Source organism: Lathyrus oleraceus, chromosome 1, assembly GCF_024323335.1.
Source record: "Lathyrus oleraceus cultivar Zhongwan6 chromosome 1, CAAS_Psat_ZW6_1.0, whole genome shotgun sequence".
NCBI lineage: Eukaryota > Viridiplantae > Streptophyta > Magnoliopsida > Fabales > Fabaceae > Lathyrus > Lathyrus oleraceus.
This window is the reverse complement of record NC_066579.1, coordinates 299,734,880-299,806,968: the sequence shown is the minus strand read 5'-3', so window position 1 is coordinate 299,806,968 and position 72,089 is coordinate 299,734,880. Positions and strand designations below refer to the sequence as shown.

Below are 72,089 nucleotides of genomic sequence, written 5' to 3'. Positions count from 1 at the left end.
CCATTATGATATGGAGTGTAGGGTGGCACCACCTCATGCACAATCCCTTCTTTCACACATAATGCATCAAAGTCTTCCGACACATATTCTCCACCACCATCAGTTCTCAAAATCTTGATCTTTCGACCGCTCTGTCTTTCGACCATATATTTAAACTTGGAAAATACCTCAATCACTTCACTTTTCTTCTGGATCAGGTAAGACCACAGTTTTCGACTGAAATCATCTATGAATGTAACAAAGTATTTGTTACCTCCGATCGAATCCACCTGGAGAGGACCATATACATCAGAGTATATGACTTCAAGAATTGCCTTCGACCTGCTTCCCGCATCCTTACTGAAGTTGTTCTTATGCTACTTTTCCTGCACACATTCTTCACACACTTCGTTTGGAATGTCGATTTCTGATAATCCTAAAACCATATTTCTTCTCTTCAAATCTCTGATGTGTTTGAAATTGAGATGGCCAAGTCTGTAATGCCATATCCATTCATCTCTGCTGGCTGCTGTTGCAAGGCACTTATGCTCCATCACATTTAACTCAATCTTGAAGGTTCTATTCTGAGAAATTAGTGCCTTCAAGATCAACCTTCCATTTGAGTCGAGAACTCTCATCATCTTGTCTTTGATCGACACCTTGTAGTTCTTTTCGACTAACTGCCCTATGCTGAGCAAATTGCTCTTCATGCCTGGTATGTACAACACATTTGAAATTACTGACCTCTTGCCATCTTTCCTCATAATCAGAATATCACCAACACCTTCAGCTGCTAGAGTGTTGTCATTTGCAAATTTCACCATGTTCTTCATTGAGGGCTTTATGTTGACAAACCAATATTTTCTTCCAGACATGTGTGATGAGCATCCTGAGTACAAGTACCACTGGTCCTTGAATCTCTCTTCTTCTCTTATTGTAACCATCAACAACGTCTCTTCTTTTTCATGTTTCGCCAGCTTTGCATAAGTTTCTTGATTCTTCTGCTTTTCTGGACAATCACTAGAATAGTGACCATACCTTTGACAATTGTAACACTAAATGAGACTCTTGTCTGGATTTTGACCACCACCTCTTCCTCTACTTGCAACATCACCTCTTTGGTTGCCTTGGTTCCAGGGTTTTCTCTGATTCAGTCGATTTCCTTCTGGATGATTTCAACCACTCGAATTGTTGTAACCTTCTCTTCCTTTGTTGCCATTCCAGCTTCCTTTTCCTTTTGTTTCTTTCACTGATTGAGCCTGCAAAGCCATATCACTCTTCGAATTTCTTACAGCTCTTTCAACCATTCTTTGTTCATGAGATTCAAGCATCCCTTGAAGCTCTTCCTTTGTCAATTTTGACAAATCTTTCGACTCTTCCATGGATACTACCACATGGTCGAACTTTGGAGCCAACGACCTCAAGATCTTTCCAACAACAAATCTTGATGTCAACACTTCTCCATATACCTTGATTTACTCACTAGTTTCGTAACCTTGATGAAGAAATCAGTTATGCTTTCATTGTCTTCCATTTGAAGCAAATCCTACATTCTTTTGTGAGTTTGTAACCTCACCTCTTTCACCTTCTCCGCGCCTCCAAACTATTTCTCCAGAATTTCCCATGCTTCTTTCGCTGACTCTACATCACAAACCTTTTCAAAGTTATCTGCATCAACACATTGATGGATTATAAAGAGAGCTTTATAACCTTTCTTCTTCAATTCTTTATGTGCAGCCTTTTCTTGATTTGTCGCGGCTTCTGCAAGCGTTGCTACTCCTTCCTTCACAAGATCCCAAAGATCTTGATAACAGAACACAACATTTATCTGCTTTCACCAATTCTCATAATTGTTGTTCTTGAGAATCAGAAGATTTGCTGGAAAATTCCCATTTGGATGATTCATTGCCATGGTGATTTTCTTCCCACGAATTGATTAACTGGAGCTCTTGATACCAGATGTTGGAAATCCCCTAAAACCTATGGAGAATTTCAATCAATCTTGATGAACAAGATTGTTATTACCCACACAATTGAAGGAGAATTGCGGTCCAAAACGCAGCGGAAATTAAAATTTTCTCCTTTAGAGATCCTTACGAATGGTCATGATCAGTGATAGAATATTTACCTCTTGTGACGATTGAAACCTTTGGTGCAGATCTCTTGTGACGATCAAAACCTTTGATGCAGATCCACGGAGCGATCACGAACGTTGAACGATGACAACGTCTCTACTCAGTCCACACGAACGGGTTCCTTCAATCTCAGTGCTAGCTGGTACGAATGAAGGCTTTGAGTGAGAGAGAGAGAGAGAGTGAGAAAACGAAAATAATGCAACCACAATGAATGCTTCTGCACAAGGGTTCTATTTATAGAACCACTTGTGTGGGCTTCAAGCTAAAAAGCCCACTTAAGTGTATTTTGGCCCATATCTTATAATATGCCCAAAATCACTTAAGCCCATGGTACCTTACCATATTTCGTATTCTACTCAAGTACACCGTACCTTACGATGTTCTATAATTCACTTAAGGGCACCGTACCTTATGGTATTCCTTAGTTACTCTATCTCTCATCAATCCGTCCTTTGTGTGTGACCCTATAGGTTTTCGTGACGTTGGTAATTATATTAAATCACGCATTTAACATAATAAACAGTGAGCGGTATCTAGCAACACATCACTGCTACCCAAGACACGAAAATGTCATGTGATATGACAAAACCTTCTGTGATAATACTTATGTGTATAATTACCCCTTTGCCCTTATGTCTATATTGAACACAAGGCATAGACCGTGTCATCCTTGTCCAGTTCAATATTGTGCCCATAGACATTTATCCTGTTATGCAGGATGGGCAAATTCCATCTAGGTCACTCATGTCCTCAGCATGCTTCGTGGAGTACCCATCAACTGTCTTTATGGTTATCCAGTTACGGACAATGTTGGATCAGCAATAAAGCACTCGACTCTACATCTAGGATCCATAGTGGTTTCAGGTCGAAGAGTGGTATACACCATTATCACCATGAGAATAACTTATGACACTTTGCATAACTTTCTATATAGTATTCTCATAGCGGGTCAATCCGGTATAAATATTACTCCTAATATTCATACCTATGTTTAAGACTTGATAACTCTTTATCCATGATCCATGAGATGTGATCATCAGTCTACAAACATAATAGTCTTAATGCTTTAATGTTATCCCACTTCACACTAAAGCTCAACTACGGATACTTTAAGAATAATGTCCTTATGTTTAATGTGTTCTCATGATTAAGTCACACTTAATACATTAAACGGACTAGCTATTCTAGGGACTTTATTAAACAAACGTAATAAAGAAAAAGCCTTTTATTATTCGATACAAGTACCAAAAGTATTGGCCTCTAGGGCTTACACCAACAATCTCCCACTAGCACTAGAGCCAATCAGGCATACCCTTAATACCCATAGATCTAGTATGGCCATCATGCTTCTGCTGCGCAAGAGGCTTTGTCAGTGGGTCAGCAATATTGTCAAGTGTAGGTACTCTGCATATTTTCACATCTCCTCTATCTATTATCTCTCGAATGAGATGATAACGACTAAGTATGTGTTTGGATCGTTGGTGAGATCTAGGCTCCTTGGCTTGTGTGATAGCACCATTGTTATCATAATAGAGACCAATGGGATCCACAATGCTAGTGACTATGCCAAGTTCACTAATGAACCTTTTGATCCAAACAGCTTCCTTTGCTGCACTTGAGGCAGCAATACACTCAGCCTTGGTTGTAGAATCAGCAACTGTATCTTGCTTTGAATTTTTCAAGCTCACAGCGCCACCATTTCAGCAAAACACATAACCATTGGAATCATTCATATTAAAGCGTCTCAGCACCTTGTCTATGTACTCTGACTTAGGCCAAGCATTTTATGATCTATCTCTATAGATTCTGATTCCTAATATATAGGCTGCTTCACCTAGGTCCTTCGTAGAAAAGCATTTCCCCACCCAAGACTTTACTTGTTGCAGGGTAGGGATATCGTTTCCAATAAGTAATATGTCATCTACATATAATACCAGGAATACGATCATGCTCCCTCTAACCTTCTTGTAGACACAAGGCTCATCTTCGTTCTTGATGAATCCATATTGTTTTACTGTTTCATCAAAACGAAGATTCCATGAGTAGGTCACAGGCGCGTCTTGATCCATGAGTAATACATCACCTTGATCCATATATCTCAGGTAGGTGACGTATCCTGCCTGACCTACGTTGGTCTTGTTCTACTTGAGCAGGTTGCTCTTACACAACTACTTGTGTTTCCTGCTCCAATTCCTCCATAGGTGTGTCGATGCTTTGTGATTCTTGAATTTCTTCAAGCTCTACTTTCCTCCCACTGGTTCCTTTGGAAATAAAATCCTTTTCTAGGAAAACTCCAGTTCGAGCGACAAACACTTTGCCCTTAGAAGGATTGTAGAAGTAATACCCTCTTGTTTCTTTAGGATACCCCACAAATAAGCATTTGTCAGATTTGGGCTCAAGCTTAGTTGAAATTTGTCGTTTCACATAAACCTCGCAACCCCAAATCTTTATGTAAGACATATGTGGTTTCTTCCCACTCCATATCTCATATGGTATCTTATCAACCTTTTTGGATGGAACACGGTTAAGTGTGTAAGCTGTTGTCAATAGTGCATGTCCGCAAATGGAGTTTGGAAGATCGGCGTGACTCATCATGGATTTAACTCATTAGGTTTCATCCTTTTAGTATTAATGTTATAAGTTGGCATTATGAGATCAAGGACATATAGTCCATTGTTCATTTGTGCAGAAGCATAAAATATATCATTCAAATAAATTGAGCAACAATTGTTCTTTATTATAAATGAAAAAACCAAACTTGTCCAAACAAGAAACGGAAATAATATTCCTGCTAATTGCAGGTACATAATAACAGTTCTCTAACTGAATTATTAAGCCACTAGGTAAAGTTAATACATACGTTCCTACGGCTAAAGCATCAACCTTTGCTCCATAGCCAACTCGTAGATCGACTTCACCTTTTGCCAAATCTCTACTCCTTCTCAGCCCCTGCACATTTGTACAAATGTGAGAACCGCATCCAGTATCTAATACCCATGATGCAGAAGTAGATGAATTAATAACAAAAATACCTGAAGTTGAAGTCTCTACTCCATTCTTCTTATCTTCCAGGTACTTTGGGCAGTTTCTCTTCCAGTGTCCGGTCTTACCGCAATGGAAGCAGGTGCCTTCTTTTGCTATGCCTCCATTAGGCTTCAAAGCAGCAACGATGGGTTTGGGTTTGACAACTTCCTTGCCCTTCCCTTTATCACCCTGTTTAGTGGGCCTTTTGTTCTGTCTCTTTCCATTTCCGATCATCAGAATGGACTTCCCTTTTAACTTCAGATTCTGCTCGGAAGTTCTTAACATGGCGAGCAGTTCAGGAAGAGATTTGTCCATATCAATCATATTGAAATTTAGGACAAATTGACTGAAACTATCTGGCAACGATTGCAAGATCAAATCAGTCGCAAGTTCCTTTTCGAGGGGAAAACCCAATCTCTCAAGGTTTTCCACATACCCAATCATCTTGAGTACATGGGGACCTACAGGGGCTCCCTCAGCTAACTTGCTTTGGAAAAGGGCTTTTGAAACTTCAAACCTCTCATGCCTTGCTTGCTCTTGATAGAGCATCTTCAAGTGTTCGATCATATCGAACACTGCCATGTTTTCATGTTGCTTTTGCAATTCTGAGTTCATGGTAGCTAGCATGAGACAAGCAGTTTCATTGGCATCATCGACATGCTTCTGTAGCACCTCAAATTTGCACCTCCCATTTGTATATTCATTTCATTTTTTAGGTCATTAAGATTGCATTAACATTGCATAGTCCATTACATGTCATCAGGCAAGACTGGTCAGGAGGTTCAACTGTGCAAGGCAACAAGAGCATTCTCCATGAGATCAAAGCCCTAGGGTGGTTCCATTAAGATTACATGACCCAAGGATCATTTTGAAGTAGCTTGGCCAAGTGTTGAAGGCTCAGAACTCATCAGTCCATGTGTAAATCATCTGAGGCCCACAAAAGTCAACAGAAGTCAACTACAAAGTCAACTATGGATTTGAAGGTGGGAAGTGGTTAGAGAAGCTTCATTCATGTCCAAACAAGTCTCATTTGGCATTTCAAACATCAACATTGAAGAATTTGAAGTCAGATCAAGACTTTCCAAAAATAGCAGGTGACCTGTAATTTGAACTTTCCAAAAATGGAAAGATTTTGGACCAACTTCAACTCAAGATTACATCATCAAGAAAGCTTCAAATTAAATTTTGTCCAACATGAAAGTTGAAGATCTTTCTCTCCCATTTCCAAAAAGTCCAAGATCATGAATTTCTCATGTGTGGTTGAGGAGATATGGTCCAATCATGGCAAAGAGTGTTTGAAAGTTCAAATGGACATAACTTTTTAACCAAAGCTCCAAAATGAGTGGTTCTTTTTGCATTTTGATCCTTATAACATGTACTTTCCAAGCATACCATTATATGGCTTAAATTTCATTTGCATGGTCTTTGGCTTATTCATAAAGATTTTTGAAGAAAATTGCATAGCATCATTTTGAATAATCATGGGCATACAAAACCAATCCTAAAGCTTGCATGGGATGTGATTAAGTGAATTTGGGCCAGAATTTGGCACTGTACACGTGCTCCTCATGCATGGGAGGTGAAAACTCATTTTTGCACATACATCTTACATTTGGTTAAGCTTGATTAATTTTGGCTTAAACATGATTTGAGAAGGATTAGCATGAGGTATATAAGGATAAACATAACTGTATTGGTCATTAACATTGAATTTCAGATCTAGATCAAAAATCACTCAAAACTTTCTCTCAAATTTTTTGCAAAATTCTTCAAACAAGAGCCATTCGTTTTGATGAATCCATGTTCATGAAGCATATTTGAGTAGGTTTGGACGTGAATTCGAAGCCAATCGTGCCATATTTGTTCATATGCAAAGCTTGAAGGTTCCATGGAAATTGCAATCTGAGCTGGATTCGTGCATACTTGAGCTTCAAATCCATCATCAAACACTTCAATAAGCATAGTGGAGGAGATCTGAGGCTCGGCTAAGCTTGTAACACGCGATTCCAAGTTCTGCTCATCAAGAAGGTCAGAATTCAACCTCTTTAAATCTCAATTTCTTTGTGATATTTGTGTAGAACTTTTATTGGTGATGATGCTGGTGTAAGTTTTGAGTGAAATGATGCAGTATCCATGGAGTTATGCTCGATTCAAGTTTGGATGCATTTTTTTCTTTTCTTCGATTTGGCTTGATTATGAAGTTTTTGCATGAATTATTGCTTGATCTTGAATGTATGTGGAACGAAGCTTCGAATGGCATAGGTTTTATTAATTTCTGGACATGTTTTGGAAAATCTGGAAATCCAGATGAAGATCATCATGATCTTCATCTTCAACCTTTGAAGCTCATGCATGTCCAGAATTTGCTACGAAGTGGCCACGGATTTGCTACGAAACTCATATTTAGCTACGAAAATTTGAAAGCGCTGCATGGCTTAGGGTTAGTACCAAAACTGTGTCATTTTGGAAGCGCGCGCTGGGAATTCAAATTCGTCCTTGGTTCGAATCCAGCCGAGTCCACTTTTAAAAATGCCTTATCATTTTTTCCTTTTCCCTCCTATTTTCATACTTTGGCTCCATTTTCATTTTCAATTTTTCATGAACTTCCAAAAATCATATAAAAATGAAAAATGCTCCAATTGATCCCTAATTTTTTGCCCAATGCTCCTCATGTTGTCTAGCTTTTTATGAGTATAAATTGGAAAGTTGTGCCTGGCTTGAAAAATATTTTTCTCTAGGGTGATTGAATGCATATGCATGTTTGACCTTGCCTTGTTCCATTCATTATGAAATGCTCAAAAATGATCCAATGCTTCTGAAATTTTGTGTGTGAATTCTAGACATGTTGAGTGACATTTTGGCTTTGGTTTGAGATTTTTCCCATACTCCCATTCTATTTTATGCTCATGCTAACTTAGTGTGACAATTTGTGTCACACATATGATTGTCTGGATTGTTCAATGTGATTGCCATGCCTAATGATGTCCAATGCTCCTAATTTTTTGTATGATGATCATGTTATATGTCCTGTTTCCTCATGAATTTTGCCAAGATTATTTGAGTCATTTTTGATTTGATGTGCATTTGTTTCTTCCGATGTCTCAATGTGATCACCATTTGCATGCCTTGCCATGTTTTGCTCATGAAATGAATATGATTAATGATTTTGATGTGGGACTTTTTGAGATTTGTTCTTGATTGGATAAGGACGATTCATGTTAAGTTTGAGGTTCTGTTTTGACTTTTTTCTCCATCTTTGACCCTAGGCTTTGACCTAGTGGTTTGTGGCTTACATGTGGGCTTTGATTTCAGGTTTAAACATCCAAGTCCATAGTTGATGATGCTTCCTCATTTGAGCATTGATGTTCGCTCTTGATTGCTAAAACTTATGTGTTTTGTAGGTTGATGCTAACTCATTTGAGTTTGCCTTGTGGCTTGCACATCGTGAACATTGTCTGTCTGTTTGTTATTGCCTATTGGTTGTTTGTCTGCACAGTTGAACTAATTGGTTTAGATTTTTCACAGGTACCTAAGTTGCTTTAAGTTCACTTGAACTTTGTTTTGCTTTGCTTGGTTGCTTAACCACTAAGGTATAATTCCTTTGACTTCATGTAGTCTGGAAGACCTGTCCTGTTATGTGGGCAGGCACCTGTCTGAAGCCCTCCTTAAGAGGCAATGCCTGTGAATGTTTACTTTTGTGCCAAGCAGGTAAAGACCTCTTAAGAGGCAATTGGCAGATAAAAGGGATGTGTAATCCCTCCCCTGCTATTCAGTTGTGTCATTCACTTTGCTCACACACCTTGTGTTGATGCATTATGAATAATAACCCAAGATCATGTTGTGTCAGTCATTTGTGGAGAAGAGTTCCTACATTCTGAACTCCCACACTTTCTATTTGAGTCAAGCTCTCCCAGGCCAGGGATAAGAGCTGTGAGGTCTTACCCTCACTTCCCATTTCATCTACTTCACCCTAACTCTCAATGTTAGGGTTAAGAGTTAACCACACCCTATTCCAGTTGGCTTGTTTTTACAACCTAGCCTTGTATGAGCCCATTTGTTTGCATATAGTGTGTGTGCTTGCTTTTTGTGCTTGTATGTGTTTGACTGTGTTGTTTAGGATAGCTTGCTTTCTGTGCAAGTTAGATAGAAGCCTTAACATAGGGATCGTATGCATGACAACTTCTAGGCTCGAGTCGTAGTCTCCCTAGTAGTTTGTGTCTCCCTTTGTCTCTGGATAGGCTAGAAGTTCTTTCCCTGTTTAGGGGAACTACGTCGCCCTGATCCTCATACCAGATGAGGTACGTAGGCAGGAGATGAGTTGATCTCTCCGGGCGCCCTTTTTCTTTTTCAACCCCTTTGTGTGTGTTGGAGTCTGACGTAAGTCCAGCGATTTGCAGTCGGTTTCCTGTGTGTGTTTGTTAGTTCGGAGTCTGATGTAAGTCCAACGATTGGCATTTGGTTTCCAGGTTTTCCTGTTTGTGTGGAGTCTGACGTAAGTCCAGCGATTGGCAGTCGGTTTCCTGTGTGTGTTTGTTGGTTCGGAGTGTGATGTAAGTCCAGCGATTGGCATTCGGTTTCCAGGTTTGACTGTTTGTGTGGAGTCTGACGTAAGTCTAGCGATTGGCGGTCGGTTTCCTGTGTGGGTTTTGTTTGGCGTGCGTTAGCCGAGCTACAAGTGCTCTGATTCTTCCCTGGTTAGAGAAGATACGTATGCATAGGATGCGACATCCTAGCGAGCACGTTTCCCCTGTCCCCGAACTATGTCGACTCTGATGTTTGTGTGACAAACTACGTAGGACCAGGATGCAACATTCTGCCGAGTTACCTTCTTCCGTCTTTCGTCTGTGTTTCCTTCCAGTGTGTGTGCAGTTTGTGAGCAGTTTCTAGCAACCTTATCCTTTCTTTTGAGCATGGATCCCGTCGAGTACGACGGATGCGTATGGGTGCTAACACCTTCCCTTCGCATAACCGACTCCCGTACCCATCCATCTCTGGTCGCGAGACCATGTCTTTTCCAGGTTTACTTCGAGCGTTTCCTTTCCCTCTTTTGGGAAAAATAACGCACGGTGGCGGCTCTGTTGTTTCGTTTTCCCGCCGGTTTTTCGCGTAATGCGACAGCTGGCGACTCTGCTGGGGAAAACCTATCTGCGAAGTTGACCTCTTGCTGGTCCATCTTCCCTAGGCGAGTCAGTCCTAGCGCTCTGTAGGATAGGGTTTGGTTGCTTTTATTGCTTTATTTATTGCATTTATGATGTGTTTGTATATATGTGCATTATATGTTTGCATTCATCATATTTTCATCTGTGCTGGCTGTGTGTTTATCTCTCTGTGGGGTGGGAGTTACAAGAGGTAAAAGGCCCAATACCCAGGCTATGAGTGAACTCTAGGATACCTAGGAGTAGAGTGATTCATGGGAAGCGGTTGGTATTGCGCCACTTAGCGGAACATGATATCACGAGCAGTTCAGACTCTGATGGGGTATTATCGTTACATACATCTAGTGTGTATATGATGATATTCTTGAAAGGGTTATTTATCCTGCGTTTCTCTCGACCTTACCTTGGCCTAGATGACACCCGTGAGTGGGGAGGGAATGAATCATTACATGTACCATCAGTGACTTGTTGGTGACTTGTGGGTGACTTTTGGTACTGATGGTGACTATGGTCCAGATGGATTTGTGGATATTTATCTCTGAGACGCCGGAATTCTGTCCGCGGCACTTATCAGCGGGTTCCGTTTATTTCGGATCCCCGGGTTGAATTTGAGAATACTTGTTCAGAGGATCGGGTTGTCATCCATTCAATGGATTTCTTGTGATGATAGTGATATATCCTCCGGTTCCGTTTATTTCGGAACTCCCCAAGTTGGATTTATGGTGACTTAGTCCCTCAGATGACTGTGATTGGTTCAGAGATTTAATGGGTCTTCAGATGACTTGGAGATGGCACAGTGACCTGCCTGCATGCATTTGCATCATTCCCATTTCGCATCCATCTGCATTTAACCCATGTCTATCCGTACTCAGGGTCCGTTTTTGATTGAGATTCTGGTCGAGAGACATCCTGATGTGAGAATGCTACTGATGAAATATTATCCATCTCAATAAAGCCAGAATCAAAGGACAGAACATTCCTAGTACGGATAGACATTGCATGCGTGAGTCATATTAACCTGTTTTCTGTTTTGTAGGTGTTAGTATCTAACCGGTGCGCATAGCTCTTTCGTTCAGACATCCTGCCAAACTCAACAAACTCAGACTGATGGATCCACCCAACACCGACATTCTCGAATTGAAAGAGATGATGAGGGAGTTGTTCAGTGTTGTGCAAGGGCTTGCCTTGGGACAGAAAGCAATTGCTGAGAGGTTGGAGAAGATTGAGAAATGGCTGATAGCGGAGAAAGTTCAGGGAAAGGCTCCGTCATCCGTAGTAAAGAAGCCCTCCGGCAATGGTCAGCCCGAGAAGGAGGTTGAGTCAAGTGGTGTGCAGGCCAAAAAAGAACGCGGTAAGGATTGTTACCACCCTTATGCTGCCACTGTAATCACTCCTGTTGGTAATCCACCGGTACAACCGCAACAACCACCACCTCAACAGAAAGCACCGAAAACTAAGAGCCAAGTGAAGAAGGGGACGGATCGTCGATTTGATAAGCCACCAGTGACTTATACCCTTCTGTTCAAAAGGTTGAGGGGTTTTGGGTTAGTTTGACCGAGGATATTGGTTCCTGTAGAACAACATCAGAGGCCTGTAAACTACAATGAGAATGCCAGGTGCGAGTTCCATTCTGGGGCACCAGGACATAATATTGAGGGTTGTAGAGCTTTTAAGCATGTCGTCCAGGACATGGTGGATTCCAAGGCCATCAGTTTGGCACAAATACTGAATGATAAGGCTAACCCCGTGCTAACGCATGGTCCTGTAGAGGTGAAAGTGATGACAGAGGATAAGATAGGAATAAAGGAGACTGAGGGGGATCAGTTAAAAACTCCAATGTCTATGGTCCCAAAACATCTGATGAAGAGTGGAGCGTTCCCTAGTGTTGATAACTGTTGTGCGGCCGTCGCCACAAATGAGCGTGCAATGATGGGGGAAACGATTCAGAAGAGGATGGAAGTAGAAATGGACGATGTAATATGTAAAGCACCCAGTCTGGCAGTTGAAACCGTCAAGGTGGAAAACGCCCTTGTTGCTGAGAAAGAGAAGAAGTTGTCCATTTCTTCTTATAAACAAGCCATGGAAGTGGTGAAGAACAGAGAGGCCCAAGGCTGGGGAAGGATCATAGACATTGTGGTGAAAGCGGATATGTTCGGGGTCGGCTATCAGCCAGATCAAGAGTCCTCTAGACAAAACAGAGGACGTCGTCAACTGTACACATTCGTCAGTGCCGGAATGCTGGATCCTGGTCATGCCTATACAGTGGGTGAAGAGATTGACCGTGACCGTGAGCTCGAGTCATGGATAAAATCGTGTGTACCAGGAAAATGGAAGGCCTCCAAAATCATCACTGTCACTCATCCGGAAGTGTAGTATTTCTGTTTTTAATTTTGTTTGCATGAAAGCTATACGTTTTGCCCGAAACGTAATGGTCCATTGTAAGGGCCACCTCATGTGCTTCATTTTGCAACATTTTGCATCATTAATAAATGGATGTTTTTATAGTAAAAGCGGTGCTCCCTGTTTTCATTTATTTTTGCAGTTTAAAAAAAATGGCAATGTTTTTTCAATCTCTTTCCTTTTGATTCATTTGGTTCCGACCTCAAAAGTGACTATCCTCCTGATCTCATTGATAATAATTTGGTTACACCTCTGTATGACTTCGAAAATCCGATCTATCATGCCGAAGAAGAAGGCGAAGAAGATTGTGATCGACTGGAATTAGCCAGGTTATTGAAACAAGAGGAGAAGGTGATTCAACCGCAAGAGGAGCAATTCAAGATTATTATTCCAGGTACCGTCGAGGTCAGAAAGGAAGTAAAAGTTGGGGCCGCTTCAGAGGCGAGTCGAGAGCAGAATGGTGACCCTGTTGAAAAAACATGTTGATATCTTCGCCTGGTTGTATCAGGATATGCCAAGGTCGGATACCGATATCGCGGTACACAGGCTACCATTAAGGGAAGACTGTCCTCCAGTGAAGCAGAAGCCAGTGCCGAAAAAGGATGAGAAGATGAGAATGTGTGTGGACTACCGAGATGTGAACAGAGCTAGTCCGAAAGATGAATTCCCGGTACTTCACATTGATGTATTGGTTGATAATACTGCTCAGTTCTCAGTGCTTACCTTCATGGATGGCTTTTTGGCCAAAATCAAATTGAATTGTTGCCAGATGATATGGAGTAAACAATGTTCATCACACAAAAGGGCACCTTCTTGTTATAAGGTGATGCCATTCAGTCTCAAGAAGGCCGGTGCCACATATCAAAGGTCTATGGTGACTTTGTTTCATGATACGATTCGTCATGAAAGCGAATGCTGTGTGGATAACATGACAGCAAAGTCCCAAACAGGAGAAGGGCATCCGGTAGGTCTGGCCAAGTTGTTTGACCGGTTGAGACAACTCAGACTGAGGTTGAGTCCGAATCAGTGCACTTGTGGAGTGTTGTCCGATAAGTTGTTGAGGCTTATTGTGAATGAAAGAGGAATCGAGGTTGATCCTGCTAAAAAAAGAAGAAAAGAAGGAAAAGATATAAGGAAGAAAAAGCGATACAAGAAATGCCTGAACCGAAAACAAAAAAAAAGAGATCGAACGGTCAGGTAGAATAATGATTGCCAAGGGGCATTTGAAAGATAAAAGAATAAGTTGCAGGAACCTCTGATTCTGACGCCTCCTGTGGAGGGAGAGCATTAATTCTGCGCTTGACAGCCCTCGAGGGGTCTATGAGGTGTGTACTGGGGCAGCATGACGAGTCTGGTCGAAAAGAGCATGCAATTTACCTTAGCAAAAAGTTTATCGACTGTGAAACAATACATTCACTGCTCGAGGAAACTTGTTGTACTTTGGCATAGGCTGCTCGCCGACTGAGACAGTATGTGCTGGTTCATACCACTTTGTGGATGTCCAAGATGGATTCGATCAAGTATGCGTTTGAGAAGCTAGCATTGACCGGGCGGGTTGCGAGATGGTAAAAGAATTTTGACTGATTTGTGATGTTCAGTATACCTCTCAAACAGCAGTAAGGGGGAGTGTACTGTTTGATTATCTCGCCCAACAACCCATTGAGGATTATCAACCAAGGAAGTTTGAGTTCCTTGATGAGGACAACTCGAGGTGCTCAAATCGAAAGATTGTGAGAAACCGATCCCGGAGGAGGGGCCTGACCCTGAATCCGAACGGATTCTGATGTCTGAGGGGGGGGGGGGGGGGGGTTAATGTGAATGAGTTAGTGCTACTTTGGTTACGCCAAAGGGATCCCACGTTCCCTTCGTTGCCCGGTTAGCATTTGAATGCACCAACAATGTGGCTAAGTACGAAGCTGGTATCCTGGGTATTGAACCTCGGTGTGTGCATCTACTGGGGCAACACCTTTCTCACTTGTATATGGAATGGAAGCTGTGTTACCTGTTGAGGTCCAGATTCCTTCATTGAGAGTCCTGATGGACGTGAAATTGCAAGAGGCTGAATGGGTAAGGATTCGATACGAAGAGTTGAGCCTGATTGAGGAAAAGAGGCTGGCAGCCATCTGTCATGGACAGTTATACCAGCAGTGAATGAAGCGTGCTTTTGACCGAAAGGTGCGACCTCGGGTATATCATGAGGGAGATCTGGTGTTGAAAAGGATCTTTCCTCCTCAAAACGATCGTAGGGGCAAGTGGACACCCAATTATGAAGGTCCATTCGTGGTCAAAAGGGTTTTCTCCGGCAGAGCCTTGTTGTTGATGACCACGGATGACGAGGATTTTCCATCCCCTGTGAAAGCGGACGCAGTTAAAAGATACTTCGTAAAAGAGACCCGCTGGACAAAAAGAATAAAAGAGTCCAGGCAAAAAAGGGCATCCCGGCGAACCGAAAAAAAAAAGGTTCGGGCAAAAGTTAGGGATAAAAAAATGAAAAGTATGTACACTCGGTAAGTCGAAAACCCGCAAGGGCGACTTGGGCAAAAAAGGGTATCCCGGTGGACTGAAAACCCGAAAGGGCGGTCCAGGCAAAAGAGGGATTGAACGAGCAACTGCGTCTAGCATGATCGTTTGTGCTTTGGATATGACTCGGATAATCCCAGACAGAGATCGATCGGAAGTGTCTTGTTCAGAAGACAGAAAGTGCGGAAGGTTTTGAGAACATACGGGGTGTAACCGAGTTGGAACTCGATGAGATCACGGTTTCAAATTGCCATTAGGATAGATTTTTCCTTTTGTGCGCAATCACCTCTTTCTAGGGATTGTTTCCTGTGTGTTGCTCGGTTCTGAGCCACCTTTTTGTTCCAGCCAATAAGATGCAAGTTCAGTCAAATATTTTTGTTTTTGTTTTCATTACCGCTTTGATTGCAAAAACATCCGTTTAGTTTGATAAAGAATATTTGCATTTTGAAACATAGAGGTCCCTTCCGATGCATGCTTATAAGATTGAAATCTGGAAATCTTATTCGGAAGTTTGAGTGACCTAAGTGTTGGAATTTTGGCACGCCTGGGGCACGTTTTTATCTAACGATCTCTTTGCAGGTGCTGTTGGTTTGTTTTCACTCACTTACAGGATGTGATATGAAGCTTTTTGACAAAAGATCCCCGCAGAGTCCAATCAGGGGCAAGGGATAGATGAATGGTGAAAAGACGGTGAAAGGGTTGCGACGATGATCCTAGAAGGTAATCAAGAAGACTCTTCCAAGTCTGAAGATTAGAGAGTTAGCCCGGATCTGAGGAGATCATTCGTCTCAAAGCAAAGAAAAGACGAGAATACTGGGTGATGAATCAGAAGAGATCGGATGAGTCTGGGAGCTTTCAAAAGTGGAAAGTTGACACTGTGGTTGAGTTGTTGTCTCCCCAGTGGACTTTGGACTTGTCTCCCCCAGCGTAGTCAAGATCAGGGACTCCTCAGCAGGCTTGGTTGAGGATGTTTCCCCAAGCGAGTCTGAAAGCTATTAGAACCGTTTTCCCCGGCAGAGGCGTCTGTGGGTAGTGTGTCCCTCAGCAGCAGGTTCAAAGGCTATTCTATTCCCAGCTAGTCTGAAGACTGTTGGTCCCCACTAAGCCGGAAGGTCGTTGTATCCCCAGCGGAGGTCTGTGGGTAGTTTGTTCCTCAGGTATGAAGTACTGTAACCCTTAGCACGGTCGTGAAAGCTTTTCCCCAGCAGGGTTGTGAATATTCTCCCCAGCAATTTTGAAATGGGTAGTTTTCCCAGCGGAGGTTTGTGTTGATGGTTTTCCCCAGCGAAGTCCCCAAGCGGATCAGGTTCGGTGAAAATTATCCCCAGTAGAGTTTCTTCCCCAGGGGTTAGCAGGTATCCCCAGTAGAGGTGAGCATTGGTTGTTTCCCCTAGCGGAGTTCCCCAGTGGAGGGGATTCAGTGGAAGTTGTCCCCGGTGGGATTTATCCTTTCTCCAGCAGCAATGCTAGTCCCCAGCACGTTTGAGAAGTTGGTGTGTTCCCCGGACAGATATTCCCCAGTTGAGTTATTTCCTATGCCGTCCCCAGAGTATCAGATCAGCAAAGCACCCCCAGCAGTGCGTCTCCCCACATAGTTGGAGAATCTAATCAGTTTGTGCGCTCAAAGGAGCAATCATTGGCTCCCCAGCAGGAGTTTTCATCATTTTGCATCTTGCATGTAGTAATCATTGCATCCTCAAATAGTGTAGCATTTCCATTCAACATGGAGCATTACGCCATAGAAAAATTCAAACATATGCATTCATATGTCAAACCTAATCAGACCGTACCCCCGGCAAAGGCGGATCATTGTTCAACATCTGTACGGCACGTTTGCTATAGTTGTTCTTAACAGACAGCTTTCCGAATTGGTAATTCCCCAGAGAGGTTTATTTCCTCGCTCTGCAGTGAAAGGAAAGCTTGACTCCCCAGTGAGATCCCCAGCAAGTGTTTAGCCTTGCCTTGACATATGTAGATGTCATCCTTACGGTACCCGAGGTGTCGTGTTGATCCTCGTGTGGGTCTTGTTTGGTGTTCGTAGACATCATCTTTCGATGTTCATAACATCCTCTGGTCGAGTCTTCCCAGTCATTCGTTGATGTCTGGTCACCTCTCTGTTGGTGTCGATAAACGTCGAGCTTCTCCCGTTCGCCCGTTGACGTCTGGTCGAGTCTTCCCAGTCATTCGTTAATGTCTGGTCACCTCTCCGTTGGTGTCGATAAATGTCGAGCTTCTCCCGTTCGTCCATTGACATCTGGTCGAGCCTTCCCAGTTCATTTGTTAATGTCTGGTCACCTCTCTGTTGGTGTCGATAAACGTCGAGCTTCTCCCGTTCGTCCGTTGACGTCTGGTCGAGTCTTCCCATTCATCCGTTGATGTCTGGTCACCTCTCCGTTGGTGTCGATAAACGTTGAGTTTTTCCCATTCGTCCGTTGACGTCTGGCGGTATCTTTTCATTGATAAAAAATCAAAATCTCCAGTGATAAGTATCAGACCCTAGTGGAAGTTGCCATTGGAGAACCTTCTTTTCTTGGATCCCCGCAGAGTGCAAATTTCTACGGTTCTTTGGTATTCAATCCCTGTGTACCTTGAAGGTCTGACAGCCATTGCTCTCATCCGTTCAGGTTCCTATTTGATTGAATATGGGAAGCTGTAGCACCTCAAATTTGCACCTCTCATTTGTACATTCATTTCATTTTTTAGGTCATTAAGATTGCATTAGCATTGCATAGTCCATTACATGTCATCAGGCAAGACTGGTCAGGAGGTTCAACTGTGCAAGGCAACAAGAGCATTCTCCATGAGATCAAAGCCCTAGGATGGTTCCATTGAGCTTACATGACCCAAGGATCATTTTGAAGTAGCTTGGCCCAGTGTTGAAGGCTCAGAACTCATCAGTCCATGTGTAAATCATCTGAGGCCCACAAAAGTCAACAGAAGTCAACTGCAAAGTCAACTGTGGATTTGAAGGTGGGAAGTGGTTAGAGAAGCTTCATTCATGTCCAAACAAGTCTCATTTGGCATTTCAAACATCAACATTGAAGAATTTGAAGTCAGATCAAGACTTTCCAAAAATAGTAGGTGACCTGTAATTTGAACTTTCCAAAAATGGAAAGATTTTGGACCAACTTCAACTTAAGATTATATCATCAAGAAAGCTTCAAATGAAATTTTGTCCAACATGAAAGTTGAAGATCTTTCTCTCCCATTTCCAAAACGTCCAAGATCATGAATTTCTTATGTGTGGTTGAGGAGATATGGTCCAATCATGGCAAAGAGTGTTTAAAAGTTCAAATGGACATAACTTTTTAACCAAAGCTCCAAAATGAGTGGTTCTTTTTGCATTTTGATCCTTATAACATGTACTTTCCAAGCATACCATTACATGGCTTAAATTTCATTTGCATGGTCTTTGGCTTATTCATGAAGATTTTTGAAGAAAATTGCATAACATCATTTTGAATAATCATGGGCATACAAAACCAATCCTAAAGCTTGCATGGGATGTGATTAAGTGAATTTGGGCTAGAATTTGGCACTGTTCACGTGCTCCTCATGCATGGGAGGTGAAAACTCATTTTTGCACATACACCTTACATTTGGTTAAGCTTGATTAATTTTGGCTTAAACATGATTTGAGAAGGATTAGCATGAGGTATATAAGGATAAACATAACAGTATTGGTCATTAACATTGAATTTCAGATCTAGATCAAAAATCACTCAAAACTTTCTCTCAAATTTTTTGCAAAATTCTTCAAACAAGAGCCATTCCTTTTGATGAATCCATGTTCATGAAGCATATTTGAGTAGGTTTGGACGTGAATTCGAAGCCAATCGTGCCATATTTGTTCATATGCAAAGCTTGAAGGTTCCATGGCAATTGCAATCTGAGCTGGATTTGTGCATACTTGAGCTTCAAATCCATCATCAAACACTTCAATAAGCATAGTGGAGGAGATATGAGGCTTGGCTAAGCTTGTAACACGCGATTCCAAGTTCTGCTCATCAAGAAGGTCAGAATTCAACCTCTTTAAATCTCAATTTCTTTGTGATATTTGTGTAGAACTTTTATTGGTGATGATGCTGGTGTAAGTTTTGAGTGAAATGATGCAGTATCCATGGAGTTATGCTCGATTCAAGTTTGGATGCATTTTTTTCTTTTCTTCGATTTGGCTTGATTATGAAGTTTTTGCATGAATTATTGCTTGATCTTGAATGTATGTGGAACGAAGCTTCGAATGGCATAGGTTTTATTAATTTCTGGACATGTTTTGGAAAATCTGGAAATTCAGATGAAGATCATCATGATCTTCATCTTCAACCTTTGAAGCTCATGCATGTCCAGAATTTGCTACGAAGTGGCCACGGATTTGCTACGAAACTCACATTTAGCTACGAAAATTTGAAAGCGCTGCATGGCTTAGGGTTAGTACCAAAACTGTGTCGTTTTGGAAGCGCGCGCTGGGAATTCAAATTCGTCCTTGGTTCGAATCCAGCCGAGTCCACTTTTAAAAATGCCTTATCATTTTTTCCTTTTCCCTCCTATTTTCATACTTTGGCTCCATTTTCATTTTCAATTTTTTATGAACTTCCAAAAATCATATAAAAATGAAAAATGCTCCAATTGATCCCCAATTTTTTGCACAATGCTCCTCATGTTGTCTAGTTTTTTGTGAGTATAAATTGGAAAGTTGTGCCTCGCTTGAAAAATATTTTTCTCTAGGGTGATTGAATGCATATGCATGTTTGACCTTGCCTTGTTCCATTCATCATGAAATGCTCAAAAATGATCCAATGCTTCTGAAATTTTGTGTGTGAATTCTAGACATGCTGAGTGACATTTTGGCTTTGGTTTGAGATTTTTCCCATGCTCCCATTCTGTTTTATGCTCATGCTAACTTAGTGTGACAATTTGTGTCACACATATGATTGTCTGGATTGTTCAATGTGATTGCCATGCCTAATGATGTCCAATGCTCCTAATTTTTTGTATGATGATCATGTTATATGTCCTGTTTACTCATTAATTTTTCCAAGATTATTTGAGTCATTTTTGATTTGATGTGCATTTGTTTCTTCAGATGTCTCAATGTGATCACCATTTGCATGCCTTGCCATGTTTTGCTCATGAAATGAATATGATTAATGATTTTGATGTGGGAATTTTTTAGATTTGTTCTTGATTGGATAAGGACGATTCATGTTAAATTTGAGGTTCTGTTTTGACTTTTTTCTCCATCTTTGACCTAGTGGTTTGTGGCTTACATGTGGGCTTTGATTTCAGGTTTAAACATCCAAGTCCATAGTTGATGATGCTTCCTCATTTGAGCATTGATGTTCGCTCTTGATTGCTAACACTTGTGTGTTTTGTAGGTTGATGCTAACTCATTTGAGTTTGCCTTGTTGCTTGCACATCGTGAACATTGTCTGTCTGTTTGTTATTGCCTATTGGTTGTTTGTCTGCACAGTTGAACTGATTGGTTTAGATTTTTCACAGGTACCTAAGTTACTTTAAGTTCACTTGAACTTTGCTTTGCTTTGCTTGGTTGCTTAACCACTGAGGTATAATTCCTTTGACTTCATGTAGTCTGGAAGACCTGTCCTGTTATGTGGGCAGGCACCTGTCTGAAGCCCTCCTTAAGAGGCAATGCCTGTGAATGTTTACTTTTGTGCCAAGCAGGTAAAGACCTCTTAAGAGGCAATTGGCAGATAAAAGGGATGTGCAATCCATCCCCTGCTATTCAGTTGTGTCATTCACTTTGCTCACACACCTTGTGTTGATGCATTGTGAATAATAACCCAAGATCATGTTGTGTCAGTCATTTATGGAGAAGAGTTCCTACATTCTGAACTCCCACACTTTCTATTTGAGTCAAGCTCTCCCAGGCCAGGGATAAGAGCTGTGAGGTCTTACCCTCACTTCCCATTTCATCTGCTTCACCCTAACTCTCAATGTTAGGGTTAAGAGCTAACCACACCCTATTCCAGTTGGCTTGTTTTTACAGCCTAGCCTTGTATGAGCCCATTTGTTTGCATATAGTGTGTGTGCTTGCTTTTTGTGCTTGTATGTGTTTGACTGTGCTGTTTAGGATAGCTTGTTTCCTGTGCAAGTTAGATAGAAGCCTTAACATAGGGATCGTATGCATGACAACTTCTAGGCTCGAGTCGTAGTCTCCCTAGTAGTTTGTGTCTCCCTTTGTCTCTGGATAGGCTAGAAGTTTTTTCCCTGTTTAGGGGAACTACATCGCCCTGATCCTCATACCAGATGAGGTACATAGGCAGGAGATGAGCTGATCTCTCCGGGCGCACTTTTCTTTTTCAACCCCTTTGTGTGTGTTGGAGTCTGACGTAAGTCCAGCGATTGGCAGTCGGTTTCCCGTGTGTGTTTGTTGGTTCGGAGTCTGATGTAAGTCCAGCGATTGGCATTCGGTTTCCAGGTTTGCCTGTTTGTGTGGAGTCTGACGTAAGTCCAGCGATTGGCAGTCGGTTTCCTGTGTGTGTTTGTTGGTTCGGAGTCTGATGTAAGTCCAGCGATTGGCATTCGGTTTCCAGGTTTGCCTGTTTGTGTGGAGTCTGACGTAAGTCCAGCGATTGGCAGTCGGTTTTCTATGTGGGTTTTATTTGGCGTGCGTTAGCCGAGCTACGATTGCTCTGATTCTTCTCTGGTTAGAGAAGATATGTATGCATAGGATGCGACATCCTAGCGAGCACGTTTCCCCTGTCCCTGAACTACGTCGACTCTGATGTTTGTGTGACAAACTACGTAGGACCAGGATGCGACATTCTGCCGAGTTACCTTCTTCCGTCTTTCGTCTGTGTTTCCTTCCAATGTGTGTGCAGTTTGTGAGCAGTTTCTAGCAACCTTATCCTTTCTTTTGAGCGTGGATCCCGTCGAGTACGACGGATGCGTAGGGGTGCTAATACCTTCCCTTCACATAACCGACTCCCGTACCCATCCATCTCTGGTCGCGAGACCATGTCTTTTCCAGGTTTACTTCGAGCGTTTCCTTTCCCTCTTTTGGGAAAAATAACGCACGTTGGCGGCTCTGTTGTTTCGTTTTCCCGTCGGTTTTTCGCGTAATGCGACAGCTTCTTATAAGCATCTCTTTCTGCCTTAGGTGCAGAACTAGGAGGTTCCTCTTCAGGAACAGGTTTCTCCAAGACATACAGCTTTTTATCATGTTTGAGGACAATCCTCAGGTTTCGGTGCCAATCCAGAAAATTTGTCCCAGACAATTTTTCCTTATCAAGGATTGATCGCAAGATGTTGTTAGAGGTGTTTGTTGTCATGGTAATCTACACAAGGATTAATGAAAATATAAGTATCATTGACATATTTAATTAGGCCTTTAATTAAATATGCTCCCACTATTTTACTCAAAACAAATGACCCTCATCATTTGATTCGGAAAATCCCGTTGGAAGATTTTCTAGTGGGTCGAGATCCATATTTCACTTCGTTCTAAGTCCGCGTAGGCGGATTACACAAAACTAGGTTATTTAGGTAGGAACTCCTTCCAGTTGTATCTCATACAACTCTCGAAAATTTCAGTTGGGTGAATAACTCCTTATTCCAATCCATCATATGGATCATTCCCAACTCTTGCTTCTAAAGATATATAATAAAATTATAATTAAGTTTGACTCATCGTTTTAGCAGTTGGATATTACAATTATCCCATCGCACCTTACTAATATAGAACATGCACCTCGCGTAGGCGAAACCTACATTATCCGATACTAGTCTTGATGAGTGCTAAAACTTGGAAAGCAAACATATATAATATTATCATAATTTGTTTAGTTAAGTTTGACCCATTGTTTTAGCAGTTGGATATTACAATTATCCCATCAAACCTTACTAATATAGAACATGCACCTCGCGTAGGCGAAACCTACATTATCCGATACTAGTCTTGATGAGTGCTAAAACTTGAAAAGCATAAACTTAATATTTAATTTGAGGGAATTGTAATTGTTATGATCTCACCAGCTTATTTATCATATAAATCGTCTCTCACATGCATCAACATATATTCACATGCATCAACATACATAATGAAACAGTTATGGCCCCTAGCGCAATTGTTCTCCCAAGCCAATGAGAGAACTTAAGTTAACCTAATAACGATCTAAGCTTCTCCAAGCAAGATCTTCAAGGTTGTCCTCCTTTGATATTGAATTCTTCTCTTTCTTCATAACATTGTCTTCTTCTCTTTCTTCAAAACATTACATTACAGAAGAAACTCGTTTTACATACGAGGGATTGAGATGAGAAAAGAAGTTACATTAAGAGATTAAAAGGAGAGGCACGACACGCAGGTCGTATTTAAAAACCCAAAACAAAATGAAGGAAGACTAAGGCCATAACTGATCACCACAAGGCAATAATAATAAACAGATTATTATTATTAATTTTAATTCCTTTAATTACTTAAAACCAAATTAAATTTCGGCGACCGATCATACTACGTAGAGTTAGCCGGGGGTTCCGCTACCCGGTCAACACAACTCAACTCAACTCTTGCGTAGTCACAAAACTGAAAATCCCAAGAATTTGAAATGGATATTGTTTTGCATCAACACAACTCTTGGGTAGTCACAAAACTGAAAACCCCAAGAATTTTGACCCCGTGAGTGTGACGACCGTCACAGGCATGTTACGACTGTCACAGGCATGTTACGATCGTCACAGGCATGTTACGACCGTCACAGGCATGTTACGACCGTCACGCGGCCAAAAACAGAAATGCCTAGAATTTTGGATCTGTGAGTGTGACGACCGTCACAAGGCATGTGACGACCGTCACAAGGCATGTGACGACCGTCACGTCCAGCTTACTATGATCGTCACAAGCTCGTGACGAACGTCACGCGGCCAAAATAACAAAACTTTGAAACAGTCAACAGACGTGTTCCAAAAACCCTAAATTCACAACTCTTTGACGGCACAACCCTTGCGTCGTCACCAACCCTAATGCGCCAATTTCAGACCGTCAAACACACCTCGATTGTTGATTCAGTATGATTGATCAACAGGTCATTGCTTCACCATACTAATGTCGAATTCCGAAGCAAATGACCATTGATCGCTCAAAGGAAAACAACCATTTAGTGTTTGAATTAACGAAACAGAAACATTATATCACATATATCGTGCTTTGCATTAGGATTACTTATATCATATATAAGTTGATCGGTCTCAATTGCGTAACCTATGGACGATCGATGTATCGCTGCTTCACCATACTAATGTCGGTTCCGAAGCATAGTCAACATCAATCATCCAACTCGTACACTCATGATGCCAAAAGTAATTACTCGTTTAATTAATTGATTCTTTCTGTCTTTTAATCATATTAATACAGAAATTAAACAGCTATCTGAGTCATGGTTTCGTAAGTGGCTCTGATACCACTGAAGGAGAATTGCGGTCCAAAACGCAGCGGAAATTAAAATTTTCTCCTTTAGAGATCCTTACGAATGGTCATGATCAGTGATAGAATATTTACCTCTTGTGACGATTGAAACCTTTGGTGCAGATCTCTTGTGACGATTGAAACCTTTGATGCAGATCCACGGAGCGATCACGAACGTTGAACGATGACAACGTCTCTACTCAGTCCACACAAACGGATTCCTTCAATCCCAGTGCTAGCTGGTACGAATGAAGGCTTTGAGTGAGAGAGAGAGAGAGTGAGAAAACGAAAATAATGCAACCGCAATGAATGCTTCTGCACAAGGGTTATATTTATAGAACCATTTGTGTGGGCTTCAAGCTAAAAAGCCCACTTAAGTGTATTTTGGCCCATATCTTATAATATGCCCAAAATCACTTAAGTCCATGGTACCTTACCATATTTCGTATTCTACTCAAGTACACCGTACCTTACGATGTTCTATAATTCACTTAAGGGCACCGTACCTTATGGTATTCCTTAGTTACTCTATCTCTCATCAATCCGTCCTTTGTGTGTGACCCTGTAGGTTTTCGTGACGTTGGCAATTATATTAAATCACGCATTTAACATAATAAACAGTGAGCGATATCTAGCAACACATCACTGCTACCCAAGACACGAAAATGTCATGTGATATGACAAAACCTTCTGTGATAATACTTATGTGTATAATTACCCTTTTGCCCTTATGTCTATATTGAACACAAGGCATAGACCGTGTCATCCTTGTCCAGTTCAATATTGGGCCCATAGACATTTATCCTGTTATGCAGGATGGGCAAATTCCATCTAGGTCACTCATGTCCCTCAGCATGCTTCGTGGAGTACCCATCAACTGTCTTTATGGTTATCCAGTTACGGACAATGTTGGATCAGCAATAAAGCACTCGACTCTACATCTAGGGTCCATAGTGGTTTCAGGTCGAAGAGTGGTATACACCATTATCACCATGAGAATAACTTATGACATTTTGCATAACTTTCTATATAGTATTCTCATAGCGGGTCAATCCGATATAAATATTACTCCTAATATTCATACCTATGTTTAAGACTTGATAACTCTTTATCCATGATCCATGAGATGTGATCATCAGTCTACAAACATAATAGTCTTAATGCTTTAATGTTATCCCACTTCACACTAAAGCTCGACTACAAATACTTTAAGAATAGTGTCCTTATGTTTAATGTGTTCTCATGATTAAGTCACACTTAATACATTAAACAGACTAGTTATTCTAGGGACTTTATTAAACAAACGTAATAAAGAAAAAGCCTTTTATTATTCGATACAAGTACCAAAAGTATTGGCCTCTAGGGCTTACACCAACAACAATATCAATAAAAAGAGAAGAACAATGGAGAAAGAAAGAGTTTATAGAACGATGAAGGAGAAGAAGAATTAAATTCTGCAGAGTTTCTCTCTGCCCACAAACTGTGGAAAACTTCTTATTCACTTTGCAACTGCAAAATACCGTGAATACAATGTTATGAATACTCTATTCACCTCTATATGAAAATAAGGGTTACTCCCTCTATTTATAGATTTAGGTTAACTTTGACCTCAAGCCAAAGCCCAAAACTATAAAAACCCAAAATTATAAAAGTCCAAAATAGCTAACACTACTTAACACACTAGATGGTTGGACACTTCTTTGCTCTGTCGAGCAACCTGCTTCGACACAAGGAATTACAATTCAACAGAATGATATCCTATCAGGATCATCTGACTCGATTTGTCATCAAGTTTTCTTCTCAACTGATATGATACATGTCTATGTCTTATAGATCCAAACACCTTCAGATGACTCAAGCTAGGCTTGCCACCAAGTCAACATTCTTCTGGCATGATTCCTTCTAACTTCTTCGCCGGACATCTGTTCAGGATATATGTTGCAGTTGACACAACTTCTCCCCATAATTCTTTGGGTAGATGCTTGCCTTTCAACATACTTCTAACCATATTCATGGTGATTATATTCTTCCTTTCTGTGACTCTATTCTACTGTGAAGTGTAGGGTGGCACCACCTCATGCACAATCCCTTCTTTTAAACATAATGCGTCGAAGTCTTTCGACAAATATTCTCCACCACCATCAGTCCTCAGAATCTTGATCTTTCGACCATAGATTTAAACTTGGTAAATACCTCGATCATTTCACTTTTTTTCTTGATAAGGTAAGTCCATAATTTTCGACTGAAATCATCTATGAATGTAACAGAGTATTCATTACCTCCAATCGAATCCACCTGGATACCACATACATCAGAGTATATGACTTCAAGAATTGCCTTCGACCTACTTCCTGCATCCTTACTGAAGAATTTGCCTGACAGTTGGTGACATCCAACACTTGAATAGATAGATGATGGGAATTCTGGTAGAGACTAAATGCTTATATGAATGTTCTTCACATTGATTCCACTTAGTGATAAATAATATAATGATGTTAACAGACTGTTGTTGTTGTTGTGAGGTAGTTCAGTCAGATTACAATTGTTGTCAGACAAAAGTATCGTTGGCCATTCGATATGTCAAATAGTATGCAATCACAATTTCAAGCATGAGAAATCATTTGGAAGATATCTAAGGTGCCCATTAGAGCTACTCAGCTCCAAGTTCATAAGACTTCCAAGGTACTTAACTTATGGCTGCTGCAATTCATTGATAGCAATACATCATCTTAAATCCAACTATGTCATTTTTGTAGATATCACAAAAAATTCCTTGAGACTTGAGCAGCCATAGAGCTTGAGAATTTGCAGAGTTTAAAGAGGAATTACTTATAAGACTCTTGAGTTTTTGCACCAAACCCAGTTTAAATTAACAACATTTTGGAGCGTTAAAGTTGATGTATGAACATGACGCAACCTTACACGTCTAGAGAGGTTAATGTATAAACATCTACAGTTATTCAGCATCTGTTCACAATTATAAAATTGGATGATTGCAAGGACAGAAGCATAGTTCTAAATATTCACAAACAACATATACGGTGTAACACATATTGACACAAAGAATAAAGAAAAGATAGACAAAAAAGCAGGTTTGCACACAAAGATAGAGCACATATATGTTTTATGTAGAACCTATACTAACAAACAAAACTCCAACACACGTGATGTATCATAGGTAACAGCAACCCAACAAAAACTTACCTCTGAGGGCTTGAAGGAATGTCTGGTAATCCAAACAAATTAAACCTAAACATGGAAAATCATCAAACCAAAACATGGAAAATAACAAAAGAAAAGGAAACATTTTTATAAATCAACAACACATGAATATATGAAAATTAAACATTGGCGTCACAAAGTGTACAAGTTTTCTTAATATTGATCCATTTTGAATGCAGTCGGTATGAAAATCATTAGACAAGTGAACAAGACAAATGCAACAGATGCTTTTGGTATGTAATCATGTATCTCTTATTTCTTAACACTTACGGATATACATACACGTGTTTATTCATATATTGAATAGATGTTGCTAGCAGTAATAAAATAAACTAAATTTTATTACCAAGTTTATGTATAGTAAAATAGTTTTAGAACCACAGGAACAAATTTTAAGATATCACAATTCAAATCTTTAGTTTCTTGTGACATTTATATCTACTTTAATTTGAATAAGAGTTCTACCGTTAAAGGTTTGATCACTTAACAAGTTCTAGAGGAAATTCATCGTTAAAGGTTTGATCACTTAACAAGTTCCAGAGGAAATTCACAAAGAACTGATATTAACAATTACATTAATTAATGATAAATGTTGTATCTTTATGTGCCTTATTCACTTTATTACATTAATGAATCAGAATTAGAATGACCTTTCATTTTCCAACTGCATTAGAAACTTTGATTGAACAATTGCACAAACATGTTATGTTAACTTGAATAAAAACAAAAACTGAGAAAAGACACATTTTTCTGTACACAAATAGTCAAAAGCTACTAACACAACTAAAATCCCTCTATCTTGACTAGCTCAATACATTTAATTGTAGTTTTCTTAGCGAAAATTGCCTCCTTCACTATAGTTATTGAAAAGTCGTTCCCCTGTCGTTGCCGTCCATAGAACAATGCTACTCACTTTAGATTTCTCTACCTTTGTCTTCCGGATGCAATGCAGATATCTACAATGGTCTCTGCTTCGTCAAATCATGTGGATATATATCCTTGTTGATGTGCATTTCTCTTTGGAGAGGCATCATTTCTTCTCCTACCTATTTTAAGAAACATGTATTAGACATATAGAGCATGCTTTGGAAACAACACAATGAGTTTTACTAAAAATTTTAAACACAGCCAGTGATACAAAATACATTCAATGAATATGTTGTAGGAGATAACTTATTGAAGCCAATTTAAGTTAACATCAACATGGGATACCTCTATCTTCCTTCATATTGGGAAATCTTGATTCATGTCAATGATCATTCTTCTTCTCTGCTCAATTGGTTCTTTGGTAAATTCCAATTTATTAACAGGATCATGAAGGACAATATTATGGTTGTAATTGTCTGCATCAGTTGCATTTTTCCTAGTAAATAAGCAGAGGTTAACAGTTTGAAGATATTCAAGGATTCAAGTGGCCTGGATGAATAGACAATAGTCAATGTACCTTGCTATTAAGACATGAGTCCTATCTTTCGCCACACAATCCATAAGGCCTATTTCTGACTGATGTTGCAGGCACTTTAATGGCGAGTGGTAAACCTTTGCAATTTTTTCAAAACCTGCATTTTAGTGCAAGTAAATATTGTTAGTAGTACATTAAGGGATAATGACTTAAGCAATGTACCTAATTCTTTGTAGTTTCATACCGCATACCCTAACTCGAACAACATACCGAAGAGAATTGCGAGCTCTGATTATAGTTGAAATTGAAACCCTTCATTTTGTTCATGGACTGTGATGCGTTTCATGGACTGAGATATATAAGAAATGAATATTAGAGCAGTGACTATGATCACAATACTACACAGATGCCAAGAAGTGTAATTTTGTGGATATAAAATATTTGCACCAACACCTTACTAATGTGATAGCAGCAAACAAGTACTATTAGGAGAGAAACAAGATAGCAACAAATCAGTGTTAGCGAGATAGCAGTGAACAATATCGTAAGTTGTTAAGTAGTTACCTAAATAATCTTGAACAGTGCAACATTACTAGAGAACAAAAAATAAACAAGTTGTATCCTATATATACAAAATTCATCTTTGAATATCTGCATAGAAAGAGTAACCAACATTCATTCAAGCAGGGGAAAAAGGTGAAACCATCAAAGGGAATGAATCATATGTACCATCAGGATGCTGGTCTCCAAATTGTATGACTGCATCCAACCAAAACCAAATTAAAAATAGAAACATTAATTGCAAGATTAAGAGAATAAAATAAACTTATTAGGTTTGTTCTACAAGAACTACTGTTAGGAACAGGTGTGCTGACAGCAGGTAAAGTTGCATCCTAACAGACCTCATCTGCTTGAGTGTCAATCCAGACAAATTAATCTTTAACCTTTTCTTATTAACTGTTTTTTTTAAATTGTAAATTATTATTTTTATACATTGTTCTCACTCTAAAATCTTGCCAAAAAAAGCTGTAAGATGATATTCAACCAACCAAATGTGTTTGTTATAATATAAACCATTTTAAGTTGTAAATCAATATTAATGTATGCATAGTTGTCTGGTACTGAGTTACAGTCATGGAAAAATGAACATAAAGCCAACTTGAACATCATTTAATTTAATTTTCAATATGACTGCAAGGCAATACATTTACTGAATTAACTTGCAGCGTAGTCAAGCAAGCATTATCACATAAGGGAATCCATTATACATGATTCAGTAAACATCACATATTCATGGTTATTCAGTTCTTTCTCTAACACAACTTACTAGCTTGCACATACCATTTGTTATAATCTAACAAAACAGTGACTATTACATTTCACTCATCCTACAAAAAAACAACTACAATTACCCTTATATTCCCTCAGGTTCCCTTAACCGCAATTCAAACAACATAGAATCAAACGCGCCATCACTAACCCGCAACATCTCTTGCAGAGGAAGCGACAATCCAAGCCGAACTAGCTCTGCGTGCCGCGGCTTAATCCTCTTTTCCAAGCTAAAACTGAAATACTGAGGAAACCTCTTCAACTCAGCAACATCACCATTCATCTCATTCAAGAAAAAATCAACTTTAGGAATCAAATTGTTATTTACACTAAGAGTCAACAACCCAGGAGACCTAACAATCATATTCGAAACCTCCACACGTGTGAACCCCAAACCCATCAAAAACTCAACTTTAGGCAAAAGGGTATCCTCAACACTCGAAACCAAAAGCAATGTGGTTTGGCACGTGAGAGAGTGAGGCCCAACAAACCCTAATTCCCTCAAAAAATAAAGTGCAGGTCTTAATCGAGTCTCTATGCAACTCACCAACAACCTAGGACACCGCAAGATTGATTTTTGAACATCATGGTAAGGAATGTTAACCTCGTTGAGAAGAAAATCGAGAAGGGGGTAAATGTCGTTGTGTGGTTCGCACGTGAGAAGTGAAGGAAGCATGTCGAGGATTCGACCCATTTCGCTTCTGTGTATGCCAATTGATGAAAGACATTGTTCAACCGATTTTAGGGTTCGTAGAGGACAAGTTCGGAGTGTAGGGTTTAGTTTGAAGGCTTTTTCTGGGTTTACTTTGAGTTTCAGGAGGTATAGAACTTTTTCCCGGAAGATTATGCCACGGTTTGGAGTGGTGGTTATTGGTTGGTGAGAAAATTGAGCAATTGGTTTGAGGATTTGATGGGATAAGGTGTTTTTGGGATTGAAATTAGGGCTTATGAAGGGTTTGGGAATTGGGTTTTGGGAGAAGAAGAATTTGGGATATAGTTCAATTATCGCCATGTGGTTGAAGAAGACGATGTTGATGGCTCCTCCTATATTCGAGCAAATCAAAAACGACAATCGTTTTGTTTTTCTGAAATTATGTCGGTTATTGGGCTTGAATTGTTTAGTCCATTACAATAAGCTTGTTTTTGTCCAAGCTTTTCTTTAAAAAAAAAGTATTTTTTTAATTAAATATGTCGGAGATTCTAATAAATATACCATAATTTAATGAGATTAAAGGCAGTGCACTTTCAATGAAAACTTGTTTTACACCATCGTCCAATAGAATTATAACATTCTGCCATGTCATACCAGTATTTAAAACTAAATGTGTGATTTGGCAGGATGCACGTCTCTCATTGGTTGACAGCGTAAAAATATTTTACACTGTCAGGGCATAGTCTTTTTTCTCCAATTGAATTTGATTTTGTTTTCTCAAATTCACTATGATTAGCCTAACCGAATAAATAATTGAGTTACTGTGGTAAAACTTAGTGGCGGAGGTTTCCAGATTATATATTAAGCTCGCAGCTACTGTGGTAAAATTAAGTGGCGGAGGATGCTTCAAAACTGCCGCAACTCTACCACAAGTTGCAGCTACAGAAAGTACTCTATAAGTCCAGGTATATTTCTAATAAATGATAGATAACAAGCTAAACAACATGCACCTAAACTTCATAGGACTAAACAACCACAATATACAAACACCGGGAATCAGACAAAATCACTTCAATCCAATTCTTGGTGTAACACATATTGACAAAGAAAAAGGAAGTGAAAGCAACAAACAATATTGTAAGTTCTTGAGTAGTTACCTAAATAATCTTGAACATTGCAACATTACCAGAAAACAAAAAACCATTAGTTGGGAAATGACAAACTTTTAACTTTTTATTTCAAACAAGTTGCATCTCTGAATATCTGCATAGAGAGAGTAACCAACATTCATTCAACCAAGGGAAAAAGGTGAATCCATCAAAATGAATGAAATATATATTTTACCTTTGAGTTCCATCTGAATGCCATACAACCTAACATACTCGTCACCTTGAGTACAAATCCAGACAATGTAATCTTCAACCTTTTCTTATCTTCATTGCTTCTCATATTTACCACAGAATCATAACTAGTAAGAATCATAAAAGCATGCTTACGTGACCCATAAGCTATAATCCATATTAAGATCCCACACCTTCTCCATTGTCACAAAATAGTTGTTAATTCCATAATCCATCCAACCAAACAAGCATATAACAATTGATAGAGACAAAACGAAACAAAGCCTAATAGACTAATATTTTAACATGAATATCTACCGTTATTCAGCATCTGTTCACAACTATAAAACTGGACATTTGCAAGGACAAAAGCATAGTTCTAAATATTCACAAACAACACATACATATACGGTGTAACACATATTGACACAAAGAATAAAAGAAAAGATAGACAAAAAAACAGGTTTGCACACAAAGACAGAGCACATATATGTTTTATGTAGAACCTATACTAACAAACAAAACTCCAACACACATGATGTATCATAGGTAACAGCAACCCAACAAAAACTTACCTCAGAGGGCTTGAAGGAATGTCCGGTAATCCAAGGGAATCAAACCTAAACATGGAAAATCATCAAACCAAAACATGGAAAATAACAAAAGAAAGGAAACATTTTTATAAATCAACAACACTCTATATATGAAAATTAAACATTGGCGCGACAAAGTGGACAAGTTTTCTTAATGTTGATCCATTTTTGAATGCAGTCGGTATGAAAATCATGAGAGCAGCGCAGCCGAATTGGCATGGAAGAACCATTAGACAAGTTAACAAGACAAATGCAACAAATGGATTGAGCATCTGTTGTTGATGTTGTGACATGTTGACAAGTATCTTGAGCACCAGAAGCTCTAGTATTTTGAACACCCATCACCGCCGGAGAAGCTCGAGTACCATTGTGGTGGTGGTGGTGGTTGTGGTGGGGATGACCCGTTTGATGATGAATCCTTGATCTTCTTGGAACATTGCCGATAGGAAAGTCATAGAGAACAGTTTCATCTACCACAGACACTGTTGGTGAAGTTAATCTTGATGAAACACTGTTGTGGTTGTGAGACATTAATCTTGTTGGAACATTGTTGGTGATACGAGAATCAAAGAGAAGAGGTTGATCGATCACAGACCCAGGTGGTGTTCTTGTTGGGTGGTGGTTGTGAGACATGGTACGAGAATCAAAGAGAACATACACAGGTAACATGTTGTGGCGGTGATGTTGTTGACCTAAATCAACGATAGCAACATCATCTACAATTGAAAGTGGTATCAACATTCTTGTAACCGCAAACAACACAAATTCACAGAATTGATCGCAGAGAGAGTGTGTTGAATTAGAGAGAGACAGTGGAGAGAGAGTGAATGAATGTTAGAGATAGCGGGAATGCTAATTTATATAGAAGCTATTGTCACTTTTTTGTGACCGTTTGGTTATTAGAAGAAACAAATCCTCAAGGAAAAACAATTTTTTAAAGGATTTTTCATTAATGAAAAAGATATTTAAGGATATTATCATTAATGAAGCAAATAAGATATTTAAGGATATTATCATTAATGAAGCAAATAAGATATTTAAGGATATTATCATTAATTAGCGTTCAGACGGGCACTCCCGTGCCCGTCTGCCCGCTTTTTTTAATGCGCACAGCGTAGAGGAAAATAAATATTTGTTTTCTTTTTATGAGGTTTTTACTGTAGGTCGCATTAAAAATAATATTAATATATTTTGAAAACGGTAAATAAAGATATTCAAAATTATATCGAAACATGCAAAGTAATATTGATACTGTGTAATCAATGACGTTCTTTAAGAGGAATGCCGAACATGAAATCTCTATTCGCAGTATTTTATTTTTCCCTGCAATTTTTTTCCGTAGTAAAGAAAAAATGTAAGACTCTTAAATTAGATTTTTTTTAAAGAAAAAGATAGTAAAAATAATAGTAAGTAGTGTAATATAGCTTTTGCTTACCTTATAAAGATTCGAATCAATTCTTCGTACATCCCTTTATCAATGCGCTCTTGAGATTTAAAAAACTACAAATACATGATGAAATGTCATATTATAAAAGAAATACATTCAAAACACTTGACTCGTTTGAATATAATATGGTTTATTGCGACTCAAATAATACCTGGAGAATGGAGATACTTTGTTTTAGTCTAGATTTCGTAGAACAACAATTATGACTTGTTTCTGAATTACCTGAATTTCTGGTAAATAAGGAAAAAAATGGACTTAGTAAATATACATGGTTTTATTTATATAAACCACAAATAGCAGTTAAATTCATGCATTCAAAAATAATCTAGAGTAAATATATTCTTAAATGAATTAAATAAAAACCTCTCCATCCTTTGAGATATTATTTCTCTTTTCACCATTTTCCAAAGTTGTGTTTTATCTGTTATCACCGTGGAGCTCCAACCGATGGAGTAAATTTTCAAACGTTTGACCTGTTTCAATGAGGATGATAAAAATGTTAGTGAAAGAGTGATGAAAGTGCAAGAATTTTTTTTATACGTATTACGGAAAAGATAAATACACCTTATTGTCGAGTTTGCCGATGGATGAAATACTTTGTTCATCCTTCCACGTGTTCCATTTATCTTCAAAGTCTGTTATCTAAAATTTATTGTATAAGAATAGTGAGAATAACTATCACCCCATTTATATCTAACATAAAAGCATAAAATAAATGATTAAGTATAACTTACTTTCATGTCGAAGCAAGTTTCAACATTCTTTCGTCTCAACTCCCTACATAATTGGAAGATTTCATCGTGTTCTAGTTTGGATGTATATTAAAGCAAAAGAAAATTATATTTAGTTATTATCTATCTATGATATAAATAATACAATATAAGCTTGGTATGTCGTGAAACCAAAATGGGAATCAATGTAACACCCTTCTAAAATACCCCAAATATTTAATTAAAACAACAAATATATATATCAGAGTAGATATGCAATTAAGGGTGTCACACAATCACTTCACACCATTCACCAAAATAACTGTCATGCTCTTTATTTAATCAAAATAAACATTGCATAATTCGCAGCGGATAGAAATCAAATCAATCATGCAAAACATGTAACACATTACATGTAAACTGGTTCAACAACCAACAACAAAACAATTAAAACATCCCTTCCCGATGTTACATCTACCAGAGCATGACCCACTAAGGAACTACACTAGACTCCAAGTACTAGCTCCTACTCAATCACTGCTCGTTACCTGAAAAATAGTTGTAAGGGTGAGTTCCTCAATCGATATAATAAGCATTATAAAATATCATGCAATGTTAAGTGATTTAACACATTTCATCACCCAAATCAGATTACACATTCAGCAACGGCAATATCAACTCAATCATACTCAACATCAACACAACACACAACATACATCACACGTATAATACTGGAATACATCCATTCATATCATACGCCATACATACATTATGCAATGAGACTCCATGCATGCGGTACCGACTATTCGTGAACATATAGTTCAACCTCACCGATCAAATCCAGATACGGCTACCAAGCCCACTAGTCCCACTCATTTGAGACCTAGTGACTCACTCACTAATTCCTCACCATGGGAATTAGCTACCACCCCAAGGGCCATGCTATGCACGCTAATTCACCTAGCATGCAAACATCAACAACAGTCCATAATGACTAACTCACTAATTCCTCACCATGGGAATTAGCTACCACCATAAAGGCCACAATATGCATGCTAAATCACCTAGCAATGCAAAATCATCAACAATAATCCACAATGGACATATGCTCACACTCTAAGCCATAAACAGTCCATTCACAATTGCATACATAACATATACATTCACAGCATTATGCATACCATCATACATCATCAACATATTTATCACATAATCATATCATGTCATGCCACATAATCAATCATAGTATTAGCACACTCTACTAATACCTACACTGCTCAACACAACGGGAAACGATCCCTATTATATCATACATCAGCTAAATTACATTACTCAGCTGAACAACCAAAAACTGCACAACAACAGCACAGAAAAATCACAATTCTGCCCATACGCGTATTGCCTAGTCCCATACGCGTATGGCCCATCTCCTGACCAAATCCCATACGCGTAACACCATCTCATACGCGTATGCTACGCGTATCACTTCCCCATACGCGTACCAACAGAGACCAAACCACGTTCAAAACATCATCTTCCTCATCCATACGCGTATTGCCTAGTGCCATACGCGTACCAGACCATCCCATACGCGTATTGCCTAGTGCCATACGCGTATGACCAGAAACCAGATTTCCAGATCTGCTATGGTTTTCTCTGCTACGAGATCTCTCCAATTCAACCTCCCACAGTCCAATTTTACACAGTATTCGCTCATACCATTTAACACGAATCATACCCTATTCAATTTCACAAATTCTAACATTATTCCATCTAACCCTTACGAATTTCTTCAATTATAATCCAATTTTCGTTCATCCAATATTTCACAAATTTCAGCATACATCATTCTAATCAGAGTCAAATCAATGGTTTATCACTACCCATTACATGTTATCCCATAATACCCATTAAACGATGATAAACCCCCCTTACCTGAGTTAATCCGGCAATCCTTCAGCTTCAAGCTCTTCCTCTCTTCAACCCTTGTTCTCTGGCTCTTTTTCCCTTTCTCCACTTTAGAGTCGTTTTTCTGTATTCACGTGAAAAACTCTCTTTTACCAAATGGGACCTTTTCTAATTCCAACTTTTATTCCAATAATAATAATCCAATAATATTCCAATTATTTAATTAAAATAATAAATATACTAATAATAATATATATGAATGGTTTATCTTTTAAATAATACCCTCTCATTCATATTATCATCATAATATACTATTAAACTTAAATTAAATAATTATCTTATTTTATCGGGGTGTTACAACTCTCCCCCACTAAAAGAGTTTTCGTCCTCGAAAACATACCTCAAACGAATAACTCCGGATAAGACTCCTTCATCTGACTCTCAAGTTCCCAAGTCACATTGCCACCTGCTGGTCCTCCCCAAGCTACCTTTACCAAAACAATCTCTTTACCCCGCAACCGCTTCAACTCTCGATCCTCGATCCTCATAGGTGATGTTTCAACAGTCAGGTTATCTCTCACCTGTACATCATCTACTTGGACCACATGCGACGGATCAGGAATGTACCTCCTCAACTGAGACACATGAAAAACCTCATGCAAATTCGCAAGTGGCGGCGGTAAAGCGATACGATAGGCTACCTCCCCTATCCTCTCCAAAATCTGATAAGGACCAATAAATCGAGGTGTCAACTTCTTCGACTTCAAAGCTCGACCAACCCCAGTTATCGGAGTAACACGAAGAAACACATGATCTCCCTCTTGAAACTCAAGTGACTTCCTCCTCTTGTCGTGATAACTCTTCTGACGACTCTGAGCAATCCTCATCTTCTCCTGAATCATCTTAATCTTTTCCGTAGTTTGTTGAACAATCTCTAGTCCAACCACAACACTCTCACCGGACTCATACCAACATAAAGGTGTCCGACATCTCCTACCATACAAAGCTTCAAACGGTGCCATACCAATGCTCGAATGAAAACTATTGTTGTAGGTAAACTCAATCAAAGGCAAATAACAATCCCAAGCACCTCCCTTTTCCAAAACACAAGCCCTCAAAAGATCCTCCAGTGACTGAATCGTCCTCTCAGTCTGACCATCAGTCTGCGGATGATATGCAGAACTCAATCTCAGCTTAGTTTCCAAAGCCCTCTGCAAACCTTCCCAAAACTTCGATGTAAATCTAGGATCTCTGTCCGAAACAATACTCGACGGAATACCATGCAAACTTACAATTCTCTCAATATACAACTCAGCTAATCTCTCTAACGGATAATCCATTCTGATCGGAATGAAATAAGCCGAGTTCGTCAATCTATCAACAATCACCCAAATAGCTTCAAAATTCTTAATTGTCCTCGGTAACCCAGAAACAAAATCCATACTGATACTATCCCACTTCCACTCTGGAATAGCCAACGGTTGCATTAGCCCAGACGGCTTCTGATGCTCAATCTTTGACTTCTGACAAGTCAAACAGGAATAAACAAAACTCGCAATTTCTCTTTTCATTCCCGGCCACCAAAATAACTTTTTCAAATCATGATACATCTTCGTAGCTCCAGGATGAATACTCAAGCCACTACGATGTCCTTCCTCAAGAATACTCTTCTTAAGTTCGGTAACATCCGGAATACACACCCGATTGCCAAATTTCAAAACACCATTCTCATCAACTCTGAATTCACCACCTTGACCTTGATTCACTAGAGTCAACTTATCAACCAAAAGCACATCGGATTTCTGACCCTCTCTAATCTCATCCAGAATACCACTCGTTAACTTCAACATTCCCAATTTAACACTATTGTGAGTACTCTCACATACCAAACTCAAGTCTCTAAACTGCTCAATTAAATCCAATTCCTTAACCATTAACATAGACATATGCAATGATTTCCGACTCAATGCATCGGCCACTACGTTTGCTTTACCCGGATGGTAATTCAAACCAAAGTCATAATCCTTCAGAAACTCTAACCATCTCCTCTGTCTCATATTCAGCTCTTTCTGATCAAACAAATACTTTAAGCTTTTATGGTCACTGAAAACCTCGAATCTTGACCCGTACAAATAATGCCTCCATAACTTCAGAACAAATACCACAGCTGCCAACTCTAAATCGTGTGTCGGATAGTTCCTCTCATGAACCTTCAGTTGTCTCGAAGCATAAGCTACAACCTGCTTATTCTGCATCAAAACACCACCCAAACCCAACAATGAAGCATCACAGTAAGCCTCAAATGGTTCTGACGGACTCGGTAATATCAGAATAGGAGCAGTAGTTAACCTTCTCTTTAACTCTTGGAAACCTTCTTCACATTTTGAGTCCCAAACAAACGCTTGCCCCTTTCTAGTCAACATCGTCAATGGTAACGCCAGCTTAGAAAATCCCTCAATGAACTTCCTATAATAACCAGCCAAACCAAGGAAACTTCGAATCTCAGCAACAGACTTCGGAGCTTCCCACTTAGATACCGCTTCTATCTTAGAAGGATCAACAGCAACACCACCTCTTGAAATCACATGACCAAGAAAACTAACCTCTTCTAACCAAAATTCACACTTGGATAGTTTAGCAAATAATTTCTTTTCTCGTAGAACTCCTAAAACCACTCTCAAATGCTCAGCATGCTCTTTTTTAGATTTCGAATACACCAAAATGTCATCAATAAACACCACAACAAACTTATCTAGGTACGGATGAAAAATCCTATTCATATACTCCATAAATACTCCCGGTGCATTAGTCACACCAAAAGGCATTACATAATACTCATAATGTCCATACCTTGTTCTGAAAGCAGTCTTCTGAATATCCTCAGTTTTCACACGTATCTGATGATACCCAGATCTCAAATCTATTTTGCTGAACACACTCGCACCAAACAACTGATCCATCAAATCATCAATCCTCGGCAAAGGATACCGATTCTTGATCGTCACTTTATTCAGTTGCTTGTAGTCCACACACAACCTCATAGTACCTTCTTTCTTCTTAACCAATAACACTGGTGCACCCCACGGTGACACACTCGGACGAATAAATTTCTTATCCAACAGATCTTCCAACTGACTCTTCAATTCAGTTAACTCAACAGCAGACATACGATACGGAGCCATCGATATCGGCCTAGTACCAGGTACCAAATCAATCGAGAACTCAACTTCACGCTCTGGTGGTAATTCATTCACTTCTTCCGGAAATACATCAGGAAAATCACACACCACGGCTAGATCGCAAATCACCAGTTTATCTTTAGCCTCCAAAGTCGCTAACAGCATAAACAACTCTGCCCCATCTGCTACTGCCTCATTCACCTGCCTCGCTGATAGAAACAAATCCTTTCCTTCCTCAATCTCAGGAAAGATCACAGTCTTATCAAAACAGTTGATATAAACTCGGTTAACCACCAACCAGTTCATACCCAGAATAACATCAATCTGCACTAGTGGAAGACACACTAGGTCCATCCCAAAGTCTCTACCAAAAATACTCAAAGGACAATTTAAACAAACTGAAGTAGTAGTCACTGAACCCTTCGCAGGAGTATCAATCACCATACTTCCATGCATCTCAGATATCTCTAATTTAAGTTTCACAGCACAATCCAAAGATATAAAGGAATGAGTCGCACCTGTGTCAATAATAGCTACAAGAGGAAAGCCATTAATGTAACACGTACCTCGGATCAAACGATCATCTGCAGAAGTCTCAGAACCCGATAAAGCAAAGACCTTGCCTCCCGACTGGTTCTCCTTCTTCGGCTTAGGACACTGTGGACTAATATGACCCACTTCTCCACAGTTGAAACAAGTCACAGTCTTCAACCGGCACTCTGCAGCCAAGTGACCACCTTTTCCACACTTGAAACACTTCTTCTCATTACTGGTACACTCATGGATACGATGTCCAGCCTGACCACATCTGAAACACTTAGCAGGGGCACTGGAGTCTCCCCCACTAGGCCTCTTCATCCCACTCTGTCTCTGGAAACCTTTGCCAGCTGCATACGGTTTCCCACGATCATTCTGATTCTTGCCTTTTCTATCAACCCTTTGTTGATAGCTCTCCGCTCTGGCCTTGGTATCCTGTTCAAAAATTCTGCAGCAATCAACCAAGTCAGAAAACACTCTAATCCGCTGATACCCAATAGCCTACTTGATCTCGGGACGTAACCCGTTCTCAAACTTCACACATTTTGAAAATTCCCCAGTAGCCTCATCATAGGGAGTGTAATACTTCGACAGCTCTATGAACTTAGCAGCATACTCAGTAACAGACCGATTGCCCTGCTTCAATTCCAAGAACTCTATCTCTTTCTTTCCTCTGACATCCTCTGGAAAGTACTTCCTCAGGAATCTCTCTCTGAACACAGCCCAAGTGATCTCAGCATTCCCAGCAGATTCCAACTCAGTGCGGGTAGCAACCCACCAATCATCTGCTTCCTCTGACAGCATATGCGTACCGAACCTGACCTTCTGGTTATTGGCACACTCAGTCACTCGGAAGATTCTCTCGATCTCCTTCAACCACTTCTGAGCACCATCTGGATCGTATGCTCCCTTGAACATTGGAGGATTGTTCTTCTGGAACTCACTCAGTTGACGAGCAGCTCCCATTCCCACAACATTCGGATTTCCCCCAAGTACTCCAGCTAGCATACCCAGAGCCTCAGCAATCGCAGCATCGTCTCTACCTCTTCCAGCCATCTCTATTCTGAGAACCCAACAAGATAAAACAATAAGTACTGATAGGGTTACACAACACCTATCCCGTACAGGGAAAACAGAATAATTACGACTCGACTCGACCGACTATGCTCTGATACCACTAATGTAACACCCTTCTAAAATACCCCAAATATTTAATTAAAACAACAAATATATATATCAGAGTAGATATGCAATTAAGGGTGTCACACAATCACTTCACACCATTCACCAAAATAACTGTCATGCTCTTTATTTAATCAAAATAAACATTGCATAATTCGCAGCGGATAGAAATCAAATCAATCATGCAAAACATGTAACACATTACATGTAAACTGGTTCAACAACCAACAACAAAACAATTAAAACATCCCTTCCCGATGTTACATCTACCAGAGCATGACCCACTAAGGAACTACACTAGACTCCAAGTACTAGCTCCTACTCAATCACTGCTCGTTACCTGAAAAATAGTTGTAAGGGTGAGTTCCTCAATCGATATAATAAGCATTATAAAATATCATGCAATGTTAAGTGATTTAACACATTTCATCACCCAAATCAGATTACACATTCAGCAACGGCAATATCAACTCAATCATACTCAACATCAACACAACACACAACACACATCACACGTATAATACTGGAATACATCCATTCATATCATACGCCATACATACATTATGCAATGAGACTCCATGCATGCGGTACCGACTATTCGTGAACATATAGTTCAACCTCACCGATCAAATCCAGATACGGCTACCAAGCCCACTAGTCCCACTCATTTGAGACCTAGTGACTCACTCACTAATTCCTCACCATGGGAATTAGCTACCACCCCAAGGGCCATGATATGCACGCTAATTCACCTAGCATGCAAACATCAACAACAGTCCATAATGACTAACTCACTAATTCCTCACCATGGAAATTAGCTACCACCATAAAGGCCACAATATGCATGCTAAATCACCTAGCAATGCAAAATCATCAACAATAATCCACAATGGACATATGCTCACACTCTAAGCCATAAACAGTCCATTCACAATTGCATACATAACATATACATTCACAGCATTATGCATACCATCATACATCATCAACATATTTATCACATAATCATATCATGTCATGCCACATAATCAATCATAGTATTAGCACACTCTACTAATACCTACACTGCTCAACACAACGGGAAACGATCCCTATTATATCATACATCAGCTAAATTACATTACTCAGCTGAACAACCAAAAACTGCACAACAACAGCACAGAAAAATCACAATTCTGCCCATACGCGTATTGCCTAGTCCCATACGCGTATGGCCCATCTCCTGACCAAATCCCATACGCGTAACACCATCTCATACGCGTATGCTACGCGTATCACTTCCCCATACGCGTACCAACAGAGACCAAACCACGTTCAAAACATCATCTTCCTCATCCATACGCGTATTGCCTAGTGCCATACGCGTACCAGACCATCCCATACGCGTATTGCCTAGTGCCATACGCGTATGACCAGAAACCAGATTTCCAGATCTGCTATGGTTTTCTCTGCTACGAGATCTCTCCAATTCAACCTCCCACAGTCCAATTTTACACAGTATTCGCTCATACCATTTAACACGAATCATACCCTATTCAATTTCACAAATTCTAACATTATTCCATCTAACCCTTACGAATTTCTTCAATTATAATCCAATTTTCGTTCATCCAATATTTCACAAATTTCAGCATACATCATTCTAATCAGAGTCAAATCAATGGTTTATCACTACCCATTACATGTTATCCCATAATACCCATTAAACGATGATAAACCCCCCTTACCTGAGTTAATCCGGCAATCCTTCAGCTTCAAGCTCTTCCTCTCTTCAACCCTTGTTCTCTGGCTCTTTTTCCCTTTCTCCACTTTAGAGTCGTTTTTCTGTATTCACGTGAAAAACTCTCTTTTACCAAATGGGACCTTTTCTAATTCCAACTTTTATTCCAATAATAATAATCCAATAATATTCCAATTATTTAATTAAATTAATAAATATACTAATAATAATATATATGAATGGTTTATCTTTTAAATAATACCCTTTCATTCATATTATCATCATAATATACTATTAAACTTAAATTAAATAATTATCTTATTTTATCGGGGTGTTACAATCAACGTGTGAGCAATTTTTTCAATGTACTTAATAAATACCTGCGGGTGCGATAAAAGAATTTGTTTGTAGACTACATTTTTTGTGTAGTCACCATCTTCTCCTTTCAATTTTCCTTCCCTGGTTAAAACTCTTGTTGTAGTCTGTGAAACACCCCTGGATAAAGCCACATATAACTGTCCATGACTAAAAACATGTCGTGGAAGATATATTCCAACATTTGGAATGGTTTGTTCTTGTGATTTATTTATTGTAATTGCAAAACTTAGTCGCACAGGAAACTGCTTTCTACTAAGGACAAAAGGCAGTCCATCACTTGCAGATGTTTTTATTTTAATTCTAGGCAAAAAAGCATGTTTTCCTGCGTTGCTTCCTGTCATGATTTCCACATCCAACATATTCATAAATAAACCACGACATAATAACCGGGTCCCATTACACAATCCATATCTAGGATCTAGATTTCGTAACAACATCAATGGTGCATCCTTTTTTATCTTTAGAATATGAGGTGGCAAACTACCTTGTGCAATTGAGTTTAAGAATTCTTGCTGGTATAAATTATGATTATCTCCTTCAACCTCGTCAAACGATAACAAATTATGTTCTTCTCCTGGAAACTGATCGATAATCATATCATTCAATTTCTGGACATCATCATTTGTTGGTGTCAAAATAGCTCTTTGTACCATATATGGGGCATCCCAACCATGCAATTCTAGATCAGGAAAAATATGTTGGATAAGTACTTGTATGGAATGTTCACCTTCCCATGGGATTGCAATATGTAAAGGTAACCTCACCATGTCATCTGGTTTGGTAGGTTCGACACCATCACCAATGCGAATAAGAAATTCTGCAAACTCTTGATCATGCAATGATCGCATATTTTGACGCAAATGCAAAATCTTGGTATGATTCCATAAATGAGACTGAACAATACACGCTGAAATCATTTGTGCCTTAGTACCTTTTCTTACAACAGGAAGGACTTGACGAAAATCCCCCCCCATGATCAGAACTTTTCCACCAAATGGAGCATTGTTGCTACAAATGTCTTGTAATGATCGATCTAAGGCTTCCAAACAATTTTTGTTTGTCATTGGTGCTTCATCCCAAATTATTGCGGCAGCAACTCTAATGAGATTTGCAAGATCCTTTTGCTTTTCAATACCACAAATGGAACTCGGTTGAATATCAATAGGTATCTTAAATCGAGAGTGTGTAGTCCTACCATCGGGTAACAATGTTGCAGCTATACCAGATGATGCAGTTGCTAAGACAATTTCTCCTCTACTTCTTAAACTTGCCATTAATGTTCTATAAAGGAATGTTTTACCTGTTCCTCCTGGACCATCAACAAAAAATACTCCACTGTGTTTTTGAACAATTACATTCATAATGGTGTTGAATGCAATCATTTGATCATTATTTAACATAGCAATAGATTCAATATCTTCATTGGGGATATCGATCGCTAACTCCTCTTGTATGATACTTGGAACTGCACCCCTGTCTATTGTATTAGGGGGTAAAGATGGGAGATCATAATCATCAATCTTTTTACCGTGCAGGTTTAAGAGTTCATTCAAGTCCTTCAACAACATATTAGTTAAGTTTGATTCCACAACATTGTTAGTTGTTTGATAATCCTCTACCATATGTGTAAAAAACTCATTCCAAAGGGCTCTAACATCAGTAGGTTCACAAAATATTAAAATTGTCACGAATAACCTTCGTAAAGCATATGGCATTCGGAGACTCGTAGCCTCAACCAAACAATCACGAATACTATGAACAGTCTCTAGAAATCCCCTATCCTCGGCTGATTTTTTGAATGTACTGAAAGTCATGCCATTATTTGTAAGAAGATACTCCCAGCTGGTTGGACCTGTGACATGCGATAACAACAGTCGCAAGTAAAACTTATCTCCCTCTGAAGGTGATACCGTATAGATTCTCCTGATAACTTTTCTTGTTGATCGCCTACGATGCCATTCCATATCCCGCTTGTTCCAACAATAATGCTCTGGAATCTCTCTATACAGATACTTTCTTGCTTGTGGATCTCGTAGATTCAATGCAAAGAATTGTGTGAGCATTGTTTTCGAGTTGCGTTCATTATTTAACACATCTGCAATTCGCTGATGATCATAAAAGCGCACTTGTGGAATTTGTTTATCTGTACTCTGTTGAAAAATCATTCTCAACATTCAAATCTCAAATTTCCCTCTAAACTTTCATTTTTCTACAATAATGCTTCTCTCCAAAATTAAAATTAAAGGTGGGATGGTTTTAAATTTCAAGTCATAGTCTTACTTGATTTTGTATTTTGAGTTTTGTTATGTCATAGGACTTTCAGGATATTAGTTGGCTTTGACTTTTGGATTCTGAAATCCTGCTAGGGCATTCTAGCTACTCATCTAAAACATGTCGGTGCCGAAACAAAAATGTTTGGATTGTTGATCCTAAGTTCATGGTCATGCAAATATAATATTGTCGTATCATGAGTAAAACTAAACCCTTTAAAATGAATAAAATGTTTTGATCTGATCAATTTATTTTGTCGTCTGATTGTTTTCTGTATTATTTTATTTATTCTGTTTGGCGTGAAGGGTCACCTACTCGCACTTTAGAACTTCAATTCTCTTCAATTGAACCATGGCTTGATGGAGGCAGGTTATGTTGACCATCCATCTATTTCTGGTTTGGAATCATCCGACAATGAACATAACTTATCAGTTTCAATGACAACAACAATAGATGCAGCAGGAAATCTTCTTATCGGTAAGCTTCTCTCTTATGACTATTATATATACCATAAATTTGGAAGCTTATATTCCAAAATTTAAGAGAGGCGATTCTGTATGTTGTTATAGGTTTTGACTATTTTTTGCATTATTATTATGTTTTCTTTTAAAAGAAAATATGTAGTGGCAGTCATTTGATCTCTTGTTTTCCTTTACATTTTTCATAAAATATAACAACCAATATGATTCTAGAAGCTGTGGACATGACAATCCACTAAATCAATTAAATATAATTAATTAAATTAATTAAAGAGTGATTATCCATTAACTAACTACCCTTCAAACATGGTGGCTAACCAATTCGAGGTTAAATGTTTCCAAAGCTATATATTTCATTAAGAATTCCTTTCTTATAAATTGATAAAGATTCAAGAATTAACATGTGAAACTAACCACATAGAGTGAATTTTCAATGCGGTCAACGCGAAGCACTTCCCCAAGATTTTCTGCACTATCTTGTATTTTTTTGGGTGCAGGATAAGGAAGTGAATAATATGAGTATGGGAGCTGGGTCTTTATTGATGTTAATTTGTTTACTTTCACTTTCAAAACATCTCCCTGCAACAGATAAATATTGAGCAAGTCAGTTAAGGGCATAAGAAATAGACCTACAATGAATCCTTATAATTATAATCAGATCAAGATTATGACAAAAAGATATCACATTTTACACAATCCATGACATTTTTTTGCAACAAAATATCCATAGTATAACTTCAGTCCTTATAAAAAGCTACATGAATATTCAATTGATTTCTGCGTCTTTCACAATTACCATTAATTAAGTCAAAAATTCAACAATGGAAGTTGATCTGATGACATATCCTTCATATTTAGAAATACATCACCGTGTTTCACCTTAGACAATAAGAACAACTATCTCTAACCTCACACATCTTAATATAACACCCATCACTCAATCCATCCATTCAAACAGACACTGCAATCCGTTTTAGGCCAAATTAAGTAAGTGATAAAACACAGAAAAAGAGTAATAGAAATCAAAACCTAAACCACATAATCCTCCATATATCAAAAAGTTAAATCAATGAACAATTTTCGTATTCATTTCAAACACACTCGTACCTCTTATTTCAAAATGAATTTGAGAAAATGATTTGGTTATGGAAGAGAGATATATAGTAAAAGAGGAAGGAGGCAAATGTGGGGTTGGTATGATTATGAATTTTTCTCCTAACTTTGGCGTGGAGAGAGAAAGAAAAAAATATTTTTATTTTTGAAATATGCAGTTATCATATATAGTGGTGTTGGAGGAAGTTATTTAGTATAGTTGATGTGTTGGAGGAAATTATTTGATGTGTTCATGGAGGTTACATATTTAATAAATGAGTTTTTTTTGTATTTTTTTTAATTTAATAATTGATAGTAATTGTAACAATTGTTAAAGGATAAAATTGGAAGAAAAAAAAAGGTCATACCAAAATCACCTATCCCCTTTATATATAGTTATAGATGAATGGTAAAATTAGAATTTTTCTCCCTACATATGCTAAAGTAATATCAACAAATTTCTAGATGAAATATGACTTCAAAACGCATCAATACACTGAGATTTAAGATCGGACGTCTCGAATAATTTTGAGATTATGTAATGCGATAATATTTAAAATAGATTTTCAATTTAAAAATGCATTTTTTAATAATATCTTTTATTTAAATTATAAATAAAATCAATAATATAAAAAAATATTTTCTTATAAATAACATAAAAAATATATATTTAATTAATTACATTAAAATACAACTTTAAAATAATAGTATTATCAATATTTTAGCTACATAAAAAACAATTATCTTTCAAACACTTTTTAAAATAAATTCATCAATCAAGTTTTCATAATCCACTAAGAAAAACCAAGTCTTAATAATGTATTTTCTCTAACAAATCATGCTTAATTTCTATCAATGTTAAACATATTCAAAATCATTGAGTATAATTCTTTTGTTTTTGAAATTGAGTTATTCTGTTAACGAAGAGTTTCGGTTTTGAAATTGAGTTAATTAATTAATTCTTTAACTTTTAATACACTTCTGTTATTCAAAATCAGACTTTTTAATTTATGAGACGACTAAGGAGAAATGAAAAAGAATAAAAAAGGAATTGAACCTAAAATATCTCTTAATTTCTTTTATCAAATATATAGAATTGAATTTAAATAAATATGAAATATTAAAGTTAAATCCAAAATAAAATTAAGAGATTATTAAAAATAGAATTACAAATTAAAAAAACTAAAAAATTAATAAACAAATTTATAAAATTCATATGCCATGAATAAAAACACAAAAAAATATTTTTTTTTATCATGTTTTTATAAATCATGTGAAAATCTCATCATTAATTAATTTATATGCAAAAGTTTTTTTTTATGTAAAACGAAGGTCGAAGGAAAAAAAAACTACATGTTCCATTCAAAAATTAGAAATGGATGCAGTTGAAAAATTTGTGATCTTGAACGGTGACTTCGATCTCCTTTACGACGATGCGAGTTTGACCTGCATAATTAGCACTCAAATGTTCAAGTCAGTTCAAGATTCAAGATAAGTATAATGAAATTTGAAGATCAGAGATTGTACATTGTTCTTAGCGTGTGAGCTGCTTTTATATTTTGGGTCAAATGAAGTTGATTTGAGATGGAATGGGTCTTGGTCAATTAGGCCTTTAACCGGTCCAAAACAATTACCCCAAGGTTTTGTCGTGCACTGAAGGAGTTGGAGGAAGCCTTAAGTATCATTGATCGGCCTCCGTGATGTGGTCTGATGTGGAATGGAACTAAAATGTTTGGGATCGGTTTAAAAAAATAATACTGGCGAACATTACAACGCTTCATCGCCCATTTCTGACAGGTCCAATTATGTGACCAGTTAAGGTATGACACAACTTATAGAGTATTTGAGTGCACTCGAGTTGACGTGTATCCACGAGTAGAAATCTAGTCGTTGATTTTGTGATCATTTTCCTTAGTTGGTCTGATCCTTTTAGCTGTCGTTGCTTACAACTAGGGTGAGTTGAGTATTTAGAAGTTTTTCGCAATATTTAGCATTCAATTTTACGGTTACTTTCTAGAAGATATCTTCGTTTCTTCTTCCCGAAGAGTATCAATAGAATCAATTTCCAGTGCTTTGCTTAAAGACCTCACTTTTCTTCGTCTTCTCCTGCTTCATCACCTCCACATAACCAGCCACCATTCTAACTCAAACTTTTATCTTTTGAAATTTTCTATTTTAGTCAGGATGAGCGATAATACAGCAACCTAGTGAGAGATTCTGAAATTGAAACTCCATCTGTCTTTGCAATAGAGACCTCCCATGATTCTCATCTTTCTCCTCTTAGTAGTGATCACCTAAAACTATAAGTCATATCCTTATCTAACGATTATGATTCATAAAGGATGTCTAGGGATTTCCTAGAGGAAGAAACTTCACCATCTTGTTTATTAGATGCCCCTATATCAAATATTGATGGAGGAATAAATCATGCCGAAATCCCTATGCCCCGTCGTGTCTTATCCGATGGGAGATACAAACCAATATGCAAAGGAGAAAATACGCTAAAGATTACATTCAACTTCGTCTGTAGGCCTGTAGGCCGATGGTTGTAAGCTCAGTGACGTTGATGTGCTGACCCACATGAATCTTCGAAGTCGGTCTAACGCGTCAAAGTATACCATATTAGTCGAAAGTTCATCAATTCCTTGGTTCCCTTTGCGTGAGGTATCGTGTTCCATATTCTTTTCTCTTATCACCATCATTTTATGAGACATCAACTTTCTCCTTACATAAGTGTAAGATGATCATACTCAATAGTTTGAGTAGTTTCTTTGACTCTTTTAGTGCTTCGATCCTTCCAATCATCCTCCTCGACTTGATTCGAATGATTATCAAGGAAGTGCTCATAGTCATTCTCTTTTAATTAATTACCATTTTGAATTAAAAGAAAATGGCATCTTGTTTAAAAGAAAAACATATTATACCACTTTTATAAACACAAGTTCCAGCATCAGTACTAACATAACTCCTTGCCAGCTACCAGAAAGTATCGCCCATGGATCTCATCCAGAGACAGAACAGGATGCCTGCTCTGATACCATTTGAAATTCTGGCGTAGTCAGATTTCAGATGTTCTACTCCAAGTCATGACATCTGATCTAACATTGTACCTAATACAGCAAGACAGTTATTACACTCTGTACTCATGTGCACCCTTTCACAGTGTCACAACCTCTCCTTCTATGTCATCCTAGAATGGAGGAACACCTAGTTATGTGCACCATAGCATTCACTCCTGTTGTTTTCCTACACAGTTATCAGCACGATGTCTCAATCCTGATTTTGACATCATCTGTTACATTGTTCCAGTTTGTTGGTCTTGTACTTGTATTTCCTAAATTAAAGGTTGTAACAAGTTAAACTAATCTCCACTTATTAAGGAGCTAACAAATAGATTATTTGCTAGGTTCATTAATTGTAGCTTAGTTGTTAGTTTCCTAGATTTTAGATCAGCTGTTGGATTCCTGAAGAATAGCCTGAGAAAAATCCTGAAACAGAAAAACTAACCATCCAACAATTTAGCATATGCTGTCAGGAATGAATGTCACAACATTCCGTTTGACATCCAAGTCTAGGTCCATATGCTAAGTCTGTTTAGTTCCTGAAAACAGACTGTGCTAAATTTGTTGTACTGTAAAAGACCAACCAGTCTCTACTTCAGTATTAGCTTACTGGAGGAACTGTCAAGACATCCAGTTTGACAGTTTCACAATGATCTTTTGACCAGGTCTGTTTTCAACTTGAAAACCAGATTTAGGAACATACTGAACTGAAGCAGAAAAACCAACCTGCCTGTTGTTCAGTATATGCTGTCCACGATGAATGTCAAGACATTCTTATTGACATTCAACCAGAGGGCTATGTATCAGGTCTGTTATTAATTTGATTGGCAGACTGACATACAAGCTTTGATATGGCATGCATGATCATAACATACAGAAGGAAAACAAACACAGGAAATTGTTAACCCAGTTCAGTCCAACATGACCTACATCTGGGGGCATACCAAGCCAGGAAGAAGATCCACTATTAGTAGTATCAATTCAGAGTTAAACTCACCCGTTTACAAGTCATCACTTAATCCCTACCCAATGCAATCTATACCTAGGAACTCCTAGATAGAAACCTCCAGTTTCCATTCCTATCACTACAAATACAATGTAATGTTCAAACACCTTGAACTAGCTTCACAACTTCATTCAAGAACATAATCACTCTTGCCTACAGGCTTTGAGTTACAAAAACTCTCAACTTTTACAACTGAGAAACACAGGGTAACCTTCCCACAGATTGGGAGGTTTACCTCACACACACCCCTAAAAATTCATTCTAAGAGGCTTACAAAAACTAGGTTACAATCAGCTATTTATAACCTAATTACCCAACTGGATTTGGGCCTTCAGAAATCGCAGCAGACTTGTTCTTGGCTGTTACAACTTCAGCAGAAAAATTCTGCTACAAACAAGGTCTTCAAGTTCCTAAACTCTCTCCATATATATCTCCATATTTAGAGCCTATATATATTCTGATTGAGTCTTCAAGACCTCCACAAGGGAGTTAGGATATTCACCAGATATCCTTGCTGATCCTAGAAAATATACTGAATTAATTAATTCAGTTTTCTACACATGTGCGATGTCACAGACCTGATGTCGTGACATCGTACATGACATGTTGGTCCAGATGTTGAATTTCTTCAACCCAACATATTAAAACAACAGAGGTGGTTACATTATTTGTTTTCTAAAATTAATGCCAATCCTGAGGTATTAACATGTAGGGGTAGATTATTTAATTATAGATTTTAGCCAATAGGCCGTCTATCCGATTCCTGTTGTAGTGAAAAAAATTCTTTTTCGAAAATATGCAAATTAAATAGAGTCGGATAAGCCGCCTCTACAAAAGTTAATTGAAAAAATGTATCATTAGCATCGGACAAACCGACTCTAAGTAATTAAATAGAATATATTTATGAATATATAGAGTCGATACGATCGACGCTACAATTATTTGCAATATTTTTTTAATTAAAAGGTTTTCAGCGTAGATTTGACCGACTCTAATAGCGTCGGTGTCGGGGACCAACACTAATGCAGGAGGCTAAAATACATTTTTCTAATAGTGAATGAAGGTTTGAAAAATACCAAATTCGATTTCTTGTGAAAACAATGCTTGGCCAGTGTATGACCTTTCAGCATGAGCTCTGGGTTACTAGACCCCTTTCCTCTAAAAACCCGAGTGAAAAAGAAAACTCAATTGAATTATGTTTTAAATGTCTCTAGTTCAATTTTAAAAACATACTTTTATTTTGATTTTCTTTACATACAATCAAAATTATATACAATTTTAAATAACATTTTTTTATAGATTTTATGTATTTTTCTTTTATTATCAATTTATATTATTGACAGAATTAAATTACAAAAAAATAATAAAAAAATTGGTTAGTCTTACATTTTTTTGGGAATTCATATTGATCATGTGAACATTAAAACAGTCACATTATCGTTATGAATAATGTATATAAAAAACAATAATATTTTCAATACTTGCAAATAATTTTCATTATCAAAAGAAAAAATGTGCCAACAACATTTTATTTTAAGACACAAAATCAAAGTTTTGCCATTTTAACTGTTGTTTCCAGTATAATTATATTATGTGCATTTTCTAAGCAAATTTTATACATTTATATGCTATCACATTACCATAAATATGTGTATGTAGTTTTTTTTTTAAAAATATATTATTATATGATTAATATTATTAAAGTTGTTTATAGTTAGTTTGAAATTCTTATAATTTTAAACTATTGAATGTATAAATATATTTAGACAACCTTAACTTTTAAAATAATTTTTGACATAAGATCTAAACTTATTTAACATGATAAAGATATATCAGAGATGGATTAAAGATTTTAACAACAGAAAAAAATCTATCGAATAATGTTCTCCTCTTTTTAACTATTTATAAGAAAAAATACATGTTTTTCTTGTTATAAATAATAAAAAAAATATAAACTTTATTTGATTAAAAATTTAATTTAAAAATTAAATATTTTTCAATATAAAATTAAAGACAAATTGAATTTAATTTATTCTTTTTATTTTCAAAAACAACATCCAATAAAAAACGTGTTTATATATTTTCATAAAATATATTTTAAAAAAACATTTTTTTTAATATTTTACCTTTTACTTATAAATAGTTAAAGGGGAAATAAATCGTATAATTACATAGCAATTTCTAATTTTTTTCTCTATTATTGCTATGTAATTATACGAATTCATGGCAATTTTTTTTCTATAAATAAGATGAAAAAAAAACACCCATAACTTGAAGTAGTTTTTTTGTGAAAGACTAAATTCCATTATTTAAAGTATAAGGAAATTGTTACTAAATTCCATTATTGCTGTAACCGTTTCTTCTCATCCTAATTCTAGAGTGTGGATAGTTATTGTTGTTGTGGTTTTTTAGTAAATATAAATTATATAAAGGGCAAACTTGGAAGAAAAATAAGCCACACCAAAATCCCCTATCCCCTTTATAGATAGTAATAGATGAAGCAAATAAGGATGTCTTGGGTCACAAGATTTCAATCTCAATTTTGGGTCTTATCTTCAAATATTTGGCCCAAATAAAAAATTAATAAATAATAAAAATGAAATTAAATAAAGTAGTGAAATTGTAAAAATAAAATTAAATATTTAGCATTTAATATTATATTTTTCTTCAAATCTTGTGAATTCACCTAGTCCTATAAAAAAAATACACAAACCTTGTGAATTAGAGAGAGTGAGAGTTAAGAGATGATATAATGATAGCGGGAATGGTTATTTATAGAAGCTATTGTTGAGACTTTTTGCTTCAAATACCCTATTTTTGAAAAACAATTCCTAATATGCCCCTTTTTGAAAAATATTTCCCAGTCTGCTCCCCTTTTTAGTTGGGCCTCGTCACTTGGTTTGACGAGGGGTTGTTAAAAAAAAATTGGCATGTGGCCTCGTCACTTGAAGTGACGAGGTGTTAAAGGATTTTTTTTAAATATTTATATTAAATAGTAATAATAATTAATATAATTGTTTTTTAAATATTAAATCTATATTAAATTAATATAATTGATTTAATTAAAAATAATAATAATTTTTTTATAAAAAATATTTAAAATAAATAGTAAATAATTTATAATAAATTGTAAATAGTAAATAATAATAATTATTATTATTATAATAGTAATCCGTGACATTATTATTTTTGAAATATGAATAATAAAAATGAATAATTTTTAGAATATTAATAATAGAAATAGTTGGTGTTTTATATATTAATAATAAAATTGTTAATATTTAATAAAATTGTTATCAATAAAAAATATAATTATTTATAATTTATTTAAATCAATTAAAAATTATCACAATTATATCAATTAAAAACTATAATTATCACAATTATATCAATTAAATCAATTAAAAACTATAATTATTTACTATTTCAAATATAATTATTTACTATTTAATAATAATATCACAATTTCCTTATTATCATTAAATATAGAATTAATATTTAATGAAATATAGAATTAATATTTAAAAAACAATTACATTAATTATTATTATTTTTTAATTAAATCAATTATATTAATTAAATATAGAATTAATATTTAGAAAACAATTATATTAATTATATTTAGTATTTAATATATTATTTAAAATATAAATTAAAAAAACGAATTCCTTCAATGCCTCGTCACTTCAAGTGACGAGCTTACAAGCCAGAAAAAATCCTTCAGCCCTTCGTCAAACCAAGTGACGAGGCCCCACTAAAAAAGGGGTAGACTGGGATTTTTTTTCAGAATGGGGTATATTGGGACAATTGTTTCAAAATGGGGGCAAGGCAGGAAATTACTCCTATTTTTGACACTTTTATTTGTGACCGTTACGTGGGACGAAACAAATAAGGATATCTTGGATCACAAGATTTCAATCTCTATTTTAAGGATTTGTTATTAATGAAAAGATTTTTAAGGATTTGTCATTAATGAAAAGATTTTTAAGGTTTTGTCATTAATGAAGCAAATAAGGATGTCTTGGATCACAAGATTTCAATCTCTATTTTACACCTCATCTTTAATTATTGACCCAAATAAAAAAGTCAATAAATAATAGGACAACTATATATAACACCCCTAAAATTTTTTTTTGACATTTCCTCATTTTAGCCTTTAATATTTCATTTTCTCTCCAATTTTGTGAACTCACTTTATTCTATAAAAATAAAATATACAAACAAAAAATAAAAAATGTGTGAGTTGTTTCTCACATATCACTTCTTTTAGTTCACTAATTTAACCGTTTGAATCCTCTAACTAGAAAAGGCGTTTCCTTCAAAATTTTATCATCAATAGTGTACTCAATTTGTCATTTGAAGATATCCAATTTTTTTTAACTTTCTATCATGTTTTGAATAATAAGTGAGGTAAAGTTTTTACAAGGGGGTTTGTATTCAAGATCCGGTGGTACAGGTTCGAGTTTCAACTTCGAAATTGCTTCATGTGTCAGTGTTAAAACTTCTGTTTTTAAATTAAAGTTTTGACCTTGAGTAGTAAGACTTTCATCTAATACTCTATTGTATGCCTGAGCTTTCTAGTTTTTGTTTTCATGATAGATATTCCCTATTAGATATGCATCCATTATGTTATGAGGAAATTGTTCAAACGGGTATTCTTTAATGTTTTCATCAATTATGTCGAATCTACAACAAAAATATTTAAAGTAGGATTTTTTCATAAGTTTGGATAGTAAAAATTTGATATTTTTGTTACCTACTACAAATGTAAGCTTCTCATGCTTAACATTTCTGACGTCTCCAACAACTTGCGATAAAGGGTTTTCCTAATAGGATATGGGTTTCTGCATCCTCTTACATTTCCATTATAACAAAATTTGTGGGAACGATAAAATGTTCAATCCTTAATGACACATCTTCTAAGATTCCTACTAGATATTTAATAGATCACACTGCTAATTGCAATGAGATGTCATTACTACAATAATACTCTTTATGATAACTTTCACTTCAACCCACCAATAACTGAGGTATATGTCCCAATAGCGCTATCATATTTTTAAATATATACAACATATACCATTGGTTATTCCCTAAACCGGAGGAATATATTTTTAATTAGTTTAAGGTCGCATGACGCTTTTTTTATATTATTATTTTATTTGTATTATCCTCTATTATATTGATCAATCGATTGGTGATATCTTTTGTATCAATATCTTTAATATTTTTGTATTATTTTTAATTATTAATTAATTTATTACTGCAATTGCTTCTTAAAATCGGCGTGATAGTTAATTTAAATGAGTTCCTAGAATATGACGCTATATGAAACTTTTATATATTTTATTACTTTTTAATTAATATATTTCATTAGTTTGCCTAAAAACCGACGTGTTTGATCTTTTGTATGTATATTTTAGAGAACTAAACTCTAACTTTTCATTTACCTATCAACAAACACTCAAACTTCATCTATCTTAAAAAAACTAGAAGATTTTCATCAAACTCTTCCATCATCAACTCTTCCATCATCTATTTTTAACATTAACTCTTCCAACATCAACTCGAACATCATCTATTTTCAAAGCTCGTTGAAACTTCTTCATCACGTTTAAGGTACATAACTCACCACTAAAATGTTAATCTCTCATATAAATGGTAATACCATTGAAATATTGTTTGAAATGTTATTAAAAACATAGTTACCACTGAAATATTGTTCGAAATGTCCATCGAACTCAAACCGTTACCACTTGTATGTTTTTATCATAATTTGTATTTCGATTTTGGTTTAGTTGTTTTGAAATATAATACCATTGAAATGCAATACCACCGAAATGTAAGACAACTAAGATGTTTTAGTTATTATAATCTGACTGTGATTTAGTTGTTATAGTCCGAACTAAAAAAAATGCACTAAAAAAGTGCAGGATGTGTGCGTGTTAAATCTAGGATCTTTATATCTTGGTATTGTCAATACACAGTAAATATGTAACATCTTACCAATTTTTACTAATAAAACTATATATAAAATTTCTAGCATATAAATGTCAATAATTGAATTAAATATAAGTGAACTGATACCATAAGCGTTCAATCTTTTTAGGATAAACCAACTGGATATGTATGTCGGAACTGATACTGTAAGCATTAAGTCTTTTCAAGATAAAATTATATACTCCCTCAGTCTCAAAATAATTATCATTTTAGCCTAAAAAATTTGTCCTAAAATAAGTGTCGTTTTACTTTTTAATTGCAACATTAATTCATTTGTACTAATTTTATCCCTAATTAATATTGTCTGCGCTACTCTCAAGACATTAAATTTCACTCTGCATTTATGACAATGCATGTAACCTTAAAAAACTTTTATTTTGAGACGGAGGGAGTATAATGTTTCTAGCATTCTTAACGAAACTCTCAGTATCTTGAACAAAACACTTATGATAGGTTTAGTCTTTTTCAGGATAAATCAACTGGATATGCCTGCCGAGACAAATTCTCCCTTACCATGAGTGTAGTTAGATATATCAAAACATCATATATAACTTATACAAATATATAACTTCATACTGTTGTTTTGCAAAATGCAGCCAATCTAAAAGGAATAATAGTAAGTATTTCTGAAATTTACTAGTCATTGTTCGGTATACTTGAGCTTGTTTCTCTTTAAGTATCTATTGTAGCGTATGACAAATAAAACCATCTCTTCTTGTTTATTAGCTTCGTCAGAGTTATCACTTTCTTCCTTTGACTTCTTCCTTTTAGATTACGAAGCTTTCAAAGAAAGATATTGTTTCTCTTCTTTACCTTTCTCTTTCTTTTTCGACTTTTCTTCGCTATCGGCGAGTTGTTTCAGTTCATTCTCATGCTTGACTAACTTTCCAAACAATTTTGTAATATCCAAAGTACTAAGATCATTAGATTCTTTTGTAGTGGTAACCTTTGGTTGCCACTCCCTGCATATAGATCTCAATATTTTGTTAGTACAACCTTTATTAGAAAAGGTTTTACACAAGCTACTTAGTTTGTTGATTAAGTGGATGAATCTAGTTTTCATATAATCCACAGATTCACCGGATTCCACACGAAATAGTTCAAACTCCTCTGTAAACATATTGATTTTATAATCCTTGATGTAATATGTTCCCTCATAGAGAGTTTGGAGAGAGTACCACATACCTTTAACGCTCGTATGATGTGAAATTGAGTAGTATACTTTCGCGCTTAAAGTGGAGATAAGTATGTTCCTCTCTTTCAAATCATACAAAGCCTTTTTGGTCTCATTATCTGTCCAATCCTTAGGATGTTTAACAAGATCATCATCACCCGTAGGGATAAATAGTCAAATCTAGGGTTCCCTAGACCCTATTTCCTACATATTTTGTCATATGAAAATGATTCCAGGAGAAACGTTACTCTTTATGACATTCCAAACATCTTTCATGTTGGCATCAAGATCTAATTTTTCTTGGAAAGTTAATTTTGTTTATGAAAGATTATAGGTCATTTCGTAATTTAATCACCAATTCAACTCTATTAGGTACCAATTCTAACAAAACCCGAGCTTACGTAATAAATTGCTACCAATTGAATAAACCATAAATTACGTTAGAATTGAAATATCTAAGCATACAAATCCTATGAAAATTAAATGTAAGAATAAGAGAGAGAGAGAGAGAGAGAGAGAGAGAGAGAGAGAGAGATGACACCGAAATTTATAATGCTTCGGCATTCATCCTCATATTCAAGAATCAGACATACAAACATATTAAATAAATTATATATTACTAGTTGTTTCTATTACTAATTACTCATTTTGGGTTTGACTTATGGATACTTGACTTATGGATCCTATCAATGTTTTGGTTTTAACCATTACAAATTACTAAATTTGGACAATGTAATTACTATATATGTACCATCAGGATGCTGGTCTCCAAATTGCATGAGTGCATCCAACCAAAACCACATTAAAAATAGAAGCATTAATATTAAAAGAATAAAATAACTTATAAGGCTTGTTCTCCAATAACTATTGTCAGGATCTGAATGAAATACATCCTAACAGACCTCGTCTACTTGAGTACCAATCAGAACAGAGAAATCTTTAATCTTTTCATATAATTCAAAATAAAAACTGAAGTAAGGTTATGAAACTTCACAAAATTCAGCTTTTTTTTCAACTTATTAGAAACTTCACCTCTTTCAATATTCACAAACAAAATCACTTTAAACATATGCGGTGTAACACATATTGACACAAAAAACAGGTTTGCACACAAAGACATATCACATATATGTTTTATGTAGAACCTATACTAACAAACAAAACTCCAAGACACATGATGTATCATAGGTAATAGTAACCCAACAAAAACTTACCTTAGAGGGCTTGAAGGAATGTTTTATAGTTCAGTTCAGTTTCCAATAACCATTTCAATAAAAATACACTTAATTGTTAAAATGGTTTCAATTGAGTGTATAAACAGTTTGCAATTATAAATCAATTTTATAATTTAAACTCTTTTAAAACCATCTTTTTTAGTTTTATAAAAATATAATTTAAATTCAATTTGAACTTTTTTTAATTCTTTTTTTTATAGAAAAAATTGAATTTTTAATTTTTTCCGAAGAAAAAAATAGGAAAATTCAGAATAAATATTTTTAAAACTTTTGGCGAAAAATAATTTTAAAAAAATATTTTTTAATTTTAATTTTTTGGGAAAAATTCAGAAAAAAAAAGTTCAAATTTTTTTTTTGAAAAAAATAAAAAGTTATATTTTTTTTCAATAGAAAAAGTTTCAGAATAATAAATTTTAAAATTTGAAGAAAAAAATTTCATTACAAAATTTTTTTTATTCCGAAATTTTTATTTTTCAAAAAAGAAATATTTTTCCAGAACTTTTCTATTTCAAAAAACAATAATTTTTTATTTTTCTAAATTTTTTTTTATTTTATATTAATTTATATTTTTAATGAATAAATTTTTTTTTTCAATTTTTTATTTATTTTATGGAATACAAAGTATTTATTATTCATATTTTTTTCTAAAAAACTATATTTTTTAAATAATTTTATTTATAATTTTCAATAAAATATTTTTAATTTTTCATAATTACAAATATTTTTAATTTCTATTTTTTTTCACTCTCAATAATTCTTCTTCTTCTTTTGTAAAAAAAACTTATTTATATAATTAAATCAGTTTATAAAAGAAAACTGGTTATGAATCGATTTTAAACTGAATTATAATTGTTTGAATTAAATAGTTCAGCTCATTAACCATTCAAGTGGTTCAGTTATTTTATGGTGCAATTCAATTTAATTTAGTAATATAGTTTGGTTAACCATATTTTTGCACACCCCTAATTGTGGTGGTGGTGATGGTGACTCGTTTGGTGATTAATTGACCATGATGGATGAATTCTTGATCTTCTTGGAACGTTGCCGATAGGAAAATCATAGAGAATAGTTTCATCTATCACAGTCACGGTTAGTGAAGTTAATCTTGATGAGACGATGTTGTGGTTGTGAGACATTAATCTTGTTGGAACATTGTTGTGGTTGTGAGGCATGTTGGTGATATGAGAATAAAAAAGAAGAGCTTGATCGATCACAGACCAAGGTGGTGTTCTTGTTGGGTGGTGGTGGTGAGACATGGTACGAGAATTAAAGAGAACATACACAGGTAACACTTTGTGGAGTAGTTTTTACAAGTGGTTTGTATTCAAGATTCAGTGGGACATGTTCGAGTTTCAACTTCAAAATTGCTTCATGTGTCAATGCTAAAACTTATGTTTTTAAAATTAAAGTTTTGGCCTGTAGTAACAATTTCATCTAATATTTTTTTGTAGGCCTTAGCTTCCTTGTTTTTGCTTTCATGACTAATATTCCATATTAAATATGCCTCCATTATGTTATGAGGAAACTGTTCAAACGAGCATTCCTTAATGTTTTCATCAATTATGTTGAATTTACAACAATAATCTTTTAAGTAGAACTTTTCATAAGTTTGGACACAAAAAACTCGATATTTTCGTAGCGCCATTGTAAGACCCCTAAGATCCCTTATGCAATCTCATAAACTTTGCATTGGCATTGGGATCACACATTGGTATCCCCCTTATCTATCATTCATTGGGTTTGCATTGGAAAAGATCACCAAGCATATTTGACTGTATCATACTTTCTTTTCTTTGTTTACTAACCAAAAATCCAAAAATATGTCTAGTGTAGCTTTGTTTCTTTTGTAGGTAGTGTGTGTGTCCACCTGTGCCTCACCAAGCTCACAACTAGGGTTTGAGACCCTCGATGCAAGGGATCAAGCAAGCAAATATCCACATTGGTTCTAAGCATCATATATGGATCCCCATGTTCTTTATTTATCATTTTGATCAAGAATTCATCAAGAGTTTGAAGCTTGTTTATCAAGGAAGCCCTAATTCATTTGGGTATCTTGTGTGCCTTCCTTAGTAAGTTTCCTTAGCATTTGGTCAAAGACATCAAGGTATACTTCATTTTACATCATCATAAGCATATATTATCCTCCATGAGACTCTAAGAGTAAAGGAACTTCAAGTTTGCAAGTTGGTTCAAGGAGGTTGACCAGAAAAGTCAACTAGTCAAATCTAGGGTTCCCCAGACCCTATTTCCCACATATTTTGTCATATGAAAATGATCCCAGGAGAAACGTTACTCTTTATGACATTCCAAAAATCTTTCATGTTGGCATCAAGATCTAATTTTTCTTGGAAAGTTAATTTTGTTTATGAAAGATTATAGGTCATTTTGTCTGTACCCTAGATAGAAGGTCAACTTCCAAGAACCATAACTTCCTCAATTTTTATGATACAAAGATGATCTAAGTTTCATTATAAATTTAAATATGTCTTCTTAAAATTTTCTTCTTTGATAAAGATCAAATTCCACTTGCAAAGTCATGTGGCATGAGGAAACATTATACGTCCATTTTGGTCCTTATCATTGAACAAGCAATTTTCTTCAACTTCTAAAACCCATACCTCTATCATGCAAGCTCCAAATGGTGTCAAATTTGTGATCAAAATGAAGGTAATAGAAATATTTACAACTTTGTATAAGTAACCAAAGTAATTTGAAGCTCATATCAATAGTTTTTCAAGGTGGAAAAATGGTTCATTTGACTTTTAACTTAGAAAATTTCTAAGTATGTTTGATTCCTCCAACTTCAAATGGAAAAAGTCCCAACATCAAATTTGTTCCACGTGATGTTATCTTTCTAAATAACCCAAGATCGCTTCATTTAGATGCGATTTGGAGGACTTGCACATAGGTTCTTTTCATGGCTTAATTTAGCAACTTTTGAACTCAATTGTTACACAACCTTGCGTGGCTCCATGTAATGACATCAGTAGCATTTTGGAACGAATTTGAGTGGATTACAATGATCATTTAGGCCTGAATACATGCCCATGCACCCACGCACATAGATTTACTATTTTTGGTTGAAACTTTGAATGGTGTAGAAACCAAATGCTTTGCCAATAAAATGAAATGCATTGCCTCCGATTGAAAAGGAACCTTTGCTCAAGCTGTGCCAATCGACGTCATAGCCTCACTCTATAGAATACCTTGAGGATTTCTTTAAAATCGAGTTCTTGATTCAAATTTTGTTTATGAACAAGAACTCCAAGGATTCACTGCCATTTTCACTTCATTCAACTCCTGCAAGCTAGAGGAAGAGGAACCAAGTGGAATTGCATCAAGAATTGATCTCCAAAGCTGCTACCCAAAGGTGAATTTCTTCAATTTTCAACTCTTCGATTCTCTCTCATTTCTTAAGATCTTGGCTAAATTTGTGAATGACTGAAGTCCTACCAATGTAGGCAATGATCCTGAGTTGCTTTGAGGTTGAATCAAAGCAATTCAGTTTTGATACCTCAATTTTCAACTCCACTATTCTGATTATAGAGTGAGAGTTGGAAGAATTGGATGTCATATTTGGATTGCTTGCATTTTTCTCTTCAATTTGGTATACGGTCCATCTATTTTTGCAAACTTTTTAGTCTGACCAGACCGATGAAGCTAGCAAGAGAAGATGACTGGAGCCCTCCCACACCCTCAGATCTTTATGCCATGTTCTAATTTGGTCTGTTCCTTGTAATTACCAAGCGTGTACACGCGTTGACTGCAGTGCACCATGGAATATGCGCGTTTGGCCATCAGATCTGCCACCTCAATTAATGAGGGAGATCTGATGGGCCTTGTTTTTTCTGATTTACTTAATTTTCTAAATTGTTTTTTTAATTAGCATTTTCTTACAAAATTCACTATAATTTCATTTTTAATCCAAAAATTATGGGACCACGACCAAAATTTCACAAATAATTTTCGCTTCCTATTTCTGAATAAAAACTAATTTTTGGATTGAGTTTGATATTTTTAGTGAATTTTGTGATTTTTGACTTGTTTTAATTTATTTTTAAATACTTCTGACTTTTGAAAAATGCCAAAAAAAAATAGTCAATGGTCCTTTGACCTTGTTTGACCTATGATAAATCCCTTGATCATTTCTTTGGTGATTTGAAGGGATTTTAGGTTTTTGACCTTTTAAAAGTTATTTCCTTCATTTTAAAAATTGATTTAAATTGTTTTAATTACTTTAATATTTTGTTGAGCTATTTTATTGACTTTCTGTTGACCCAAATTCTGTTTGGCCTTGGTCTTGGTTGAATTGGACCTTGACTTGGTCAATACCATTGGATTTATGGGGTTGATGAAGTTTGAACTTCATCCCTCAAGATGAATGAATGTTATTGATCAAGTGAGGTTCATCCCTTGACCAATTTGGGATCCTCTCCTCTTCATCTTTTCATCTTCATCTCATTTATTCCCCAATAATTTCTTGGCCAATGATTTATCATAGAATAACATGCTAGTTGATTCGTCAATGACCCTGTGTCAGATGTATCAACATGAGCTTGATTGAGATAGACCCATCCCCTCTTATTCTTGTGTGTGGTATGCTTTAGGAGCTTAGTCTTGATACCTTGTCTCTAGCATGTATTAACACCAATATTATTATTGATCAGCCTCAGATAGTTGTGACTTCTACATAAGTCCAATTACGATTGCTTAATATAGCGTTAAATTTGTCCCAAAGGCAATATCATTTTTGTAAGTGAGATTGTAAGTCTCCTATTCCTCATGGTATTATGTGAAGATTTTGCCCCTTTTCCATTTGTGAGAGCTAGTGGCATACTTGTTGATTTTATCCAAGTTGGAGCCCTTCTCATGAATGATACCTAGGTTCATATCTTCATGCTTGTGAGTGGATAGTTGAGTATTCTCCAAAAAATGACTAAAACAATCTTTTCTTCTTCCAGTAACATTCACTAACATATCTTTATATTGACTTTATTTTAATGTCATTTACTTTAATGCAATTTAAATTTTTTCACCTTATCATTCATTGTCATTCACATTCATGCAAATTATTTATGTTTCAGTCATTTTCACTTTGCTCACTTGAGCCATTGTATTTGTGCTTGTGATATATTTTGTGCTTGTGATCTTGTTTTTTTGTGTGGTCTTAGGACCTTAAAACACTTAATAAAAACAAAAACCCTAAAAAACACATTGGTGGGCTGTTGGACCTTTGTTTGTGATTTGATTTGGATCTTTGGACTTAGAGCAGACAACATCACTGAGCTATGGAAGGAACTTGGCCAATGCCATTAATTTGAGACCAATCATGGCCAATGTCATTCATCTGATACTATCCTTGAGAGATTCCCTTGGGTTTATCTGATACACTCGTGCTTTCTTGTCTGAATTGTTATTTTGATCTTATTGTTATCATTTGATGTTTTCTCTGTGAATGTGCCTCAAAGGGATTTTTTATCTGATACACATAAAGGACATTGAAGATTGATTGCTTTGGAGTGCTTTCTTGAATATTTGGTTATCTTTATTTGATACCATTTGATCTTCTTATTAATTTCTTGGATGATTATGGCTTTGTTATTTGCTTTACAATCCAAAGGAAATGGGTTTCTATTTGACACTTTTGTCTTGTGGATGCTTCCCATGGGTTAGATCTTTTCAACTCTAATTTTTAAATCTTGTCTAGGATAGTCCCTTCACCTCCTCCTCTTTCTTTAATTTCAAAATTTCCCTCTCATTTTAAAAACTTTTTGCTTATTGTTTTCAACTTAAACTTGTTTTAATGAGTAGAAACCTTGGCCTTATGCCATTGATTTTCAAACTATTTTCTTAATCAAACTTGTAAATAAACTTAATCATATTGACTTTATTTTAAAAAAGACAAAAAAGAACTAACAATCTCATCTAATCATTTTGGCCACTTTGTGCCTTTTCCCTTTAACCTTTTCAAAATAAAGCATTTAGATTTGAGTTATCTTTGATTGAGATATAATTTTCCCATTCCATGATATGTTGAGTATAAGACTTTCCATTTATTAGGGGTTAGTGGCATGCTTGTTGATTGAATCCAAGTTGGAGCCCTCATTCTTAAATGTTGTAAATCCCTCATTATTGGTGGATGTTTGGTTGAGTATTCTCCCATTGATTAAAAAAGATCTTTAAGCTTTTGTTAAAATCAATCCACCCACCTTTGAAATTTTTACCATGAACTACGAGGTTTTGATCCTTCATTTTATGTTGGTACGTAGGCATAAGACCAAAAGCTTGTCAAACACAAAAATGTAAATAATGAATTCTTTTCTCATCCCATCATTCTATTTTTTAACAAACATCATTTTCAACTAAAACACTTACACACAAAAAGGGCTCCCTGTAAGTACCTATGACACTTTGGGTGCTAATACCTTCCCTCTGTGCAATCAACCCCCTTACCTATAATCTCTGACATTTTATTAGTTTTGATTTGAAAACTTCTTATCTTTTGGTTTTGTTCATACTTTTTCCCTTTTCCTTTGGAAATAATAAAAGCGCGGTGGCGACTCTTGTTTTATTGACGTTGAGCTAACAAATAGCTCAATGGTCATGAATTTACCGCTACAAAAAGAAAGCGGCGACTCTGCTGGGGAGTAGTCCTCAGTAGGTTTGGCCTACTTTTTTATTTGTATTATATTTTTTGATTATTGATGTTTGTGTGTTTGTATATATTGTATCTGTGATACTTTATGTCTGTTGTGCTTGGTGATCTCTGTGTGGTGAGATAAGTTATATACCCGAACTTGAGTGCAATCTAAGATAGGAGGATGGTATAGTCATGTTCGACTCGTGTGGAGTAGTCCTTGAAGATTTGGCTTGAGATCCATCCACTCAGTGGAGACCCCTTTAAAGTTACTGGTGTCACACGAGTAAGTCGTGGCTGTAGCGGTGTATTCGTTACTATATGATCTATTAATTAAATCATAAGCAATGTATACAATGAACATAGAGTCGCCACCGCACTTTTATTTATCCTAAGGATTGGTTAAAAAGCGAACAAAAACCTAAGAAGTTTTACACGTAGAAAACCAATAAAAGATCAGAGATCGGGGTAAGGGGTAAATTACGCAATGGGAAGGTGTTAGGCACCCAATGCGTCCTAGGTACTCCTAGGGAGCCCTTTTCACACTTTGTTGTTTGAAAATTATTATTTGTCATGACATAAGTAATGTGCAAACATGATTGGGATGATGAGGAAAGAATGTACAAATTAGTTATTTTTGTGTTTGGATGGATAACCATTGCCTACGTACCTTCCATCAAAGGTAAGGATCAAAACGCCGTAGTTCGGCTAAAAACTTCCAAAAATTAGTGGATTCAATTTTAAAACACAAGCTTAAAGGTCTTACGTTACCCACGGGAGAAAACTCAACCTTTTATAACAACTAGTCCACCATGTGAGAAAAGCTTCAACTTGCTAGAGAGGGGTTAACCCTATAATAAGCAAGGAAGACTTACAATTCATCTACTAAGGACAAATAGGTGAGATTAATATCAACCAACTAGGGTAAATCAAACCTATAGCTAATGTATGAAAACTTAACAAACATGGACAAAGCCACAAAATCATTTGAATGGGTGAAGTTATTTGGATTATTTACAAAAAGGTCAAAGTATGATTAAAGTCAATTCAAAATGAAGTATTTACAAAAATGAAGCTTGGAAAATCGTGGACTTAAGGTCCAAGTTTCTAATTTGGAAAGAGTGAGAATGTTTGCACAACACTTATCTCAGGTTTTAAACATGTGTGAAAAGGTAGGACATAATGGGATGAATGGATAATGGTGGAATGTAAAACTTCTTAGAAGGGTCCGCCTCTTGAAGTCATATAGAAGATGACTCAAGTGCGTCCTTAGGAATAGGCTACAAATGAGCAATAAACATGGTAACAGATGAAGGTAAATAAAAGCGGATACTGGATGCCACTCAATGGTCTTATACCTGTCTCCTAAAACAAGCAAGGATATCAGAAGCCACTCTATGGACTTACACTAATCTCCATCAGAATAAAACAGAAACAAAACAGGGAAGTCAACTGCCAATCCATCTGGACTTATGTTAACCTCCACAGTATGATCCTAGGAATACAAATGCCACATCACAGGGACTTACAATGAATCCTCACATACAACAACTAAATGCACTAGGCAATGGGTATGAGTGACCAATGAGGTCTTACACTCTACCCCTTCCATGTCATGGGAACAGATGCCACCTTACAGGGACTTATAACTGGTTCCTCAATGGGTGAGCAAACAATGTCACAAGGACAAATGACATGAACATGCACTAATGGCAATCAAAGGTAAAATGCACAATGGCAATCAATGATAGTAAATGCACCATGGCAATCAAGTAATCATGTATAAATGAATCAAGTAATCAATCACATAAATTCAAGTAGCACACGCTATAACCATTCATGAGGCTCAAGCAAAAGGGTTTGACTATGAAAGTCCACTGTAATAGGTAAGTGTCGCTCTTAACCTGGCCATTGAGGGGCTCAGGTGAAGCAGATGAAAGGGTATGAGGGGTGTGCCTCATTGCTTCTATCTCATGTCCGAGAGAGCATGTAAATATAAGAATGTGGGGGAGTTCAGAAAGATGGAACTCTTTCCCCAATTGGACTCGATAGATCTTGGGTTGGGATCTCGATGCTACAACCATGTAATGGGAGCAAGGAGAAGACTCACTGAATAGTGGGGGATAGATTGCTTATCCCTACCTTCCACCAATTGCCTCGAATGAGGACTTTTCCTGCTTGGGACAAATATAAACATACACAATCAATGCCTCTTAAGGAGGACTTCAGACAATTTGCCCGGTCAAATAACAGACCGGGTCTCCAGACTACATGAAGAAGAAGGTTTTATACCTCAATGCAAGTTGCTATTTAAGCAAAGCAAAGCAAGTTCTTAAGAGAACTGAGCGGCTAAAGGGTACCTGGAAACAATCCAATAACATCAGCATCCCATTCATAAACAGATAATAGCATAATGTTCAATTAACAATGTTCAATCATACAATAATATGCATAGCACAAGGCTCACATGAACCAAACACCCTACAAAACAAATTGGGTTAGTGCATAAGTCAAGTGAAACAAGTCCAAAATGTGGAGCAAATCTCCTTAATCATTATCTTTAACCTGAAAAGGCATAATCACACTCAAAGGTAAGTACCATGACCACTAGGACTAGCCTAGGGTCAAAAAGATGGAAAAATCCTAAAACAGCAGCCAATTCATGATTAAATTCAAGTAATATCAATGACAAAGGGATCCCAATTGGTCCCATATCCAAACTATATACACATTTTAAATTATGCAACCTAGAAGGCAAATGAAGCAAAGTTGAGTCTCATACAAACAACCAGCAAGATCATATCCAACCACATGTCAAAAAGGATCCAAAAAATCCACAAAAATTCTATCCTAACCAGAAGGCATTCAACAAGCCACATATTAAATTTCAAGTCATTTGGACTGGTAGATCAATGGGAATTAATTAAACATGGTACAGCATGCAAAAACAACATCAAGTGAAGTCAAAAATTATGCATCAACTTCCATCTAATGGCAAACAGCAATTGTTACATTCAAAATTCATGGGACCAAAGCCAAAAGCTACCTTAACATGTTAAGAACTATCCTACAAAGTTTCATGTCCATTGGATTAATTATGAGGATATGGCAATATAAATGCTAAAGGTTACACCAATGGAATTCTAACATGCTAGGCAGCAAGAAAAAATACGAATCAATTTGAAAATTGATTGCAAAAATCCACAAAAATTATGTTCTAACCAGAAGACATTCAGCAAGCCATATGTTAATTTTCAAGTCATTTGGACTAGTAGATTAATGGGAATTAATTAAACATATCAAGCATGCAAAAACAACATCAAATGAAGCCTACAAATATGCATCAACTTCTATCTAATGGTAAACAGTAATGGTTCATGGTAAATTAGTAGGACCAAAGCCAAAAGCTACATTAATGTGTCAGGAACTATGCTATCAATTTTCATGTCCATTGGATTAATTATGAGGATATGGCAACATAAATGCTAAAGGTTACACCTATGGAACTCTAACATGCTAGGCAGCAAGAAAAAATATGAATCAAATCGAAAATGGATTGCAAAAATCCACAAAAAATCACAGGGGATGTTGACATGTCAAACAAGCTTCATGCAAAAATTCAAGGCCATTGGCCAGAGGGAAGCATGGTAAATAATTAGAGAAACTCAGCCTATCACTTGATGTCACATTATTTCATACTCAAATTCAATAATTCATATATAATAAACCATAAGCTCAAAAATTATGAAACCTATGTCAAAAAATCCAGAAGGATGTCAAGAATTAGTATCTCAAATTTCACTTAATTTGGATGGAGTATGTGAATTATAGAATTAAAATGGTAATGTGTATGGAAATAATACACATTAATAACATTCTATGGCTAATCTAAGAATTCCCCAAGCACATATTTGTTTTTCATTTTTATAAAATAGTAGGGAAAAAATTACGATTAACAAAAAAAGTGTGGTATTTTTGGATTATTTTTGAATATTATATGAATTTTTTAAGTTTTAAAATATTTATTTAGTAATTATTTAGAATTAAAACGCATTTATTTAATTAATTATGATGTCAATGGCACAACCGTACTTAACAATACTGAAGCCAAAACACTGCGTTTAGTTTAGCTGACGTGGCAACGCGTAATTGGTTCTGGCGAAACAAAACTGGAGAATTCCAGGTTCATCTTCTTCCTCGCGCAGCCGGTGTGTTCATCACCGGCGAATAACGGTTTCGAGCAAATGGTAACGGAAACGCATGAATAATGTACCGATCGGACCGGCTCTTGATCGCGAGCAAGGATATGGATGCGATTTCCTCTATAGATTAACATACAGCACGAATCGAAAGCAAGGAGGAAACGCATCGAAACTTAAATTGACGATAACTCGCTCAAATCGCAACGAAATTACAATCCAAAAGCTGTTATACAATCTACGAGCTACAATCTACAACATCCCTAACTCAATTTGACGAAAGGTGATGGTCGAAATCCAACCTTTCTTGATGCACAGTGATGGATTCGGCGTGATTTCCAGCTCAAAAACGCGAAACAGATGTAGAGCATTAGTGCAGCAAGCGAATGGAATGGTTTATTGAGCTCCAGCACCTTCGAATTAACCGCTTTCGTCAACTGTTATGGGATTGAGCAGGTGTTGGCGGCGGCGATTTCTTGATGATTCTTGCCACAACTAGCTGGAACAGAAACGTAAATTCACCTGCAAATCATGATTCCAACAGAAAATTGCAGAAAGAGAGAAAGATTATTGATGAATTATCAAAAATGTGAAGAAGAAAAATTGTGAGTTTTTTTGAGAGAATTGTGATTTTTGCTCTTGGATCTGTGAAATTGGGATTGTGAATTGTGATTAGGGCCATGATTCTGTTATGGATTAG

The 72,089-nt window shown here is 36.6% G+C and overlaps 2 protein-coding genes and 1 long non-coding RNA gene across 21 annotated transcripts; all 3 read right to left on the bottom strand.

Annotated features, from left to right (window-relative positions):
* Positions 1-28,487: 28,487 nt before the first annotated feature.
* On the bottom strand, positions 28,488-31,667 carry LOC127131526 (transcription termination factor MTEF1, chloroplastic). 19 transcript variants are annotated; one of them, XM_051060462.1, is made up of 7 exons: positions 30,740-31,667; positions 29,989-30,018; positions 29,824-29,910; positions 29,482-29,608; positions 29,302-29,416; positions 29,070-29,220; positions 28,488-28,903 (listed from the first exon to the last, which is right to left on the bottom strand). In XM_051060462.1, the coding sequence occupies exons 1-3, from the start codon at positions 31,598-31,600 to the stop codon at positions 29,824-29,826; spliced, it is 978 nt and encodes a 325-aa protein (XP_050916419.1). In that variant the 5' UTR covers positions 31,601-31,667; the 3' UTR covers positions 28,488-28,903; positions 29,070-29,220; positions 29,302-29,416; positions 29,482-29,608. The 19 variants fall into 19 exon arrangements, with proteins under 19 accessions (XP_050916419.1, XP_050916411.1, XP_050916400.1 ...); XM_051060454.1 differs by having other exon boundaries at positions 29,504-29,608; XM_051060443.1 differs by having other exon boundaries at positions 29,511-29,608.
* Positions 31,668-32,236: 569 nt separating this feature from the next.
* Positions 32,237-34,082, bottom strand: LOC127131627 (uncharacterized). Its single transcript, XR_007806512.1, has 2 exons — positions 32,585-34,082; positions 32,237-32,503 (listed from the first exon to the last, which is right to left on the bottom strand). It is a non-coding gene; the product is annotated as an uncharacterized LOC127131627 (long non-coding RNA).
* Positions 34,083-34,486: 404 nt separating this feature from the next.
* Positions 34,487-47,712, bottom strand: LOC127104036 (uncharacterized). The gene is made up of 9 exons (XM_051041257.1): positions 47,677-47,712; positions 47,399-47,563; positions 44,541-46,384; positions 44,237-44,486; positions 35,185-35,262; positions 34,984-35,093; positions 34,772-34,850; positions 34,609-34,673; positions 34,487-34,496 (listed from the first exon to the last, which is right to left on the bottom strand). The coding sequence occupies exons 1-9, from the start codon at positions 47,710-47,712 to the stop codon at positions 34,487-34,489; spliced, it is 2,637 nt and encodes an 878-aa protein (XP_050897214.1).
* Positions 47,713-72,089: the final 24,377 nt, after the last annotated feature.

What these genes read in the sequence shown, in the direction of transcription:
- LOC127131526 (XM_051060462.1), bottom strand. Translation starts at nt 31,600, where the DNA reads ATGGCGATAATTGAACTATATCCCAAATTCTTCTTCTCCCAAAACCCA. An exon ending in CTCTGCAAGAGATGTTGCGG is followed by an intron (nt 30,019 to 30,739) that starts GTTAGTGATGGC and finishes GGTTGGATGCAG; the next exon opens with TCATACAATTTGGAGACCAG. An exon ending in TGGAGACCAGCATCCTGATG is followed by an intron (nt 29,911 to 29,988) that starts GTACATATGATT and finishes CTTTCTATGCAG; the next exon opens with ATATTCAAAGATGAATTTTG.
- LOC127104036 (XM_051041257.1), bottom strand. Translation starts at nt 47,712, where the DNA reads ATGGATATTTTGTTGCAAAAAAATGTCATGGATTGT. An exon ending in TTGAAAATTCACTCTATGTG is followed by an intron (nt 46,385 to 47,398) that starts GTTAGTTTCACA and finishes ATTTTTCAACAG; the next exon opens with AGTACAGATAAACAAATTCC. An exon ending in TTCTTTTATCGCACCCGCAG is followed by an intron (nt 35,263 to 44,236) that starts GTATTTATTAAG and finishes AATAAATTTTAG; the next exon opens with ATAACAGACTTTGAAGATAA.